At 42.9% G+C, this 72,089-nt stretch overlaps 2 protein-coding genes and 1 long non-coding RNA gene across 3 annotated transcripts; 2 read left to right on the forward strand and 1 right to left on the reverse strand.

The window, feature by feature from the left end:
• The first annotated feature begins 3,125 nt into the window (after positions 1-3,125).
• UBE2L5 (ubiquitin conjugating enzyme E2 L5) lies at positions 3,126-4,101 on the forward strand. Its single transcript, XM_064361789.1, has one exon. The coding sequence runs from the start codon at positions 3,432-3,434 to the stop codon at positions 3,894-3,896; it is 465 nt and encodes a 154-aa protein (XP_064217859.1). The 5' UTR covers positions 3,126-3,431; the 3' UTR covers positions 3,897-4,101.
• Positions 4,102-16,691: 12,590 nt separating this feature from the next.
• On the forward strand, positions 16,692-47,552 carry LOC135268783 (uncharacterized). The gene is made up of 3 exons (XR_010337130.1): positions 16,692-17,292; positions 41,584-41,632; positions 46,020-47,552. It is a non-coding gene; the product is annotated as an uncharacterized LOC135268783 (long non-coding RNA).
• Positions 31,100-35,773, reverse strand: HMGB1 (high mobility group box 1). The gene is made up of 5 exons (XM_012474125.2): positions 35,637-35,773; positions 33,360-33,523; positions 33,041-33,186; positions 32,363-32,537; positions 31,100-31,370 (listed from the first exon to the last, which is right to left on the reverse strand). The coding sequence occupies exons 2-5, from the start codon at positions 33,507-33,509 to the stop codon at positions 31,194-31,196; spliced, it is 648 nt and encodes a 215-aa protein (XP_012329548.1). The 5' UTR covers positions 33,510-33,523; positions 35,637-35,773; the 3' UTR covers positions 31,100-31,193.
• Positions 47,553-72,089: the final 24,537 nt, after the last annotated feature.

Consider the following 72,089-nt stretch of genomic DNA (forward strand, 5'->3'; position numbering starts at 1 on the left):
GCACTTGTCCACTCTGCACATGTGAATTTTCTAGTCCGGATTCAGACAAACCACTGTACCCAGTGCTTGGACTTACTAGGATTTTTAAAGTCATAGATGACTCTGACACTCTAGGATCTAGAATTATGTAATGTTATAACCTCAACTCTCAATTTCCAGAGATTCATTTAGGCAGATTCAGCCAACAGAGGCTGACTGTACATTTCCTGAAGACAGGCACAGCATAATGTCCTGGTTTCCTGGATTCTGCATTTCCCTAAGGTGCCGTGAGATGTAGGAGAGTCTCTGAAATTAAGCTCAGGAATTTGGATCCCAGTAGTTACTTGCCATGCAGTGTTAAGCAAGTCATATACTATCCCTGAGCTCGTTTTCTCCAACACAGATAGTTATAATCAAACTACCTCATATTAAATTACTATATGTGTCTGCTGAGAGTTTACAGCAAATTTAAAAATAAATAAATGACTATATGTGAAAGTACCTTGAACAGTACCTGGCCCACAGTGCCCACCCAAAATAGTTGTTTCTCTTGCTCTTAGGATTTCAGTTTCTGGAGTGCAGTCAATCAGAGCTCACTGCAGCCTCAATCTCCTGAGCTCAATGATCTGCCCAGTCCAAGTAGCTAGGATTCCAGGTGTGTGTCACCTTGCCCACCTAATTTTTATTTTTTTATTTGTGGAGACCAGATCTCACTATGTTGCCCAGGCTGGGCAATCCTCCTACCCCAGCCTCCCAAAGTGCTAGGATTACAGGCATGAGCCACAGTGCCTAGTTCTTGGATACCTGATTTACATTCCAGTTTCTGTCCTCTCACTCAGGATTTTGATTCGAGAAGTCCCAACAGGGCCTGAGGGTTGACATTTTAATGTTTAATCCTGGGGAAGGAGTTCTCAGGCCACACTGTGACAGTGCTCATCCTGGATTGGCCACAGTTGTTCAGGTAGATGAGACAGAGAACAAGGAAATAGGCCCTGGCTGATTCCCTGGCTGGTCCCGGCCAGCATGCTGATCGTGCAGCTCCATTGCATGCACTGCCTGGATCCCAATTGTCTACTTATCAATTCATGGACATTTATTGAGCACCTACTAGAAACACAGTGAGGCAGGTGCTTGGCATTCAAAGGTAGGTGAAGTGGTTTCTGTTCTCAGGGTGCTTGGGAATGGAATACAAAGCCCAGGGCCTGGCATTGGGTTCCAGTCCCTGCCTTTCCTATGACTCACCATTTAATACCATCTCTAATGCCTTCTTCCCAAAGACAGTTGCTCCTCCCCACCCAGCGCCATGCATTCTCATCCCTTATTACTGAGTCTTAGATAACAGTTACTTTTGCATTACATGCCAACACTTAGCATAGTACTGTTTAGGTGTTCATCACATAACCTGTGGGACTTAATTTTCTGTGACAAATCTATCTTCTGAAACTTCAGCTTATGTTTATTCACTCATCAAATATTTATGGCCCGGGCCTGGTGGCTCATGCCTGTAATCCCAGCACTTTGGGAGGCCCAGGTGGGCAGATTACCTGAGGTCAGAAGTTCGAGACCAGCCTGGCCAAAATGGTGAAACCCAGTCTCTGCTAAAAATTAAAAAATTAGCTGGGTGTGGTGGCGCATGCCTGTAATCCCAGCTACCCTGGAGGCTGAGGCAGGAGAATAGCTTAAACCTGGGAGGCGGAGGCTGCAGTGAGCCAAGATCATGCCACTGCACTCCAGCCTGGATGAGAAGAGGGAAACTTTGTCTCAAAAAAAAAAAAAAAAGTATGGATTCGAGTCAAGGCTTACACAAAAGTGAGGGGTGGCAAGGGGGAATGTATGGAGCACCTTCTATAAGCCAGACACTGGCCCGGAAGCTGGGGATACAGCAGTGGAGAAAACTACAATTCCTGCCCACGTGGAGCTTTTAGTTGGGGAATACAGGCCATATAAACATACTATTTTGAATTCTCACCTGTTCAGTTGTTTTCTGTATCCTGACATCTGCTGCAATCTTATTTGCTCTCTGACTCCCACCTTATTTTCCTGCCAGATGGACTTCTTTTCTAACCCTGGTCTACACAGCCTATGCTCAGGTGGTGATTTTATCTGTAGCTAGAAGAGAACTCTCTGCTTATCCTGTTACATTTTGATTCACAATGTCTGTGTTTCTTCCAGGCTTTGATCAAGATCAACCACTCATTTCCAAAATTCAGAAGCTTCCACAAGAAGGTAACTTTTCAAAATGCAACTTGTATATTCTCTTCTTACAGAATATTGCAGAGAAGGCTTATTGAAGCCAAGTGACTGCTGTCCCATTTTTTGTTCTTCTAATACCGCTTTTCTTTTTAAGCTCCTTAGTTCTTATGCCAAATATAAAAATAATTCTGACTACTTTGTATTCATATTCCATAACTTATTTTGAGTAGTACCATTAATAATTTATTGTAAAAGATCATCTTACCTTTAAATATGTGATTTTTAAATAAGTTTTGCTGCCTTCTTACTGAACTTTTCATGTCGTTCTGGGTATAATACTTGTTCTACAGAAATTCAAGTCCAATTTTATAATTAAAATGACAGGTTTCAGTATATTAAATCGTCTACAAAGTGAGTTATATCTGAAAATTCAAGTAAACAAGTATACGCTTGTACTCTAATGTGATAATTTTTTGTGAAAATGCCTCAAAGTATATTATTTCTATCCCTTTGCATGAGTATTTTTGTGTATTTAACCTCTATTCATTATCATCTTTGGCTCTCAGTTGATACATTTTATCATTTCCCATGTCTGAATTACTTCCTGTTGAAAACATGAACTGGATTAACAGAAATTCTTCAGGAAAAATATTCAAACACCAAGGATCTCACTTTGTGCTGTGAAATGCAAGATGAGCAATCTGATCTAAATATAATATCAGTCTTCAGTCAGGCAACAGGTGAATATGCAGGTAGAATTATAATGTAAGGCCGGGCGCAGTGGCTCATATCTGTAATCCCAGCACTTTGGGAGGCCGACGTGGGCGGATGACTTGAGGTCAGGAATTGGAGACTAGCCTGGCCAACATGGTGAAACCCTGTCTCTACTAAAAATACAAAAAAAAAAAAAAAAAAAAAAAAAAAAAAAAAAGCTGGGCATGGTGGGGTGTGCCTGTAATCCAGCTACTTGGGAGGCTGAGGCAAGAGAATTGCTTGAACCCAGGAGACAGAGGTTGCAGTGTGCCGAAATGGTGCCAGTGCACTCCAGCCTGGGCAACAGAGACTCCGGCTCAAAAACAAAAACAAAAATTATCATGTGTAGGATTGTGGATGATCACTCTAACCAATGGCTAAGTTGCTTTGCTCAGCGAAAGTTCAAACTGCCACATCAGAATTTTATTTGAGTGTATTCATATGCACCTGTTAAAAGTGGCCGTTACCCCGATGCATTCTGGGAAAGGAGCAGCACCAAATCCAAGATGGCGGCCAGCATCAGGCTGATGAAGGAGCTTCAAGAAATCCGCAGCTGTAGAATGGAAAACTTCCGTAACATCCAGGTTGATGAAGCTAATTTATTTATTTGGCAAGGGCTTATTGTTCCTGACAACCCTCCGTATGATAAGGGGGCTTTCAGAATCGAAATCAACTTTCCAGCCGAGTACCCATTCAGACCACCGAGGATCACATTTAAAACAAAGATCTATCACCCGAACATCGACGAAAAGGGGCAGGTCTGTCTGCCAGTAATTAGCGCTGAAAACTGGAAGCCAGCAACCAAAACCAACCAAGTAATCCAGTCCCTCGTAGCACTGGTGAATGACCCCGAGCCTGAGCACCCGCTTCGGCCTGACCTAGCTGAGGAATACTCTAAGGACCGTGAAAATTTCTGTAAGAATGCTGAACAGTTTACAAGGAAATACGGGGAAAAGCGACCTGTGGACTAAAATCTGCCACGATTGGTTCCAGCAAGTGTGAGCAGAGACCCTGTGCAGTGCATTTAGAACACCCCTTAAAGCAGGACTCTAGAAATTCATACATGCCACCGCCTGGCTTTCCCTTGTGGCAGTTGCTAACTTTCTACAGTTTTGTTAATCAAAAGTGGTCTAGGTAACCTGTAAAGAAAAGATTAAAAATTTAAGATGAAAAGAGTTTGTATGCTCTATTCCTTGCTTTTTTTCTTTTTTCTTTTTTTTTGGTGGGTGGAGATGAGAGATCAGATGACAGTGGCCATAGGAATTGGTATTGGTTGTGGGAAGTCCATTTCTGTTTTAATTGATGTTTCCGGTTAAACAGATTTGGATTGAAATAGCTGCGGGCAGGGCGCCATGGCTCACGCCTGTAACCCCAGCACTTTGGGAGGCTGAGGCAGGTGGATCACCTGAGGTCAGGAGTTCAAGACCAGCCCGGCCAACATGGTGAAACCCCTTCTCTACTAAAAATAAAAAATAAATAAATAAAATTAGTCGGGTGTGGTAACAGGCACCTGTAATCCCAGCTACTCAGGAGGCTGAGGCAGGATAATTCCTTGAACCCTGGAGGCGGAAGCTGCAGTGAGCCGAGATTGCACCATTGCACTCCAGCCTGGGCAACAAGAGCAAACTCCTTCCCTGCTCCCCACCTCCAATAGATTTAAATACCTGGAGTGCACACCATAATTGGGGCGTCTTTAGGCTGAAACAGAGACAACAGAAGGTGAGGTGCTTTGGAGGGACTCAGATGGCATTAGTAAAGGGTATGAAACAAATGCAGATTTCACAGACAAAAAAGTAGCTTTGCCACCTCTCATTTTTGCTGGGCTGCTCTGGAGTGCTGCATCTTTTATTGTGCCTAGGCTGTCATCCTTAATGACATTTTCATATTCTCCATCCGCCATCCCCCACCGCTTCTCCACTAAGGTCTTTTTGACAAGCTGCACTTTCCTGCTTTAGTAATTGGTGATAAGATTTGTCCTGCAGAACATACACATAGAGGATTGTTCACTCTCCTCCTTTTATGAAATAATTTTAGAAATTGAGCTGTTAAAGGTTGTGTTTGAACACATTTTTTGGAACAAGAACTTTAATTAAAGGATCAAAAAGCCCAAGCTCTTGCTTTTGACTAACTGAAGCCAGTGTCTGTAATTTCTCATATCTAAAATCTATAGAAACTAGTGTGATTCCAGGGATGCAGGAGGTCCCTTGGATGTCTGAACAGAAGGGCGTGGGAGGGAGAGTGGCACCCCTGCAGTCTTGCTCTGCTGGTGTAGGGGGAGCTGCCCACCCCCACGCCACCCTGCACTGCAGGCTCCGGAGTCAACAGATTAAGCATTTTATAAATTGTATTTTAGATACATATTTTAAACTTGTCAAAAAGAGAAATCTATAGAAATTTTTATCAGCCTGGCTTCTTTTCCCTTCAACTTGTAACGAAAGTTTGCCTTCTTGACTTCTCTTTGTCATGTGCACTAGGAGTAGCTCATGTGAATATCGTCAGCGAAGGGAAACCCACACATCTCAATAAGCAACGAGAAATCACCATGGTAAGATTCCAGGGATTTTCTTCGCTGGGCATTGTCGTAGCCAGTGTCTTCATGGAAGACATATTTTCATTTCATTACTATATTTGATGCCTAAGCACTTAATATTATCAGTTTATGACGACTAAACTTTAGAGGATCTTAGAATTTAACTGGCTCTAGAAAGTGGCAGAGAAACCTACACTTGATTCCATGTCCTAACCCATAAGACATAAGCGATGCATGCTGAGGAGGGAAGGTGAGTCACTCTCCTCCTGCTAGTCTGGGGGAATGTGTGTGAGTCATTTTGTACTTCTTTTTTTCTTTATTTTATTTTATTTTTAGCATAATAAAGTACCAAGCAAAGAGTTGTCTTGTTTTTGTTTTGGAGAGTGAGGGCTACTGGTGAGGGTAGATTCCTGAACTACCCCAGAGAACGCAGTCAGGAACTTTCCAGCAGGCTCAGAGAGGAGCCATCAGCTGGAAGGAGAGAGGAAAGGATTAGGAGAGGGAACTAGGATTGCTTAACATGCAAAGGGTAAAATAGAGGCAGAGAGAATTTTTGTGTCCCAACAGGAGCAGGAAAACTGAGAAGATGCCAACCAACTTCTAAGATTATTTTATTGATTCAGAGAAAATACAAAATTCAACCACAGCTAAACATTAAAATGGGAAACTTTTCATTTAGAACCAAGAGTTACCATGAGTTGTTTAATAACATGAGCTGCCCTAAAGGTTACCGGTATCCTAAACTGCTGGAGTGTGGAAGTGTTTATTAAATTGCCTTCTCTAGCTAACATTTTTCTACAATACAAGCATCTAGGAAAAGACTGAAAAAGTGGCGACCCAGATATTTGCAAAGCCAGCTTTCACCCAAATATGAGAAAATTTTTAAATGTCAGGTAGGCGATGATGTTGGTCTTGCTCCTCCAGGGCGTTTATCTTGCAGGGACACTGTCGGGGTGCATGTGGGGTGGTCATGAGGACACAGACTTGTGCCATGAAATCAACTTGAAAAGCTTGAGCTCACTTTCAAAAACACTTCTCAAGCATGATAATAACCAACTATAGATTTATTTTGAGGGAATAATCTTTTACAAGCTTTTACGTTCACTGTGTTGACTTGTGGTAACTAGTGAAAACTGGGTGATTTCCCCCCTTAATCTAGAGGTGGACCATTTGGAAACACAGCAGAAGAGACTTCCAAAATGAAGAAATGTCTCCTGCTGTTTGAAAAGTGAACCTTCTAATGGATGAAGAAACTGCCCAGGCAGGTATTCTGAGTCACTGGGTGATTCTCGACATGTCATTCGAACTTTCTCCAGCCTTAAGTGAAGTTAATGTTTTTCCTTCCACTGACTCATGATGGTGCCTTGGGGACAGAAGAAATGAATGTTAAAAATCCCAGTGCAAATTTCTAAAATGCCACAGGAAAAATCAGGTAAGAACCACTTTTGTGTGTCTGTGTGTGTGTGTGTGTGAAGTGTAGATGCTGTATAAAAGACACACGGCACACAGCCTTCTTGGCTCAGAGGCAAAAATATTCATCTTTCTATAATTCAAAACCAAAAGTGGAACACCACCACGGAAGGTTTTAAGAAGGGAAGCAGAATGTCCTTTTTAGACCAATGAGGTGAGTCATGTTCTTTTCTCATGTCTCTGGGAAAGATGTGATCAGCGTAAAGATGTTTTATTACTAATGCCTAGGTAAAGAGATCTCAGCATTCGTGTCTCAGAAACATGTCTTCAGATGCAGTTTCACCTCTCTGAAAATGAGCTCTCTTATGGGAAGGTTTGGTTACTAGTTTACTTATAGGCTTCCGAGGGTGCCCTGGCTGTGTTTTTGTCCATTCCCAACTGTTGCTCCTTCTTTAAAATATACATATGTCGTGCCTCTGCATGATCTCGTGACAGTACTGACCAGAATGCCTTTTCCTGCTAGTGGGCCACATGCATAAAATAGTTTCACAACACGCGGTTGTCGGAAGGGCCATCTCTGAAGCAGCATGTACACCAGCACTTAATGTTAGCATCTCTCACCACTTAGTGAACAAATTTAGTCACGAGTCAGACTGGGATTCTAATTTTTTTATTATTGATTTATTTTACAGACAGGGTCTCTGTTGCCCAGGCTGGAGTGCAGTGGCATGATCATAGCTCACTGTAACCTTGATCTTCTGCCTCAGCCTCCAGAATAGCTGGGACTACTACTGGTATACCACCATGGCTGGCTAATTTATTTTAAAAAATTTTTGTAGAGACAGGGTCTCACTGTATTGTCCAGGCTGGTCTCGAACTTCCAGCCTCAAGTGATCGTCCTGCCTCAGCCTCTCAAAGCACTGGGATTACAGATGTGAGCCACCATGCCCAGTGCAGGCTGAGATTCTAAAGACAGGCAGGCAAGGGCCTTTGTTAGAAGGAAATTGTCTAAAATTTCATAAGCAAACATATGTTTTTTCTTGTTGAGGACACCATACAACACACGTCTCCACTCATGCAGGACACTTGGAAATGGGCTTTGCCAGAGATATGTCCATAAGAAGTGATGTGCTAAGAAAGGTAGTTGACTGGCCTCAGTAGTGAGCAAGAGAAATAGGTCTACATTTCTGAACCACATAGAATACTGAGGAATTAGTGAGGTACAGAGACTCATGCCCAAGTCACCCACTACAGTTCAAAGGATATGCCTTTACACGTGGGGAGATACTATGCAGTGGCTATTAGAAAAGGACAGAAGAGTTTAAAAGGGTTTTTTGTTTTCTGGTTTTTTGTTTGGTTGGCTTTTTGGACTCACCGAAGTAGCCATTAGACCATCAAGTTTGAGAGACACACTTCAGAAAACACAAATGCGTGTAATCCCAGCACTTTGGGAAGCCAAGGTGGGTGGATCACTTGAGCTCAAGTTCAAGACCAGCCTGGGCAACATAGTAAGAACCCCATCTCTACAAAAAATACAAAAAGGTTTGCCAGCCGTGGTGGCTGCATGAGAGCCTAAGGTGAGAAGATTGCTTGAGCCCAGGAGGTTGAGGCTATAGCAGACCATGATTGTGCCACTATACCCCAGCCTGGATGACAGAGCAGAGCAAGACCTTGTCTCAAAAAAAAAAAAAGGAAGAAAGAAAAAAAAGCAGAAGAAAACACAAATGCCTGCTTCTGTATTAAGATACTCTTATTCCTATGAAAAGCTTGAATAACCAGAAATGTAATTTGTTTACTCTTTCCTTAAGTTGTCCAACAAACTTTATTGAGCACCTACAATGACCAAAAGCTGCACTTGGGCCTGGAGATGCAACTATAAAGGGGACCTATACCCTGCCTTTGAGGAGTCTCCAGCCCTTACTCCATTTTAGGCTCTGCATATGTAATTCAGGCTAGTCTGCACAAGTGGACCACCTACTTGGAACATGAGAGTCAGAGACAAGTGGTTTCTTGAACTCATCAATAACCAATTTCACTAAAAATGCTGTGCCTAGATATGAGAGAGAATTCATGCGACCTATTTCAAAAACCTCATTTAAAAGTATACTTGGTGGCCAGGCATGGTGGCTCACACCTGTAATCTCAGCACTTTGATTGGCTGAGGTGGGAGGATCACTTGAGGACAGGAGTTCAAGACCAACCTGGACAACATAGGAAAACCCCATTTCTAAAAAAAAAAAAAAAAAAATTATCAAGGCATAATGGTACTGCCTATAGTCTCAGCTATATACTCACAGGGCTAAGGCAGGAGCATCACCGGAGCCCAGGAATTCGAGGCTGCAGTGAGCTATGATGGCACCACTGCACTCCAGCGTAGGCAAAAGAGAGAGAGCTTGTTTCTGGGAAACAAAATAAAAACAACTCGGAAAACAAAAGTAAAGCAATGGACTTTTTAAATCTACAGTGAGGTAATATTCCTGAACACCCATATATTTTTCAATATCCATAATAGCAGAGCAGAACAGGTGAGGTTAAGGAGAGATGCTTGTTGGGGCTCCTTCTTTTCCGTCATTTTAGAATCAACCTCTCTTCTATGTATTTGAGAAGTAGTCAAGGCCATCACCCCCAAGAGGCCAAAGAGGCCAATCCAGCTGTAATGGATTCACACAGACTCACATAATCAGATAGACTTGGTGCTTTGTTTTGTTTTGTTCAAGATGGAGTCTCACTTTGTCGCCCAAGCTGGAGTGCAGTGGCATAATCTTGGCTCACTGCAACCTCCGCCTCCCCGGTTCAAGCAATTCTTGTGCCTCAGCCTGCTGAGTAGCTGGGATTACAAGCGTGAGCCACCACCCTCACCTAATTTTTGTATTTTTAGTAGAGATGAGGTTTCACCATTTTGGCCAGGCTGGTCTCAATCTACTGACCTCAAGTGATCCTCCCACCTCGGCCTCCCAAAGTGTTGGGATTGTAGGCATTAGCCACCATACCTGGCCAGACTTGGTTTTTAATGGGTAAAAAGGCTTACAGATAATACGGCTGGCCAGAGTCTGGATGGAGGCAAAAGTCCAGTTTTGGAATGACTGCTCTGACATGTCCCCTTTTACAGGCCTCAGGTTCCTCACTTGTGAAATGAGGGCATTATGCTGGATGATGTCTGAGGTCCCTTCTCACATTCCATTATTCCATGATAACAGTGGCATTCTGAAGCATATTTTGCTATTTTAATTCATTGATTAGGTATTTCATCAATGACCGAAGTTGCTTCAATGCTAAGATTATAACAATTTTGGTGAGGCTTCAAAGTTAATAATTAATGCAAATAAATGAGCCATTTCACACCTCTACTAGTATGCTCTCCTTTCAAACTCTCTGTATAGGAGAACAAATAAATAGCAAACAGCAATGAACTAATTCACAAGCAAAGATTATTTCTGGGAATTAGGAAAGACAGACTCTTTTCTGTTTATATATACCTATTCTGTATATAAATATGTGTTCACATTTATAAATATATCTATGTACCACTTTTCATTAAATAAAAATATTCCCACATAATAACATTATGATGCTAACACTTAATAATATTTATTGAGCACATACTGTGTGCTAAGCACTGCTAGGACTTCATAGACATTATCAATGATTACATATTTTCATTTATTTCTTCTAATTCCAGTTTTAATGCCACAGTTGATATCTCAAAATACGGATATTTACAAAATTTATTGTAAACATCTTATCTAGCAGGCACAACTGTTAGTCAGAGTGTAAGGAAATGACAGTTTCTAAAAAATACTCTCAATTTGTCTGAATTTTGATGAAGAACTTGAGTCCAAGAGTTAGAGACCAGGCTGGGCAACATGGTGAAATGCTGTCTCTACAAAAATTAGGTGTGGTGGCCTGTGTCTGTAGTCCTAGCTACTTGGGAGGCTAAGACAGGAGAATTGCTTGAGCACCGGAGGGCAAGGCTGCAGTGGGTGGTAATGGTGCCACTGCATGCCAGGCTGGGTAACAAAGTGAGACTCTATCTCAAAAAAAAAAAAGGCTGGGTGAGGTGGCTCACGCCTGTAATCCCAGCACTTTGGGAGGCCAAGGCGGGTGGATCATGGGGTCAAGAGATCAAGACCATCCTGGCCAACACGATGAAACCCCGTCTCTACTAAAAATACAAAAAATTTAGCCAGACATGGTGGCATGTGCCTGTGGTCCCAGCTACTCGGGAGGCTGAGGTGGAAGAATCGTTTGAACCCAGGAGGCAGAGGTTGCAGTGAGCCGAGATTGCGCCACTGCACTCCAGCCTGGTGACAGAGCAAGACTTTGTCTCAAAAAAAAAAAAAAAAAAAGGAAAAGAAAATAGTAGAAATGACTAACTGATGAACAGGTTAGTTCAAAAGACAGCTCCCAACTGCCCACTGGCCATAGCCCAATTAAAGTAACTTCCAGAAATAATTCTTCAAAAATACACCATCTGTGCAAAGGATTCTTTATTAATAATGTACATCAGGGTTTGGCAAACTATCTGTGGGCCAAATCCAGCCCGCCTCCAGTTTGGGTAACTAAAAGTTGCTCAGAGTACACCCAGGCTCGCTCTTTTTGGATTGCCAATGGCTGCTTCAAACTACAATGATTGAGCTGAGCAGTTGTGATAGAGATCCTACAACTCACAACACAGAAAACCTAAGGTGAAGATTGAAAACCTTACAGGAAAAGTTTGCTGACCCTTGACCTACATTTTATATGAGGATATAGTGTGTAATTTGACTGAAGTCCCATTAACTTGCTTTCTCCAATGGGAATGTAGCATGGTTGGGTACATTTATCCTGAAATAAGTGAGAGATCCAGGCCTCCCATGTGTCCTTCCCATTAGACACTCACCTAGGGCCTGGAATCTTCCTAGCTTGCTAAGGAAGCGGTAACCTCTGGTTACCAAGTAGAGTGATCAACTCCTCCTGGCTTTCCAGGTCTGTCATGGTTTAAAACAAAGTCTCACCTTCTGGGAAATCCCTCAGTCCTGGGCACACCAGGATGGTTGGTCACCCTGAGATATAAGGATAGATCACAGGGCCAGGGCAGACTGACTTGAGCTCAAATCCCACTTCTGCGACTTCACACCATGCAAACTTGGGCAAATTACTTAACTCCCCAAACCTCAGTTATCCTATCTATGAATTGGGACTGAGTCTATTTGATGAGTTGTAAGGATTAAAGGAGATTATGGGCCGGGCACAGTGGCTCATGCCTATAATCCCAACACTTTGGGAGGCCAAGGTGGGAGGATCGGATCACTTGAGGCTGGGAGTTCGAGACCAGCCTGGACAACATGATAAGACCTTGTCTCTACAAAAAAAGAAATAAAATTATGCACAGTAAAAGAGCTTACCTTGCACATAATAGGCATTGACTAAATACTAGTTCCCTTTCTATCTTTTTGACCATCATTAGCTAAATTTTTTAAAAACTCAATCTTTAGCCAAAACTTCTTTTTTCACAAAACTATCAGAAGGAGAAAATTAGGCCAGGCATGGTGGCTCACGCCTGTAATCCCAGCACTTTGGGAGGCCGAGGTGGACAAATCCCTTGAGGTAAGGAGTTTGAGGCCAGCCTGGCCAACATGGTGAAACCCCATCTCTACTAAAAATACAAAAAAATTAGCCAGGCATGGTGGTGCATACCTATAGTCCCAGCTGGAGGCTGAGGCACAAAAATCTCTTGAATCCAGGGGGGAGAGGTTGCAGTGAGCCGAGATCATGCCACTGCACTCCAGCCTGGTTGACAGAGTAAGATTCTGTTTCAAAAAAAAAAAAAGTAAATGTAATTAAAATAACATTCGTATGCTCCCCATGTTCTAACGATGTCATTTTTTTGCCCCTTATAAATACATACCTAATAAACAACTTATTCTACAATGCAGAAAATAAACCATACACATAGAATTGCCTGATTGATCTTTTGTATTTTAGAGTCTGGAGACAAGTGGTTGTTTAATTCTGTTTTGTCCAACTATGGATACACTGCAGAAAGGTTTGCTCTGCTCTACTAAAGTGGCGCCTGGTGCCCCAGGCCCATGGCCAGATGCTAAACTCTGGGCAACAAGGGCAAGGGCCTTTTTCTAATCTAGCAGTTCATGCCTCGAACGGAAAATGTTGACAGGAAGTTGATAGAGCCTGAGAGTGCTACCTCTCTTGTGATTCATCTAATGGATCAGTGTGACCCCAAGCACTAAGTTAACCAACAGGCTCATTAATTTTTAAAAGAGATTAGTAATAAACCAACAGTGGTACAAATCCAGTAGCAACCTACACACCTTCAAAAGTCCCCAGCATGAGATCGAAGGACAAAGCAGCCTAGCTGGTCCCCAACAACTTCAATTTCCTTTAGACTGTAGCTATATGAGTTTGAAGAATCAAGTTTTTACTGGATAAACTGATCAAAGAAATCTAAAACTACCAGCATTTTAATGGAATATCCAGTTTCTTAGTAACTCTTTGGAATAGAATTAAATAATGCATACCTAATGTATCATAATGGTTCAAAATACCCACAATCATAGCTGATTCCCAGTGAATTTAATTTACTTGAGCTTGTGGCCATATGGTTTTAAGGAATCAAACATTTTGCTTAATTAATTAGTCAAATCAGCCAAAACTTATAAATTCAGTGAAAAAAAAATAATTGTTTGGCTAATTTGAGTGGCTAACGCAGCAAAGTGAGTCAAATTATTAGCTCGAAATACATACTGCCTTAATTTGATCTAAACTATGAACATCTGCTCTTGTCCTTTTGGTTAGGATGTTGCCAAAAAGCATTAGTTTCCCAACTTGGCTGAGCATTAAGAATGAATCACCAGGAATGCTTTTAAAACTTCCAGAGCACAAGCCACACGCCAGACCAAACCAATCAGAATCCCTTGAGGCCAGGAGTTCGAGACCATCCTGGACAACATGGCAAGACCTTGTTGGATGGTTCCAATGTTTACAATCCCCTGGATGGTTCCAATGTTTACAATTCAAGGAATTCCTTGAGGTCAGGAATTCAAGACCAGCATGGGCAACATAGTGAGACCCCATCTCAAAAAAAAAAAAAAAAAAAAAAAGCAATAGCTAACAATTTATTAAGCTGTTACCAAATGCCAAGCATAATGGCAGGCATTTTCCATGGAATATTTTATTAAATTCTCACACATACCAGTGAAACTTTATAAAGTCAGTATGATTATTATGCCCATTTGACAAATGGAGAAATGGAGGCACAGGAAGTCGGGTACTTGCCCAAGGATACCCATACTAGCAAGTGGTCAAGTGAGAGTCGTCACAAATGCAGTGACTCCAAAGCTTTAACTTGGATTATTTTTTTTAAACTAGTGACTTAAAACTCAGTGCTTCTTTAGGTCTTTGTACTTCGTTATCTTATCTCTAAAGGCCATTGGTTTATTTCACTTTTCTTTGTTTCTGGATGCCAAGGCCTCTCCAAATAGTTAACGAAAGCAATTTCTCACGCCCCTGGGAAAGAGGTCGGCCTGGCTTTATGGATATGATAGGCAGAGGACTTAATATTCTACATTAAGATCCTCTCTCTCAAGGGAATTTCTGGCAGACTTAAAGCACTCACAGGCAGCAGAAAGGAAACCCGAAACACACATCCACCTGGAGGACACACATGTTTGCTGAGGTGAGTTTCAAATTTAATTGAAAAAGAAGAATATAGTTGTGCTTCTCATTTACTGCAGATCTTGTTTCATAAAATCTTCAGTGTTGACCTGTCAACTTGTATGGGTTGTTTAAAAACGTCGTATTTTTTGTTTTTGTTTTTTTTTAGGCAGATCGTTTAAGTATCATGTGTTACTGAATACCAGCTGAGTTCTTCTGTTGTTTTGAGACAGTCTCACTCTGCTGCCCAGTGCAGTGGCCCGATCATAGCTCATTGCACCCTTGACCTCCTGAGCTCAAACAATCCTCCCACCTCAGCCTCCTGAGTTGCTAGGACTACAGGCATGCACCATGATGCCCAGCTATTTTTCAAAATAAATTTTTGTAGAGATGGGTATCTCACTTTCTTGCCCAGGCTGGTCTCAAACTCCTAACCTCAAGCACTCCTCCTACCTCAGCCCCCCAAGGTTCTGGAATGGCAGGTGTGAACCATGGCATCTGGCCCACCAGCTAAATTCTTAACATTTAAATTAAAATTTTTTGTTGCAGAACAAAACTGAAAAGAAGAAAGATGAAAATACAACGCAATGTCACGGTCATTTGCCCCAGTTTCCTGTGTACAGCTCTGCTGCTGTACACTTATTTCTTAATCATGTTTTGCCTCCCTTTTTCACATGAAGAGCTGAGAGAGGAGCTAAAACTGCCCTGAGAAGCTCCCCCAGGACCTTGGCCGACCATCAGAGCGGAATGGGGCCTACCTCAGCAGTCTAGTTTCTTCATTCAGCCCTCTCACCTCAGGAGAGCAGTTTGTCTCGCTCCGAGGAAGGAATGGCCGCTCTGTCACATACCCTGTCAGGCCACGAGACTGGGCCTACAGTGTGTGCTCAGGGTTCCAGTTTCCACAGCTTTGAGAGGGCCCAGAACTCCTTTCCACGCCAGGCTGAACCCCAAGGAAGCGATCCATGTCCTTGTGGAAAAGTAGGCCCCAAAGGGCCAAGCATCGACCCTGTCAGTGCTGCTGGAGAGCCGCCTGTGCCCTGCAGAACTCACACCCATGCAAGGGTTTACCCACTCAGCAAATGCCGGACACCCTCAGGAAGAACAAGACACCCTCCCCTTCAGCTTCCCTCCTGTCACCTTTCCACTTCCCTTTGGGGAAGATGTGCCTGGGGTTACACACGGGCCAGGGCCCCCATCCCTGTTCCCCTTGTGTGTGACAGAGCAAGGGGATGTGTTTTAAATACCTTTTAGGCTAGATTTCCTTTTTTTTTTTTTGAGACAGAGTCTTACTCTGTCACCCAGGCTGGAGTGCAGTGCCATGATAACAGCTCACTGCAACCTCCACCCCGTCAGTTCAAGTGATTCTCCTGCCTTAGCCTCCCAAGTAACTGGGATTACAGGCGTGCACCACCACACCCAGCTAATTTTTGTGTTTTTAGTAGAGATGTTGGCTAGGCTGGTCTCAAACTCCTGACCTCAGGTGATCTGCCCTCGTCGGCCTCCCAAAGTTCTGGGATTACACGCGTGAGCCACCGTGCCTGGCCTAGGCTTCCTTCTTTAAAGACAAATTGCCAGTGGGACTCTGTAAGTAATCCTCATATTTTAGCATTGAGGAGCGTGGTTAGAGGAGGTGAGTCTTGTGTACGTAGCAGAGAACACAGGAGGGAAAAACGGTCAGGAGAGACCGAGAAAGGACTGAGAAACTAGAAGGAAAAGGCCAGGCTCCAGGAGCGCAGAGTCTGGAGGGATTCCTGCTTCCCCATGTCTCCGCTCTGTACAAGCGGTGCAGTCACTCCTTCACCTCAGTGTCCCTGTTTGTGCAAATGAGGTGATTATTGGTGCCGACCTACTTTCCAGGCAGTTGTGAAGAAAAGTGGCAAACACTGAAGGGCGCACCCTCTCCTTCCCCACCCGCCCTGCCTCCCCACGTGTGCACCCATACGGAAATAAAAGCCGTAATTTGCACTGGCGAGTCCGCCCGCCTCGTCGGGGGTTCCGCTGAGCTGCTCACAAGGGCGTGCGGAGGCCCGCGGCCGGCCCTGGCCCCTGGCTGGCTTCCCGGGCGGCTACCTCCAGCTGCAGCTGTCGGTGCTATTTGCAGCAATCCACATCCTGAGAGCTGGACGCTGAGGCCCGCTCCCTGGAGGGCGTGAGTAAAATGCTGCAGCAGGGCGTTGAGGAGGAGATTACCAGGAAAACTGGGAGCCGGCTCAGGCTCGCTCTGGAGCAGGGAGAGGCCTGGGAAGTTGCAAAGCGCTGACCTGCAGGGTCTTAAGGAACTGTCGGCCTGGGCTGCCCCGGTGGGTCATTGAACGATAATCAGCCACCAGTCCTCCTCTAAGCCAACCCAAATAGAGTCACCAGGCAGAATGACGAATACAGTTTGAAAGAGAGCGAACTTCCTCCCATTCTGTCCTTGGAAAGACCTTTCCAGACTCTGGAACCCACCCCTGACACATCACCCTGTTTTGTTACCCTTGTGGGCCTGCGCAGCACCCGAAATGATCTGTCTTAGGTATGTGTGTGCTCGCTCATTTTTTTGTCTTCTCCGTGAAAATATAAGCTCCTAGAAACTTCGTGAGGGAGGTCGCGGGTCCGCTGGGTTTACCTCTGCACCTCCAGGGCCAGAGCACAACGCCCAGCTCGTTTGTAAATGAATGAAGGAGTCCCGTACTAGCAGGCTGCCTACTCATCAATCAAGTAGTTGTTGGGTTTCTCAGTTTTATCTTTGAAGATGTTATCTGCTACCTACGGGGAGGAACTGGATCTATCTGAGGGTAAGGAAATCATCCTCCCTGGGTTTATGTATTTTCCAACCCATCGCGTCGGGTCTGACAAAATATGAGTGGTCTTCACTGTTTCTTTTGATGATGTCTGCCACTTATCACTATTTAATGTAATCTTAATCTCATGTCATTTAAAGAAAGTAAAATTAGGGGCGAGGCACGGCGGCTCACGCCTGTAATACCAGCTACTCCGGAGGCTGAGGCAGGAGAATGGCTTGAACCCAGGAGGCGGAGGTTGCGGTGAGCCGAGACTGCGCCATTGCACTCCGGCCTGGGCAACAAGAGCAAAACTCCATCTCAAAAAAAAAAGAAGAGGAAAAGAAAGAAAATAAAATTATAGGGTAACTAGATAGTTAGTCATAAAACCTGAAGCATAATAATTTAGAAGATTTTCACCTATAAAGTAAGTTTGAGACTCAGTTCAATTCAACACATTTGACTTTTGGACAGATCCAATGTAGTCTGTTGTATTTAGAAAGAATTCAGACCTTTATAAGGAAGATTTTATGACATTAATGAAATGTATGTGTTAATGGAACTGAAGGACTTCACTCTGAAAGCAAGTGTTCACTAAAACCTAAATATTTTAAGAGGAAAATTAGTTGAAAATTTAAAAGCTTGTCAAAAGTGACAGTCTTTCTTCTCTTCTCTTCTCTTCTCTTTTCTTTTCTCTCCTTTTCTTTTCCTTTTTTAGCAATGGGGTCTCACTATGTTGCCCAGGCTGGAGTACAGTGGCTATTCACAGGCACAATCATTGTACACTACAGCCTGGAACTCCTGAGCTCAAGCAATCCTTCTGCCTCAGCCTCCCAAGTAGCTGGGACTACAGACACACACTACCACCCTCAGCAAAAGTGGCAGTCATTTCTAATACAGACATCCACACCTGGACATACTGTGAAAATTATATTCATTGGACATGTTAGTGTCCATTCTTTCCAAGATCTGAGTTCATAACGCTTTCTTCTATAATCGTAATGAAATGTCACCATTTCCTGCTAGCATTATACCAAAGTCCTCTAGGCAACTGGGTAGTAGGGTATGCCAACCTAGGTTTTTAGAGATGACTTGTATGCTGTTTGCTATTAGAACCAACATGTTAGAATTTGTAATTTGTCACAGAATGGAAAACTAGTTCACTCAAGAAGCATTTATTTATGAGCACCTACACAGCAGTCAAAAGAATTCTGAACCTTCTGGAACTGACGAACTTACTAGAGAAATAAATGTTACCACATCGATTGAACAGTCACAAACAGTTATGCAATTTGAGTTGTGTTTTGACTCCTTCCCTCCTATCTTTTTTTTTTTTTGGTGGTGGGGGGAGGAACGGAGTTTTGCTCTTGTTGCCCAGGCTGGAGTGCAATGGCGTGATCTCGGCTCACTGAAACCTCCACCTTCTGGGTTCAAGTGATTCTCCTGCCTCAGACTCCTGAGTAGCTGGGATTAAAGGCGTGCGCCATCATGCCTGGCTAATTTTTTGTAATTTTTTTTTTCTTTTGAGATAGTTTCACTCTTGCCCAGGCTGGAATGCAGTGGCACGATCTCAGCTCACCACAACCTCCGCCTTCTGGGTTCAAGCGATTCTCCTGCCTTGGCCTCCTGAGTAGCTGGGATTAAAGGCATGCGCCACCACCCTCAGCTAATTTTGTATTTTTAGTAGAGACTGAGTTTCTCTATGTTGGTCAGGCTGGTCTCGACCTCCCAACCACAGGTGATCCGCCCACCTCAGCCTACCAAAGTGCTGGGATTACAGGCATGAGCTACTGTGCCTGGCCAATTTTTTGTATGTTTAGTAGAGATGGGGTTTCACAATGTTGGTCAGGCTGGTCTTGAACTCCTGATCTCAAGTGATCATGATCTCCAAAGTGCTGGGAATACAGGCATGAGCCACCGCACCTGGCTCCTCTTTGCTATCTTAATAGAAAGTGGGGCCAAGCGCCATAGCTCATGCCTATAATCCCAGCGCTTTGAGATGCTGAGACAGGTGAATCACCTGAGGTCAGGAGTTCGAGACCAGCCTGGCTAACATGGTGAAACCCTGTCTCTACTAAAAATACAAAACTAGCTGGGTGTGGTGTCAGGTGCCTGTAATTCTAACTACTCAGGAGGCTGAGGCAGGAGAATAGCTTGAACCCCAGAGGCAGAGGTTGCAGTGAGCCGAGATCATACCGTTGCGCTCCAGCCTGGGCAACAAGAGTAAAACTCTGTCTCAAAAAAAGAAAAAAGAAAATAAACTATGGAGACCCAGGTTCCAGGGCCCTTGGGTGGAGAATAAGCTTTAGGAATTCCTTTGGATTTCTGATAGTAGAAGCTACTCCTTGTAACTCTGTTGCTGTGAAATCACAACATAGCGCATTTAGCAGCGGAGCTGCCTATCTCTGGAAAAAAAATGGTGTGAGGGTGGAATTATGCCTTGGGAAGTGAAGAAGGAAGGATTGCTTGAGGCCAGGAATTCAAGATCAGCCTGGGTAACATCGCAAGACTGTGCTACAGAAAATAATTTTAAAAAAAAATTAGGGCTGGATGCAGTGGCTCACACCTGTAATCCCAGCACTTTGGGAGGCAGAGGCCAGTGGATCACAAGGTCAGGAGTTCAAGACCAGTCTGGTCAATATAGTGAAATCCCTGTCTCTACTAAAAATACAAAAAATTAGCTGGGTGTGATGGTGCGCACCTGTCATCTCAGCTACTTAGGAGGCTGAGACAGAAGAATCATGTGAATCCAGGAGGCAGAGTTTGCAGTGAGCCGAGATCACGCCATTGCACTCCAGCCCTGACAACAGTGTGAGACTCCGTCTCAAAAAAAAAGAAAAATTAGTCAGGGATAGTGGTGCATGCCTGTAGCCCTACCTACTTCCTACTTGAGAGGCTGAGGTAGGAGGATTGCTTAAGCCCAGGAAGTTTAGACTGTAGTGAGCCATGATCGTGCCACTGCACTACGGTGTGGGTGACAGAGCAAGAGCCCGTCTCATAATAATAATAATAATAAATAACATCCAAAAAGTTATTCATAATAAAACAAAATGGAAATACTTTGATGATTTTTTTAGTGAGATTTTAAGCGTTGCTATTTTAAGCCTACAGGACCTAAAGGTAAGAACAAATTAGATTTGGCCTAAAGAAGACATAGCAAAAAATAATAAAGAAAAAAATAGCGTCTCTGTTTTTTTTTTCCAGGTCAGTGATTCTTTTTTTGTTTTGTTTTGTTTTTCAGATGGAGTCTTGCTCTTTTGCCCAGGCCAGAGTGCAATGGCATGATCTCAGCAAACTGCAACCTCTGTCTCCTGAGTTCAAGCAATTCTCCTGCCTCAGCCTCCTGAGTAGCTGGAATCACAGGCATGCACCACCAGGCATGGCTAACTTTTTCTATTTTTTATAGAGACAGGGTTTCACCATGTTGGCCAGGCTAGTCTCAAACTCCTGGCCTCAAGCGATCTGCCCGCCTCGGCCTCCCAAAGTGCTGAGATTACAGGCGTGAGCTGCCGTGCCCAGCCTGGGTCAGTTGATTTTTAAATACAGTTATTTAAAAACCCTTAGGGCCTTAACAATTTTATTAAAAGTTTCCAAGTTTTACATTTATATTTAATAAAGCTATTGTACAATAATATCTCCATCTAATTTTTAGAAATAAAGTCAATATCCTCTAATGGTACATTGTAATTATCTATAGAAGCTCAATATATATAAATTCAGACATGAAAATTTGCAATGTTGCCTTCTAAAAGTTAGGTTTTTAAAAGAAACACAAGGCCGGGTGCGGTGGCTCACACCTGTAATCCCAGCACTTTGGGAAGCCGAGGCGGGTGACCTCAAGTGTGAGGTCAGGAGGTTGAGATCAGCCTGGCCAACATGGTGAAAACCTGTCTCTACTAAAATATACAAAAATTACCTGGGCATGGTTGCACACACCTGTATTCCCAGGTACTTCAGATACTGAGACAGGAGAATCGCTTGAACCTGGGAGGCGGAGGTTGTGGCAAGCGGAGATCGTGCTACTGCACTCCAGCCTAAGGGACAGAGCAAGACTCCATCTCAAGAAAAAAAAGAAAAAAGAAAAAAAACATGAAATTTACACTGCTTTTCAGTGACCTATGTAGGGTAAGATCCAATACTCATCAACGTAAGAAAAAGATTCCTATGGGATTGTCTAGAGGATAAATTATACATAATTCAATTTCATGTTGGCCTCTTGGCCACTGTTAAATAAGATATGTATGCCTTGAAAGAATGTTGACCTATGGCTTGGTTTTAAAACCATATGTGAAAATGTTATTTAACCTTATTTAAAGAAAAAAATTCTGATACAATTACTAATTAGTAAGTTTGGGAGATTATGTATGTTTTTACAAAGTACAGTGACGAAATGAATTGAAAAGCAAAAAATCTCTAATGCTCTTGCAAAATTTTCAAAGTTTTTGTATCCATTCCAATTGATCTAGGCATTCACTTCTTGCAGTTCTGCAATTACTTGGATATAAAAGTTCTTTCTATTAATCTCCAGCCTGAAAAGTAGTAAGGTAACAGAAGCATAAAGGGAATGGACGTTTCAATCCAATGGTTTTCCAGGATTTTCAGGCTTTTTATCTACTTGCTTTTGAAGGTTTACTCCTTTCACGATTCCCCCCACTGTTGTAGGCTTGAGCCTTTATAAAATCTTAGAAACCATGACCCTATTTTGTATCCCTTATATGTAAAATTGTCTGAATAGCCTTTTAAAAAGTTGTTACATTTGGGTGAAAACTTTCCAAAGGTAACTTGGTAAAATTTACCACATTTGGCTCATCTTTTGATTCAGTGATTTCACTTTGAGGAATATATCTATATCCTAATAAAATAATTATGGGCAAAGGTGTGGGCATGAAGAAAGGATAGTCATGTTAACCTTATATGTAACAGTAAAAAATAGTAAACTAAATGTCTAATAATATGGAATTGATTGAATAATTTATGATATTTTACATTCATTCAATGGAATATCATGCATGCACTAAAACTAATGCCCAGCAAAATAAGAATATATGGTGACATAGACTTTTTAAAATTTATTTTTATTTATTTATTTATTTATTTATTTATTTATTTATTTATTTATTTATTTTGAGATGGAGTTTTGTTCTTGTTGCCCAGACTCGAATACAATGACCTGATCTTGGCTCACTGCAACCTCTGACTCCTGGGTTCAAGCGATTCTCCTGCCTCAGCCTCCCGAGTAGCTGGGATTACAGGCACTCGCCACTACGCTCAGTTTATTTTTGTATTTTAGTAGAGACAGGGTTTCACCGTGTTGGCCAGGCCGGTCTCCAACTCCTGACCTCAGGTGATCTACCCACCTCGGCCTCCCCAAGTGCTGGGATTACAGGTGTGAGCTACTGTGCCCAGCTGACTTTTTTATTTTTTTAAAGACAGAGTCTTGCTCTGTCATCCAGGCTGAAGTGTAGTGGTACCATCTCAGTTCACTGCAACCTCTGCCTCCTGGGTTCAAGCAATTCTTGTGCTTCAGCCACCTAAGTAGCTGGGACTATAGGCACGTGCCACCATACCCAGCGAATTTTTGTATTTATAGTAAAGATAAGGTTTCACCATGTTGGCCAGGCTGGTCTTGAATTCCTGGTCTGAAGTGATCTGTTGGGATTACAGGTGTGAGTCACCACACCCAGCTGACATAGACTTTTGTTCAAGACAGACTGTTAAGCAGAAAAAGTAGCTTAAATTTACAATATTTGTAAATTATTATGATTTTTATAAAACATATGTGTGTGTGTGTATATATACACAACACAACGCAACAAAAAGACAACTCAATTTAAATTTGGATGGAGGACTTGAATTAGTTCTCCAAAGAATCCAAATGGTCAATAAACACATGAAAAGACACTCAGTATCATCAGTCATTAGGGAGACAAATCAAAACCACAGTGAGATTCCACTTCACATCTATTAGATGGCTATAATTTTATTTTTGTATTTTTATATTTTTTGAGACAGAGTTTTGCTCTAGTTGCCCAGGCTGGAGTGCAACGGCTCAATCTCGGCTCACTGCAACCTCTGCCTCACAGGTTCAAGCAATTCTCCTGCCTCAGTCTCCTGAGGAGCTGGGATTACAGGCATGCGCCACCATGCCTGGCTAATTTTTTGTATTTTTAGTAGAGATGAACCTTCACCAAGTTGGCCAGGGTGGTCTTGAACTCCTGACCTCAGGTGATCTGCCCGCCTGAGCCTCCCAAAGTGTCGGGATTACAAGCATGAGCCACTGCGCCTGGCATATAATTTTTAAAAAATAGAAAATAGGAAGTTCTGGCAAGGTTGTAGAGAAATTGGAACCCTCATACATCGTTGGTGGGAATGTGAAGTGGTGCAGCTAATGTGGAAAACAGTTTGGCAGTCCCTCAAAAAGTTAGACATAAAATTACCGTATGACCCGACAATTCCACTCCTAGATATATACCCAAAGAATTGAAAACAAGAACTCAAACAAATACATGTACATGCATGTTCATTGCACCACTATTCACAATAGCCACAAGGTGGAAACAGCCTAAGACCTTATCACTGGAAGAATGAATAAAGGAATTATGGCATATACACACAATAGAATATTATTCAGCCTTAAAAAGGAATGAATGCAGCCAGGTGCAGTGGTTCACACCTGTAATCCCAGCACTTTGGGAGGCCAAAATAAAAGGATCACCTGGGTTGGGAGTTCGAGACCAGCCTGACCAAAATGGTGAAACGCCGACTCTACTAAAAATACAAAATTAGCTAGGCGTGGTGGTGCACACCTGTGATCCAAGCTACTCGAGAGGCTAAGGTAGGTGAATTGTTTGAACCCAGGAGGCAGAGGTTGTGATGAGCCAAGATCACACCACTGCACTCCAGCCTGGGGAACAAGAGCAAAGAGCAAAACTCCATCTCCAAAGAAAAAAAAGAGGAAAGAATGGTTGGGTACAGAGGCTCACACCTGTAATCCCAGCACTTTGCAAGGCTGAAGCAGAAGGATGGCTTGAGGGGAGGTGTTGGAGACTAGCCTGGGCAACATGGAAAGACCTCATCTTTACTAAACATTAAAAAATTAGTCACACATGGTGGCATGTACCTATAGTCCTAGCTACTGGGGAGGCTGAGGTAGCAGGATCATTTGAGCCCAGGAGTTCAAGGCTGCAGTGAACTATGATTGTGCCACTGTACTCCAACTTGGGTAACAGACATAATTTTTATCCCAACCTTAGTTGATCTGCCTGCCTTAGCCCCCCAAAATGCTGGGATTACGGGCGTGAGCCACCTTACCCAGCTGCACTCATTTCCTTTTTAAGGCTGAATAATATTCTATTGTGTGTATGTACCATAATTCCTTTATTCATTCATCCAGTGATAAGGTCTTAGGCTGTTTCCACCTTGTGGCTATTGTGAATAATGGTGCAACGAACATGGATGTTCATTAAAAAAAAGAAAGGAAAAAGAAAAAAAGGAATGCAGTACTGATACATGATAAATGTGAATGAAGCATAAAGTATTACATGAAGTGAAAGAAGCCAGACACAAAATGTCACATATTGTATGATTCCATTTACATGAAATATCTAGAATAGATAAATCCCCAGAGACAATGTGGATTGGTGGTTGCCAAGGGCCTGTGGGGAGGAAATTATTGGGTACAGGGTTTCCTTTTTGGGTGATGAAAACATGTTGGAACTAGATAGAGGTGATGGTTGCAGAACATTGTGAATGTACTAAATGCTACTGAATTGTTCACTTTAAAAGGTTAATTTTATGTTATGTGAGCTTCACCTCAATTTTTAAAATACATATATATAAAAAAATACATGTTATATATAGAAACTGGAAGGGCACATAATGTAATAGTCTTGCTGACTGGTAGAATTATAGATTTTTGTTTTCTTATTTATTTTGTTTCAATAATGTAGGTTTCATTCATAATAAGGGCAACCAGTTTTTCAAAAAAGTCGTTATTGTGTGTAGCATATTGCCTCTTCCTTCTAATTCCAGAAGATCAGGCTACAGTCCTAAGCAACATCCATTCTTTTGGTGATTACCAGCCCTTTAGAATCAGATAGCCTGTAACTTTCTACATGACGGGGAGTATTTTTGTTTGGTTTGGTTCGTTCAGTTCAGAAATGTTCTGTCCAAGTAAACTCAAAGGAGAAAGCCAGAGAAGCACCTCAGTGATGGCGGAATGCACTGGCTATCCTAGCATAGTAACAATTGTAGCCACAGAAAGAGAACCCAGGCCTGGAAGTGAGGGGCAATGGGGAAGCTTTCCAGCCTCTTTGTTACTATCCTTAAGGGAAGGGGAAAGAGCTCACATCTTTTTTGCACCTACTGTGAGCCTGGCGCTGCTAGAGTGTTTTGATATACTGCCGTTTGTCCTTGAGCAAGCCTCTGAATCCCTGTGGGCCTCTGTCCACCACTCTGTAACAATGCACAGATTAGATTGCAGTGGCCCTTAGAGCCCCTTCTCCTCTAATATGCTAGGACCCTACACTGGTGCTATGCCTTATTCTGTCCCTCCCTGGAAAGAGGCTCTCCAGTCAGCCTCTCTGCTTCTGAGCCTAAGTGTACCTAGCCCCATTCCCTGTGCCCAAGCCCCAGCCAGGCTGATTCCAGATGGCAGAGTGAATCCTGGGGAAGTGGGGGCTGTGGTGTAGGGGTGGGGGAGCTACAATATCTTTGCTCTAAGTAGCCTCCAAGTTCTTACTCTTCATCTCTTCCAGGCATTACAGTGGCACCTGGGGCTGTGGCAACTGAGCATCTTGTTTTTCTTTATCTTAGGAGCACTCTCTCACACTCAACAGATCCTTATTTTAGGGCTTTTTATTCTCTTACTTGGTTATTTTCAGAACACTTTATAAAATAATCTCTAATTGAAACCCAATAAAAACTGTGGTACAGTCAACACCTGTGAAAAGAAGGGAGAACAAAACGCAAAAAGCAAAACCTAACAAACAAAATGTGGTAAAGCCTCTAACGAGAGAGTCTATGTAATTCTAAGGAACTAAGCTTAATTTCACTTTAAGCATGTAAATACAGTTTCGTTTATAAGCACATGTGGAGTGTGCCCTTTACTATCAAGTACCATCTCCAGCAAGGAACTGGTGAACTTTATTTCATTTAAGGCAAATGCTCAGAATCCATTCTGCCTTTCCAAATACCTGTCTCCTAATACCTAGAATCTGGGCCACACATTTCTTATCCTTTCGCTACACTTTATCGCCAGACTTGCTTTTCTAAAACTGGTGGCTGCGGCTTCTATAAGATTGACATACAATCTCTGCTAGAAAAGACCCCTCCCCAGACTACAACAAAAAAACTACCACATACTTCCATTTAGGATAGAGTATAGCAAAATGGGAAAGAACCTCCTCATTTTCGCACAGTGGATTCCTTATTTAGAGAAATAGTTTAGCAGTTTAGGCTGGGCACTGTGGCTCACGCCTGTAATCTCAGCAACAAGGCTGAGGAGGGAGGGAGGGAGGATAGGTTGAGGCCAGGAGTTTGAGAAATAGTTTAGCAGTTTAAATAAAGCAGTGGTTTGTCCTTAGAGTCGTTCAGTTGATTCTGCCTGTTTCTTATTCTGGTCGGGTAGCTCTGGACAAATGGCAGTCTTTCAATATTTTAATTTCTCGTTTTTTAAAAATGAAGTTATCTCATAGAGCCAAAGAAAACCAGTAAAAATCTTGATTCATTGCAAAATCATTGTTAAAATGTTTCACAGCATAAATACAGCTTTTGCGGGGTAAAGGGGGCAAATTTATCAGTATCTGCCAAAATGTTAACTGCAAATGTCTTTTGACTCAGCAGTTCTACTTTTGAGGTACCTGAAGACCCACACATGCCTGAGAGAAATGTACAGATGTTCAGCGCAGTATTGTTAAATAGCAAACAATAGGAAACAACCTAAATGTCCATTCATAAGGGAATGATAAAAAATATTGTGGATCATATACTAGTGAGATCGAAAAAAGAAAAAAATTGTATCATGGAGCACCATACTGTGGAATGTCACTTACATGACTGAATTATGTGACTAGAGAAAAATGAATGAGTACACAATTTATAAGGATCTCTCTAATCCCTTTTCTACTGATTTTAAAATGACAGTATATTCACAAAATTGTTTATTTTTAGTAGATGAGGTCTCACTATGTGCCCAGGCTAGTGTCAAACTCCTGACCTCAAGTGATCCTCCCACCTCAGCCTCCCAAAGTGCTGGGATTTTAAGTGTGAGCCACTGTGCCTAGCTTTCCACTGATTTTCTACTTCTGGATTCCAGAGACTGCATACCCTTGCCCACCATTGCTCATGCTCACTTACAGGTTTATTCTTATTATTGCAGATTTTATTCCTACTTTTTTCTTTTCAGTGGATGCCCAATAAATTCAACTATTTAAGCAGTGGTATGTCCCTGTAATCCCCACTAGTTAGACTGAGGTGGGAGGACTGAGCAGATTTGGAGACCAACCTGGGCAACATAGCAAGACCCCATGTCAAAATAAGTAAAAATTCAATTAGAAGGTCCAAATCAATGGATGTGCCTAAAGACATCTATCATTTCTTCCTGGTAGAGATTTTTGTCTTAGACTGACACCCCCTGGAAGATAAGCATTACATATTCTGGAGTGTGGCATATTGTTTGTGTCATTCCATGTTGTATGGCGTTTCTGTCATGATGTATTGTGAAACAGCAGCAATCCTAGAACAGAGTAACATTTTGCCTCATTACTCTGGCAGCAATTTGGCGTAGACCCAGGGAATTTCCCAAGTTGTGGCAAGTGTTAGAACTGCCTTGGTATTAAAAGAGGACAAGAAAATGAACCACCTTCCATCTTTTGCTGGATAGCCAATCAAATCATTTTCTGGCTTTTATCTAGTCTGAAAAGGCATTTCAAGGGTCATTTCAAAGTGTCACAAAGCACAAATATGAAAAATAAATTCAAATACTATCACACTCCCTAATAAGACACCTTAATTACTAGCCAATGGCTCACATTTTAGCAAGTTAATTCAGACTTAAGCTGTTTGGTGAGTACAAATTTGCAGATACCTTACCATCATATGCAGAAGTGTCTTGACTGGTACTGAAAGCTATCAGACCCTTTCAGGAGGTGTGTTGTATCAAGCAGACCTAAATGTGAACTTTCATCAAGGACTATGGAATGTCAAGCAAGGTAGTGGCCATGCTTTTCAGTCAAAAGCCACTGTTGTCTCTCCTGTGGTTTTCAGCAGTCAAATCCTAGTGTCTAAGCAATGGTTACAATTCTTTGGATAGCAAGGGAAATACCTGTTGAACAGCAGTTTGTGTCACATGGACACTTTTCCTATCTTATCATTTAATCATTACCCCTGGGGTACACAGGACATGCAAATTTCATTTTTCAGATTTCACTTTAAGAAAATAAATACAGCAAACAATAATACTGTGATGGGACGATCATCAGAACTGTGGTAACTAATCAGCAATAGCTCTCAACCTTTGCACAGCAAAGTTAGGAAATCTGACTCGTTAATCAATACGCCATATGCCAATCTTTCGAATGCAAAAAAAAACTGATTTATACATCTTAGTTTTAAAAAGCATGTTCATTTTAAAAGCTGGCCCAACTAATTATAGATTGTTTTATCTTTTCTTGATGTCAACAGTCTTTACACCCCACAGCACTGTAACTATCTTGGCATAAAAAAAGTTCCTATACACTTTATAAATTGCCTCCCACTTCCATTTACTTGAGTTTTAGACATCCAACTTCCAGGGAATACTGTTGGAACACCAAACCAAACTATACAAGTCTTCAGATTAAAGAGGGTTTTGTCCATTTTCTTATGATCTGTGGTCAGTTCAAGAATTAATTAACCCTAAGAAACTTTGTTCCCATTCTCAACATCTTGAAAAAATGGTAGTTGTCATGACGTACCTACTAAAGTCACCAAGTCTTCTTGAGCCAGAATTCATTTTAAATGGATCAGAATTAACTAATGTTGATAATGGTGATTTCTATAGAGTAGAAACTTTCATCTAAATCAGATTGAGTCATTTGTTTCCCTGTGACAAAAAAATCTGATGTTGACACAATTGCAGCCTATCATGAACCCTATTCACTTACATGTACCTTTTAAAAAATCTTATTTAAATCATTATGAAAGTAAAATTAGCTTTTCCTCATTTACATACAGCACCAAGAGTACTTGCAATGTTTGACAAAACCTTTTATCAGCCAATTAACCTATTTATAAGCATAAAGTGAGAATTTTTAAAGGGAAAAACTTTGCCAGCACTTATACTTATTTAAAAGGTACTGCTAAGAGGTATTAGAAACAAGATTTAAAAATATATAGTAAAATCTTAAAATTCTTAAGTGAAAGCCATTTAACTAATGTTTAAAACCTCTGCAATTATTAGTTTATTAGTATCATCCAGGACTCAGATGTTCAGTAATCCTCCTGAAATTACATAAACAAATGCAAATGGAAAGAATCCAAGTCAAAATTATATAACAAAACAGCACTCCATCACAAAAGCGTGTAAAATTACAAGAACGCTATTTTAAAATACTGGCACTTTAAGAAAATGATAATCTCAGAAACCACAAAATTGCCAAATTGTTCCCTAAACTGGTAAGCAGATAAACATGACTAATGAATGAGTTTGGGTTTTAAAGAAAAATCATCCAAATAAATTGAATAATTCATACTCAGATGCAAAGTTTAAATGTCTTCTTTCCTCCTATCTACTTGGATTTATAAAGGGGCAAACCATAATATAGGAAAATATACCCTATTCTGAATGTGGTATTTTCACTTTAAAAGCTGGCCCAATGAATTAAAAATACTTTTAATGGAAAGTCTCATTTCCTGAGCAGTCCATATTTAATGGTAAAACACATCTATAGCCAGCATTTTCATAGTCTTCACCGAGACGAATGTCAACAAAAAATTTAATACGGCAGTCTTGTATTTTAAGCTCACGCTTTTGGGGATACATTCTCAGGTCTTCTTTAATGTGGGAACTGCAAAATATAACTGCCATTACATGGTAATGGGAGTTAAAGAATAGAGTCCTCATGTAAAGGTTAGAACATACTTTTCTATTAGTCCTTCAAGGACAGACTTTCAAAATGTTTGATTCTAATAGTCCCATGCTGTGAGTAGATCGATTACTCTTCAGTTTGTAAATATAAGTGGGCTATGTGAAATTTCTTAACTGATCAAGATTTTGGATTTTTAGTTATGGATGAAAACTATCTCAACTTCTTTACCCCCGTTATGATATGCAGGGTGTGTAGACAAAAGCTTTTTATTAGCTAACTATATGAAAGGATAAACACTGTAATAATTCATGTGATTCAAAATGGGCAAAAGCAAAAAGACTAGCTTCCCCTCAAGAAGAAAAATTTCAGACCTATGAAAAGGACAACAATACTAATAAAAAAAATTGTATTTACTTAGAAGCATTCAGAATGTCAACAAAACAGCTGCAACTTTTTTTTTTTGCAATTACAGAGTGGTATTCAGTTAACAGAACAACAATTATTTCATATAAGCTGCATCAGAGACAACTGAAGATGAAAAAACTACCATCCCCATATATAACTAATTTGTGCTGTGCACCAACAAGAACCTGCTTTAAATTTCCATGCCAATTTACAACCCCCATACTGTACCAGGCAAGGTTAGTGGCTATTGAAAATACCACCAGGACAGGGCTATCTAAAGACACATTCGGTAGTGTGTTAACTATACAAAAAAAGACACTGTACAGTTTAAAAACAAATCTTACACAGCCTTACATTTCAATTTTTTTCTTTAAAAGGAGTGAGTTGTGTACAGGGGGGTTAAATGCTTTATAGACAAGAAAACAAAACTGCGCTAGAACCAACTTATTCATCATCATCATCTTCTTCTTCATCTTCATCTTCTTCATCTTCCTCTTCCTCCTCATCCTCTTCATCTTCCTCATCTTCTTCCTCTTCCTTCTTTTTCTTGCTTTTTTCAGCCTTGACAACTCCCTTTTTGGCTGCATCAGGCTTTCCTTTAGCTCGATATGCAGCAATATCCTTCCAAAGCAAAGGGAGAAGAAAACAGTAGGAAAGAAAAAAACATTAAGGGAAGAAATAGAACATGGCAAAACTGTATGAACGAAATCAAGATTTTAGTTATACCAAAATATCACATATCTGCAGATCCACTGCAACTCCAGAAATAACCAGAACTTCAATAAATGCACATAAAAATACCATGAGATCATCATAACAATCTATAACTCATGAAATGGCACAGTCTAATATCTGCAAAGTTATGCCTCATTGAGGTGCAATTATGTACCACATCCTAACTCTATTAAAAGTAGAATGTAGAGACTTTGATTAAAGGGTAGACACTGCCACCTTCTGAATGCAAAAAAGCATTCTACAGGTTTACACTGTCAGACCCTAATCCTTAGTGGAAGATGTCTTAAAAAAAAAAAAAAGTAATTTGTCAATAAGCATGCAATTAGATTAAGAAACATCTAGAAATGGACACTTCAGAATAACTAAAGAAGCTAAAAATTAACTTTACTTAATATTTCAATTTAAGAGTTACAGATTTCCTTATTAATTTACTGGACAGATCAGCAGACGTGAAATTTAACTTAGTGATGTGGTTTTTTGAGTATCTAAAGGAAAGGAAAGGAAAGTGTTTCAGGATATGATTAAGAAAAATAGAGCCTATATTAACTTTGTCTAGCTTATTTTTGCACTGTTTGCCAAGCCATTTGAAAATAATCATTTTTGACTTAAAGTGACTACCAACATTTTCATAAGCTTCAAGATATTGGGGAATGGTAAAACCAACTTAAGTGTATATCCTTTGTCTGAGTCTAATTATATGAAGTAAAAAAACCCAATTTATTTGGTCCTCTGTGTTCTTTGAAGGGTGAGAAAAGACTTACGTCAACAGCATACTTAATGTAGCTATTACACAAAAAGCTTATTACACCTCAAACTAAGTACAATCATACAACATCTGGCATACTCTTCATCATTCTACCAAGCAAACCCATACTTACCTTTTCATATTTTTCCTTCAGCTTCGCAGCCTTCTTTTCATAAGGCTGCTTGTCATCTGCAGCAGTGTTATTCCACATCTCTCCGAGTTTCTTTGCAACATCACCAATGGACAGGCCAGGATGTTCTCCTTTGATTTTTGGGCGATACTCAGAGCAGAACAGGAAAAAGGCCGAACTAAAAAAAAAATAACTTCAATTTTAGGATTTTAAGTTAACAGATCATAAAAACAAATACTACCAAATATACACTGCATTGCTATTGAAAGCTGCCTGTGAATTTCTATGATGCACTGGACAGGGTGCAAATACTATCATACGCTAAATATCCTTCACAACCAAAGCTTAACTTACAACTATTTAATTTATACTAGCTAGGGCCCCAGATGAACATTCTGCAATTATACTATTTCAGAGAGAGAGTATTTTTCAAGAAATAGAAGGATCAAAAGGAGATACACTAGGTAAAGGAGACCGTGTCTAATTCAAATGCTTGGAGGAACACTCCCCACCCAACAGGAATTTTATGTATACCATTTAAATATAACCTGCATGAACAAGTATGAGCTAAGAAACTTTGATTGTATACTTACACTCTAAACTGACACAGTTGCTTACTAAATGTCTCTCAGATTCTACTGTAAAACATGTCTAGGAAATAAAAACAGGCAAGATACTCACGGAGGCCTCTTGGGTGCATTGGGATCCTTGAACTTCTTTTTTGTCTCCCCTTTAGGAGGAATATAAGTTTTCATTTCTCTCTCATAACGGGCCTTATCCGCCTTTGCCATATCTTCAAATTTTCCTTTCTCTTTAGCAGACATGGTCTACAAAAGAATTATTTGTAAATTTAAGTTGTAAAATTTAAATAAATTATCCTCAAAACCAATGTCTTTTGCTATGTAATAGGGTCACAGGAACACCAGCTAGGCTTTTATTTTCATCCTCATTTGGAAATTGGCTTTTAATTACCTTGTTAGCATGCTTTAAGCCCTCTTACCTTCCACCTCTCTGAGCACTTCTTAGAAAACTCTGAGAAGTTGACTGAAGCATCTGGGTGCTTCTTCTTATGCTCCTCCCGACAAGTTTGCACAAAAAATGCATATGATGACATTTTGCCTCTCGGCTTCTTAGGATCTCCTTTGCCCATGTTTAGTTATTTTTCTAAAAAATAAGATAAATATTTGATGTTAGCAATGAAAATTATGACACGTAAGAAGCTTAAAGTACTTAGGAAGGGAATGAAAACCAAGGTATTGGTTATTTAACACAGTAGTGACATCAACCTCTGTAAAACCAGACAAGAATATGGCAGAGAAATTAAATTCCTTGAAGGGGCTATGCCAAGCAAAAACAAAACAAAACAAAAAAACGGTCCTTCAGGGTGATCTCAAAAAAGTCTAGACACAAAGATATACCCACATACAGTATTCCGTATCAGCCTGTGTCTGCACTGAATGAGTATCTAACCGGTCACTTAAATGATTTTAAAATCTAGAACATCATTTTAAACCAACCAAACCAAAGGTCAGAAAACATGCTGCCAATTTGTGGATTTGCACTAGACAGGGAATAAACAAGGGCCTATAAGTGAGTCGACTCTTCCTAATTTACGGGACCTTAAAAAAAAAAATCACCGTGCACCGAAAGTTTTAAAAACCACCCTCTCTGCATAAAACTTTGCTCCGAGGAGGGAGCAGCAGCCAGCTCCGAAGCTCGGAACACGGCTGGCGGGGGGGGGGTGGCGGTGCCACCGTGAGGCAGCCTCGTTTCCTATCGGTTTGGCCCTGAGATGTATTTCTGTTCTGACTAAACACGTCCGGTCTGAAGTTTCTCTGAGTAAACAAGGATGAGGGACAAAAGCCACTCCTGCTCGTGGCTCGGTGGCCCCCTCCCCCCACTAGGGAAGTATTCTTTGGAGCCGTCAAAGTTGGGGTGACTCCCGCGCGGGGCGGACCCCCCCGACCCCAGAACTTCGCCTGCGGCCGCGCGGCCGCAAAGACGCGGCGCGGCTCCCAGGCCCGAGGCCGCCACGTGCGCCCGGCAGGCCCCGCAGGCCCGCGCCGCCGCCGCCCCCATTTTGTCAGGCTCGGCGCAGGGAGAAGCCCCGCTCGAAATGGGGGCTGGCTCCGCCCGCGGCCGCCGGGGCCGGCGCGCACGGAATGGCCGCTGCGCGTCTTCCCCGCCTGCGCCGCCGCCGCGAGGGCGAGCGCGAGCGAGAATATGGCTCCTTCCCTTTGTGTATGTGTGTGTGTGAGTGAGTGTGTGAGTGCGAGGGTGCGGGCGCGGTGGCGGCGGCGGCGGCGGCAGCGGCGGGCGGGGTGCGCGCCGCGCTCTGGCGCACATACTCGGCCATTACGGTCGGGGGAGGGGCGGGGGGCGCGCGGCCGGGCCCTCCCCTCCGCGCCGCTCCCCTCCCCCCCGCCGCGGTGGGGGCCGCCTGAGGGCCCACCCGCCCGCCACTCCCCGTCTCCCTCCGCGCGGGCCGCGCGCCCCGCCGCCCCCGCACGGAGAACGCGGGGCTGTGAAAAGAGAGAGGAAAAAAAAAGTTGCCTCGGAACTGCTGCGCCCAGCTCCCCCGCCCGCCCGCCCGCCTTGTTTTCTCTTCAGCCAGCAGCGCCGGGCCCGAGTCAGCCATGTTCCAGCGAGCGCAGCGGCGCCGCTCCCCCCGCCGCCCGGCCGCCGCCGCCGCCGCCGCCGCGCCCGGGCCGAGGCCGGCCGGGCCCGCACCGCCGCCCCCGGGCCCCCGCGCCGCCTTCGCCCGCCGCGGCACCCCGCCCGCCCCGCCGCCCGCCCGGCCGGTCGCGCTCCCCGCCGGCGTCCGGCTCGCTGCGGCGGCGGCCAATGCAGCCCGGGGAAGCGCCGCCGCTGCCCTCCCGCTGCCGAGCCGCGCCGGCCCCGCCGCCCCGGCCACGCTCCGCGCACACCGCCAGCCCGAACGCCCGGCCCGGGGGCCCAAAACACGGTTTAAAATTTTTTTAATTAAAAAAAATTTTTTTTTGCCCCAGTCAGCGCGGACGCCGCCGGGGGTAGAAACTCGCGGGGCGCGGGGCTCCCAGCGCCTCAGGCTGCCTGAGGGCTGGGGCTCCGGCGCGGGGCAGCGTTCCCGGCGCCCGGGCAGAGGCTCGCTCCGTGCGCAGTTCCCCCCACAGTCCCCCCTCATTTGCCTTTGTGTGGATCCTGACCCGCCGGCTCCCGGCCGCGGGGATCCGGCCGCCGCGCGGGCTGGGAAGCTGCCGGAGGCGTTCTCCCCGCCGCGGCGCTGCCCTAGACTCACCCTCAGCGAGGCACAGAGTCGCCCAGTGCCCGTCCGGCTCTCACTTGCCCCGGCGCTGTCTCTATGGAGCTCAATGTACTGCAATGGCTGTGAGAGCGGGAGCCAGACGCAGCCTCCTCACTCTCTCCGCTCTGTAACATTACTCTCCAGCCAGCGCGGCTCCTATTGGCTACCGCCAACTCACGGGGCTCGCTCATTGGTCCGATACCTCCCATTGTCCTGACCAGAGCCCGTTTGCTATTGGCTGTCTCCGGGGACACGTCATCAAGGATTGAAACAGCGCGCAAATCTGAATGTGTGTGTATGCCGGGCAAAGAGGCTGAGGCGGGAGAGGCAGAGGCAGAGGCAGCAGCTGCTACGGGAAAGCAGAGCTCTATGGTGTATGTGTGCATGTGTCTAACCCAAGCCAGCCCCACACCGGAGCGGCCGCCGGGGCGAAAAGGGCCTGACTTTTCCACAAGTGTCTCTAACTCCTCAGGCAAAAGAGACACCCACAGGCCTCCCCCCCCTTCTTGCCCCACACTCACGCCCAAAGCCGTTGAGATAAGAGGCCCCAGGCTTTTAATGGCCCTTCAAAAGTGAGGGCGACACTATGGGACCATGTCCCCTGAAAACTAGGGTCTCTGCTGGTGCCGAGGGGCGGAAGCTGCCGAGCCTCGAGCCCCTCCAAGGTCTGTGATTGTGTTACACTTTAGGTCTCTGGAAAGGCAGGGCTTCTATGAGAAACTGACATGATCCAGCCAGCCGGGTTTAAAATACCCCTTTTCTGGGCTCACACGCCGTCACGTCAGGCTCGCTGAGCAGCTGAAATCTTGAGTCACTGAGCAGGCATTCAGTTTCACCCTTTTTCTTGGTTTGATCGAGTTTCACAGCATGTCTAGAACTTTTTATTTAAATACAAAGCACTGTCTTAACTTCCTGGAAATCAAATAATTATTCCATGTAATTAAAGAACAGCCATTTCGTTTTGATATGGGGTACTCTAGCAGGAAATGTTCGTGAGGGCCTGCTAAAATTAGCAAATTCATTAGAGACCACATTCTAAACTGTTTGGCTATTTTATTTGACTTGGTGTGGATTACTGTTATAATCAAACGAATCCTTGTGGTGCTATCTTTCCTTCCCATCACACCACTTAGTGCATCCATGTAACTGCTCTAGGATTACAGGAATTGTAGGTATATGGTTACTCGAAGGATTAGATGCAGGCAGAGAGTGCATGTGCCCAAATCCACAAGCTGTGGTTTCTCTAACTCACCAAGCTGGCTGGTATTAATAGACATACTTACGTCTGTACAGAAAACGTGCTGGCTGTAGTGGCCAGTTCTGAAGACTCTACAGTTATATCAGTCCTTTATGAAACTACTATCTATTCCTTTTAGCCTGAGCAGACCACACCCCTATTCAGTTATAACAGACTTCCTTTTTTTTTTCACTCTCTAATGCTATTTTGTACACTTCTAAATCCAACAGCCAATTCCTCCAAATGTAACATATCAAAGTTGGAATAAATCACCTACATCGTGTTGATTTTTTTATATCGCTTACAAGTATCCATAACCTAATTTATTTCCTCAAATTTATTAAACTACTTGAGAGTAAGCTTAGATAACCTTTCCTATTTTAATGTTGATTTCTTTTTAAAAGAAAATACACTATTGGTCCCAGGGATTATAGTCTTGGTGAATGGACAATATATCACACATGCACATGAAAAAGACTATAATATTAAAGAGGATATAAATTGGTATACTGCACATGCAGTATTTAAAGCGAATATATCTTAAGTTAACCTTATGTTGTTATTTTCACACATATTTACTATCCTCTACTTCCCTCTACTAATCATTCAAATTTTATACTTCATTTAAATCTAGATATTTATTTCAATACTGTCTTATCTTCTCAATGTCTCATATTACAAAATATTCATGAGAATGATTAAGATACGTTCAGTGGTATCCATGATATTAAAATTCGACGATTAGTTGAATATGGCACTATCAGTATTTTCCAGGAGCAGTGTTGGCTTTGTACTGGCCTGGCCATACACTTTTCTGGTTGTCTGTACCAGCTTGCTCTTGCAAGGGTGCACTTATGGCCACAAGACAACTTGAGAGCAATGGGCCCACACAAGGTTTCTCTTCTTGCAGGATGATATGGTGAGTAATAGGCACTGGAATTGAATAGACTATAGACTTGGTGCAAATCCCAGCTCTGCTACTTACTAGCTGTAAGATCTTGGGCAAGTTCTTAAAACTCCATGCTTCAATGCTCTCAGCTATAAAATGGAGGGGACCACAGGGTTGTAAAGATTAAACTTTTTTTAAAGGTTGACAGTGGTTGCAAATCTGTGACTTTTTTATTTTTATTTTTTTGTGACAGAATCTCACTCTGTCACCCAGGCTGGAGTGCAGTGGCATGATCTTGGCTCACTGCAACCTCCACCTCTTAGGTTCAAGCTATTCTCCTGCCTCAGCCTCCCAAGTAGCTGAGATTACAGGGGCGTGCCACCACACCCAACTAATTATTTTTGTATTTTTAGTAGAGATGGGGTTTCACCATGTTAGCCAAGATGGTCTCGATCTCCTGACCTTGTGATCTGCCCGCTTCAGTCTCCCAAAGTGCTGGGATTACAGCATGAGCCACCACGCCTGACCTGTTTTGTTTTTTTAAAATCCTAACCTCAAGCAATGCTAATCTTCTCCTAGCCTGGTGATAGTACCTTTATTTATTCCCAAGTTTAACAGAGGTTATGTCAGAGAAAAGAGTTAAAAAAAAAGTGATTGCAGGCACTTCACTTCTTATATTTGATATTCTGTGATATATGCAGAGAAGGACATAAAAAAGAAAGAAATTACTGGGTGTGGTGGCTCACACCTGTAATCCCTTTGTAAGCACTTTGGGAGGCCGAGGTGGGTGGATTACAGGAGTTAGAGACCAGCCTGACCAACATGTGAACCCCTCTCTCTACTAAAAATACAAAAATTAGCTGGGCGTGGTGGCAGGTGCCGGTAGTCCCAGCTACCTGGGAGACTGAGGCAGGAGAATTGCTTGAACCCAAGAGGCAGAGGTTGCAGTGAGCAACCCCTGCACTCCAACCTGGACAACAGAGCAAGACTCTGTCAAAAAAAAAAAAAAAAAAAACCAATAAATACAAAAAATAAATAAATTTTAAAATAAAACTGACATCTTCTAGTTCTAACCCCACAACCTTGATGTTATGATATTAGATCCTTTTCTTCTTCCACATGAATCCTTAGTCACAAGTTGATATATTTTACTTTAGAGTTACTGAGTGGTTTTTTTGAGACAGGGTCTTGCTCTCTTGCCCAGACTGGAGTGCAATGGTATGATCTCAGCTTACTGCTACCTCCGCCTCCTAGGTTCAAGCAATTCTCATGCCTCAGCGTCCCGAGTAGCTGGGACTACAGGCACCCACCACCATGCCCGGCTAATTTTTGTATTTTTAGTAGAGATAGGGTTTCACCATCTTGGCTAGGCTGGTCTTGTACTCCTGACCTCAAGTGATTCATCCGCTTTAGCCTCCCAAAGTGCTGGATTACAGGCGTGAGCCACTGTGCCCAGCCAAGTTATTGGGTGTTTTATCCCAAATTACAAACTTATCCAGTTAAAAAGTCCTGAATATCCTCTCCCATGTTCAATTTAAATAACCGAATTACAGATCGTCGTTACTATACTTTATGCTCTTCCTTCATCCCCGCTAGGATAGGGGAAGTACCTCTTTTCTGCAATCCTGTAATATTCTGTATATTAACTACTGCACTCACAATTGTGGTTCTCCAGTTGTGTCTGCTTGTCCCACTGCACTGTACACCATAAAGGCAAGAACTTTTTTTTTTTAGACAGGGTATTGCTATATTGCCTAGGCTGAAGTACAGTGGCACGATCATGGCTGACTGCAGACTTGACTTCCCGGGGCCAAAGCCATCATCCCACCTCAGCTGCCTGGGAAGCTGGGACTACAGGTGTGCACCGCCACGCCCGGCTAATTTATTTTTATTTTTATTTTTTGTAGAGACAGGGTCTCTCCATGTTGCCTAGGCTGGTCTCAAACTCCTGGGCTCAAGTGATCCTCCCACCTTGGCCTCCCAAAGTGCTGGGATGACAAGCATGAGCCACCATGCCTGGCACTGGCTATTTGTGTGTGTGTGTGTGTGTGTGTGTGTGTGTGTGAAGACAGGGTCTCTCCATGTTGTCTAGGGTAGTCTCAAACTTCTCGGCCTCCAAAATGTTGGGATTACAGGCATGAGAAACTGAGCCCGGCCCCTATCTTTGAATCCCAGGCCCCTAGCAGAGTACCTAGCATACAGCAGGCATTAAACAAAGCCGTTGCATAAATAAATTAATAGCTGAAGGAGTACTTATTGCAAATAATTGTTTTAACCTTCCTCTTCTATCTTTGGATCTAAAAGCATTTGGGTCTTTCTAAATCAGAAGGCAGGAAAATAGAATAAAAAGTGAATGTTAGGATGCGAAGATTGAGGATAGATGCCAATTACATCTTATTGACTTAACTTGAAAAGGGGGAGGCACACTTGGAGGGTGAGAGGGGATCTCAAATGTGGAGAAATAAATATAGTTTAAGCATTTACCAGTTCCCAATTAGGCCAAGGTTATTCATTTGTGGGTACAGTGAACTATGGCAAGCCAAATTAGACTTTATCACAGAAAACTGCAAGATTGTCTGCCCAAAGATGGTTACCAATGGGCTTCTTATTTTTTTATTTTATTGTATTTGAGGCAGAGTCTCAGTCACCCAGGTTGAAGGGCAGTGGCGCAATCTCGGCTCTCTGCAACCTCCACCTCCCGGGTTCAAGTGATTCTCCTGCCTAAGCCTCCCAAGTGGCTAGGATTACAGGTGTGTGCCACCACGCCCAGCTAAGTTTTTGTATTTTTATTAGAGATGGGGTTTCGCCATGTTGGCCAGGCTGGTCTTGAACTCCTGACCTCAGGTGATCCACCCACCTCGACTGGGATTACAGGCAAAATGCTGGGATTACAGGCGTGAGCCACCTTGCCTGGCCTATTTATTTTTAATTTAATATTTTGTCTCCCATGTTCAACCAAGCCAATGGGCTTTTAAAACTTAAAAGGTGACTGGGCATAGTGGCTCACACCTGTAATCCCACTACTTTGGGAAGCAGAAGTGGGCAGATCACTTGAGGCAACGAGTTCAAGACCAGCCTAGCTAATCTGGTGAAACTCCGTCTACTGCAAACACCAAAATGAGTCCGGGCATGGTGGCGCATGCCTGTAGTCCCAGCTATTTGGAAGGCTGAGGCTCGAGAATCACTTGAACCCAGGAGGCAGAAGCTGCAGTGAGCAGAGACTATGCCAGAGTGCCACAGAGCCAGACTCTGTCTCAAAACAAACATACAAATAAAAAACTCCAATGGAAAAAAATACAAAATGCAAGGCCAAGCACAGTGGCTCACACTTGTAATCCCAGCCCTTTGAGAGGCCGAGGCAGGCAGATCATTTAAGGTCAGGGGTTTGAAATCAGCCTGGCCAACATGTCAAAACCTCATCTCTACTAAAAATAAAAAAAATTAGCCAGGCATGGTGGTGCACACCTGTAGTCCCAGCTTCTCGGGAGGCTGAGACACAAGAATGGCTTGAACCTGGGAGATGAAGGTTGCAGTGAGCTGAGATCATGCCACTGCACTCCAGCCTGGGCAACAGAGCAAGACTCCGTCTCAAAACAAAACAAAAAAGACAGACTGGGGGCTCTAAGTTTTTCATTGGCTGAATGATATTGATTTCTCCCAGTGCAATGAGTCCTAAAGTCAAGCTATATGAATTCTCTTGTCTACTTTGCAAAACGGGCCAGTTTCTGAAAAGGAGAGGAAACAATAAACCAAGCTGTCTGATGAGGTCAGTCATACTAAGGATCACACGTACTGAAAACTTTTTTTTTTTTCAGGGCGATGAAAATACAGGAACGAGGTATTCAGGAAAAGAAGAGAGCACAGGTTTGTGAACTCCAGACTAGAAGCGAGGACATCCATTCCCCTCAATTCACTATGCATGGACCTCTCGTAGCCATCTCAGGTCTATGCTCAGTTTCCTCGATACTTCCTCAGGGCTGTCACTACCTTAATCTAACATGAAAGGATGTTTCACGACTAAATGGATGGGCAAGAAGAAAGACCGGAGGCGAAAGGAGGGGAGGTGGTGCTAGATGTGTCCGTGTATGGAGAAGGAGAACCTCTTCCCCAGCTGCTTAAGTACCTCCTGCCTCAGCCTGAGTTTTCCGGGGGAAATCAGTGGCTTCAGCTGTGGGCAGCAATGCTGGCTGAGGCACAGAAAATTGTACCAAAGCTAATTTATGTCAATAATTTCTCTAGAATTGGATTATTTTACTGGTTGGTAAGGGGAAAATATCAGACCTTTTTTTAAGAGACCTGTCCTCTGGTTAGTCAAAGAATGGCACACATAACCAGTGGAAAACGCAAAGTAAACGTTCTTACGGAAAGGTGATCTAAGTTCAGCAAAGATCCCTATTTTAGGTCTTGATCTCAATAATCACATCAAACATCAAATTCAGCTGCCCTATTAAAAGTGCCTTACACCTTCAGAATAAATGCTTATCACACACACACGCAGATGGCTATAATCAAGGAGACCGAGAGTAGCAAGCATGGGTGAGCATGTGGAGAAAGAAACTAGAACCCTTATGCACTGCCGGTGGGAATGTAAAGTGGTGCAGGCATTTTGGAAAACAAGCTGACAGTTCCTCAAAAGGTTAAACGTAGATAGATACCAGTTGACCCAGCAATTCCACTCCTAGATATATACCCAAGAGAAACAGAAACATGTCCACACACACTTGTACATGAATCTTCACAGCGGCATTATTTGTAACAGTTAAAAAGTGGAAACAACCCAAATGGCCATTAACTGATGAGTGCATAAATCTAGTATAGTATATCCATACACACACCTTTATATTTGAAATTATGCTAAATGAAAGAGCCCAGATGTAAGAAGGTCACATACTGTATGATTCCATTTATATAAAATATCCAGAACAGGAAATATTTAGACAGGAAAGTAGATTAGTGGTTGCCAGCCTTTGGGGAAAGAAAGAGTGCCTACTACTGGGTATGGAGTTTCTTTTAGGGGAAAAAAAAGGTTCCAGATTGGATTATAGTAACGGCAGCATGACCTGGTGAATACGCCCCAAACCATTGAATTGTACACTGTAAGTGGGCAAATTGCATGGTGTGTGAATCATATTTTGATAAAGCTATTTTTAAAAAAGCAATAAATGTCTTATGAGTGGTTTTGGTTAACTAAGGAAAGACAGGGACAATGGAACACTACCTCCTTGCCGACCTCGCCCATGTCTTTCCTGCTGTTCGTGGTGTTTAACACCTTGTAGAAAAGATGGTCCTCTTCATTAGGAAGAATTTTCATCTATTATTGGAGTTAAATATTCTGTGCTTAAAGTGTGTTTTTGCTGCAAAATATTATAGTAATTTTAAACAAGAGCTTTTACATGGATACTGTGGGAGGCTTTTCTGGAATGCCACAGGAGACCATAATAAGTATGCCCAGCCACAAAGGGTTAGGACAGATAGTGTAAACCGGCCCCTCCCTGGCCTTATCTGACCCACAGATGTTTCATTTTGTCAAAGGGGTGTTTTAAAAAGTTAGACATTGGGCGGGGCACAGTGGCTTACACCTGTAATCCCAGCACTTTGGGAGGCCAAGGCAGGCAAATTATGAGGTCAAGAGATTGAGACTATCTTGGGCAACATGGTGAAACCCTGTCTCTACTAAAAGTACAAAGATTAGTTGGGTGTGGGGTCACACACCTGTAGTCCCAGCTACTCGGGAGGCTGAGGCAGGAGAATCACTTGAACATGGGAGGCTGAGGTAGGAGAATCACTTGAACATGGGAGGTGGAGGTTGCAGTGAGCCGAGATAGCACTACTGCACTCCAACCTGGCGACAGAGGGAGACTCTGTCTCAAAAAAAAAAGAAAAGAAAAGAAAAGAAAAAGAAAAAGGTAGACATTGGCCAGGTGTGGTGGTTCACACTTACAATCTCAGCACTTTGGGAGGCCGAGGCAGAAGAGGAGTTCGAGGATGCAGTGAGCGGTGATCTAACCACTGTACTCCAGCCTGGACGACAGAGCAAGATTGTTTCTCTTTCTCTCTCTCTCTCTCTCTTTTGAGACAGGATCTTGCTCTATCACCTAGGCTGGAGTGCAGTGGTGCGACCTCGGCTTACTGCAGTCTCCTCCCACCTCTCCCCTCCCCTTACCCCACCCCAAGTAGCTGGGACTACAGGCACACACCACCACACCTGGTTAATTATTATGTTTTTGTATTTTTTTGTAGAGACGGGGGTCTCTCCATGTTGCCTAGGCTGTTCTTGAACTCCTGGGCTCAAGTGATCCGCCCATCTTGGCCTCCCAAAGTGATGGGATTACAGATGTGAGCCACCGCACACAGTTTGAGACCATCTCTTAAAAAAAAAAATTCTCGGGCATGGTGGTGGTACTCAACTGTAGTTCCACCTAGTTGCTTAGAAGGCTGAGATGGGAGGATTGTTTGAGCCCAGGAGTTTGAGGCTGCAGTGAGCTATGATCGTGCCATCGCACTCCAGCCTGGGTGACAGAGAGAGACCCTGTCTCTAAACAAACAAACAAAACCCAGAAAACTGTAGAAATTTTCACAATAAAAAATCCGGATATTTGGCTTCTTTTGAAAAATGAGAGATCTGATCAGGCTGGGTTCACATTTCCATGTGCTGAGGATGGGCAGAATGAATAGTGGCTGCCTCCCTCAAAGGGTCGGGGGTTCTCTAGTTTGCCACAGTCCCTGCCATTCCCTAAGTGGTTAGCCTGACTTTTAACCCAATCACATCACCTCTCTGGCCCCGTAGACATTTGAGTTTGCAACTCCCGAGGTGGGGGCCTTAGCACTTCATGTGATTGTAAACTATAATTCTGAAATTTTCTTTATTGGAGATTCTTTTTATAGGAAACACTTATTGTCATTCTACAAACTATAGAGTGGAAAACTGAGAAAGAACTGTGGTGATATTGCAGGTAGCATGTACTCCTGTTTTTTTTTTTTTTTTTTGGAGATGCAGATAGCATGTTCTCTTTTTTTTTTGAGACACAGGTAGCATGTACTCTCTCTCTCTCTTTTTTTTTAGACACAGATAGCATGTACTCTCTCTCTCTTTTTTTTGAGATGGAGTCTTACTCTTTCGCTCAGTCTGAGTGCAGTGGCACAATCTCGGCTCACTGCAGCCTCAGCCTCCAAGGCTCAAACTCAGCCTCCTGAGTAGTTGTGATTACAGATACACGCCACCATGCCCAGCTAATGTTTTGCATTTTTAGTGGAGATGGGGGTTTCACCATATTGGTCAGTCTAGTCTCGAACTCCTGACCTCAAATGTTCTGCCCACCTCAAACTCCTAAAGTCCAGGGATTACAGGCCTGAGCCATGGCGCCTGGCCAGCATGTACTCTTGAGATGAGAAAAAGAGTGGCTTTGCTGCCAAGAGAGAATGCCTTATGGCCCAGACAAGAGCCTAGAAAACAAGCTTTATTTAGCATGTGTCTCCCATGTGCTAACCACTATACATAGATTATTTTGTTTATGGCTGGTGTGATGGCTCACGCTTATAATCCCAGCACTCTGGGAGGCAGAGATGGGTGGATCACTTGAGCCCAGGAGTTCGAGACCAGCCTGGCCAACAAGGCAAAACCCCAACATGGTAAAAATACAAAAAAATTAGTTGGGCGTGGTGGCATGCATCTGTGATCCCAGCTACTAGGGAGGCTGAGGCATGAGAATCACTTGAACCTAGGAGACAAAGGTTAGAGTGAGCTGAGATCATACAACTGCACTCCAGCCTGGGCAAAGGAGCCAGACTCAGTCTCAAAAAAGATAATGTTTTGTTTAATCCTAAGAGTAATCCTATGAGGCCAGGATGCTTATCTGTCTTTTACAGACAATACTGAAGGAGGCTCAGAGAGATTCATTGAGTTGTCCAAGGTCCCATAGCTTCTTAGCAACAATACTGACCCAATTCTGAGTCCAAAGCTTTGTGTTTTCTCCACTAAAGCCATATGATCTTGCAGTTATTAGCCTAGCTAATAAAATAAAAACTGTATCACATTTCCCCACCTAAACTTGCATCATATCCCCATGGGAATACTGACGTGTTTGAAATGCACTGTTCATATTCTTGGCTTTCAAGGTCTTTGAATAGGACCCACACAGTTTGCAAATATAAAATTTGAAAAAAGTTTCATGAAACAATACCTACCATTATTGTGATGGACACTGATTTTGTTTTCTTCACATTTCAAATTTACTTCCCAACCCATCAATAGGCCCTGCAGTTTGTAAAACACTGGGATTAGAGCAACAGTAAAGAAGTTCCATTTCCCATCCAGAATAACATCAGGCCTAACTAGCAAGTGCTGGTGCTGAGGCTGATTGAATGGGACAGAGAGGAGGAGCAGCCAGGGGAGATGCTGAGCACCCAGGACCTGCAGCCAAGCTCCCCAGCAGACCAAATGAGGCTTGTGCCAACACGGTGGGCCTGTCCCAAGCCCAGAAAAAGACTCTGAAAACAGAAAAGGGGACTGCCTTGCTTTGCCAGGGAGGCCCAAGACAAAAGCAGCATCCAGGCCAGAGAATGCCAGGAAATGCGAAGATGCCCGCAAATTCCTGAAGCCTCCTAGAGAAATCCTAGCAGACCTGACAAATACGTTCCTCACCTAATGAGGCTCCTCACCTTGGATTTGCCTCTAACTAAAGTCATAGGCTGGAAATGCAGAAGTCCCTCTGCCAGCGAGGAGCGGGACCATTTGGGACAGACAGCCTTACCATCCAAGTTACCAGGTCTTTTTGTTTAAAAAACACTGAGTGCCCAAAGTGGCTTGTAAGGGTAAACAGAGGGTGACTGCTAACCCATACCTGAAGGTGTTAAAGAAAAAAAATTAGCAACCAAAAATGTGTATGCTTTTTCTGAAAGGTTGCCTTTTGACTTCCAAGAATGGAAATGAGGAAGTAGGAAGGAGATAGCACGGTTCAGTATGGTCTAACATAAGTAATACCAGCAAATTGATAGTCATGTTCAGAAATGAACTCTGCATTGAACACATTCATGGCATTTGGCCAGTGATTTAGCTTCTAGGAAATATTCGGAAATAAGTAAAAAGTGGCCAGGCGCGGTGGCTCACTCCTGTATTCCCAGCACTTTGGGAGGCCAAGGAGAGAGAATCACTTGGGCCTGGGAGTTCAAGGATGCAGTGAGCGGTCATTGTACCTGTAAATAGACACACTCCAGCCTGGGGGACAGAGTGAGACCCTGTCTCTAAAAATAATTATTTTTAATTAAAGAAATTATAAATTGCAGCATTATTTATAATGTGGAAACAACCTAGATGTTCAATGAGAGGTTTGGCTAAATGCATTTTAACCTGTCTTTATGATGCATTATTATTATAACGCTATCAAATTGTTATGAATACTAAATGTAATGCCTCGCAAAAATATATACAATATCTTATGAGAAAAACTATTTTCAGAAGGATCCCTAGTTTGAAAAATAGTATGTATTAATCCAGAAAAGACTGAAAGAGTATACTCAAAGTTGTTAATTGTATTTATTTCTAATGGAAGGTAATCTTTGCTTTCTTTCTCTTTTCTTTTCTTTTTTGAGACAGGGTCTTTCTCTGTTGCCCAAGCTGGAGTGCACTGGCACAGTCACAGCTCACTGCAGCCTCAAACTCTCGGGCTCAAGTGATCTTCCCACCTCAGCCTTCCAAAGTGGTGGGATTACAGGCATGAGCCACATGGTGCCCAGCCCCCAAATCCCAATTTCTTTTTTCTTTTCCTTTTCCTTTTTTTTTTTTTTTTTTTTTTGAGACAGAGTCTCCCTCTGTCACCTAGGCTGGAGTGCAGTGATGTAATCTTAGCTCACTGCAACCTCTGCCTCCTGGGTCCAAGCAATTCTTGTGCCTCAGCCTCCTGAGTAGCTGGGCCAAATCCCAATTTCTAAGAGAGGAAATGTGCTACTAGAGGACTAAAAAATTCAGGCCAGGTTCAGTGGCTCATGCCTGTAATCCCAGCACTTTGGGAGGCCAAGGTGGGCAGATCATGAGGTCAGGAGTTCAAGACCAACCTGGCCAAGATGGTGAAACCCTATCTCTACTAAAAATACAAAAATTATCCAGATGTGGTGGCAGGTGCCTGTAATCCCACTCAGAAGGCTGAGGCAGAGAATTGCTTGAACCTGGGAGGCAGAGATTGCAGTGAACTAAGATCGCACCACTGCACTCCAGCCTGAGTGACAGAGTGAGGCTCCATCTCAAAAAAAAAAAATTCAGATAATTTTTACAAATTCAGCATTACTCTAGAAACTGTTCCCGATGGGGAAATATTCCCTATAAAGATAAATATGCACATTTATCATAGCTCTAAACTTTTACCTCTTGTCACTATTGATGTGTCTTCTTTAATAGCTATTCATTCTTTCTCTGTAATTTGGTTCTTAGTCCGAATCTTTGCTTCTCTTCTGTTCTCTTTAAGACCTCAGCGGAAAAACTCTCCTTAGAGGTGTTTTGAGAACCGTCATTATGTAAATGACCCTTGGTTTCCATTCCAGCCCCAGGCTGTCTCCTGGACTTCAGACTCCTATTCCCCACCATTCACCAGTTTTGCAAACTCTCCAGTTTGCCCTCTAAACCTCCCCTTTCCAATTTCCCTACCTGCAGAATTCCCACACTGGCTCAAATTTTAGCAGTTGTTTTTGACTCCCCTTTCTTCCTCTCCCCTCACACCAATTTCTATAACATTTATGTCACAAGACTTTTTGAATTCTTATTTTCGTTTCTTTTGTTCTGGCATTTATTGTTTTGTGTTTAAGACTGGAGGCTTTGGAACCCAACACTTCTAAGGTTAAAATTCCAGTCCTGGTGCTTACTAGCTGTGTCACCTTGGGCAAAGTGAACGAACCTCTCTGAGCCTCAGCTGCTTCCGTAAAGTGGATGATATCACCTTTGCAAGGGAGTTGTGAGTTTCAATGAGCTCATATACCTAAAGAGCTCAGCCTGTGTAAATCGCTTAGAACACTGTAAATGATCAACAGATGTTGCATGTTATTATTATTTTCCTAATGCATAGAACTCCACTGCTTAAAAACTTTTTTTATTTAATTACATTGTTTTCTTCCAAATTAACTACAAAATCCTCTTCTGGCCCTCAGGGCCCTCCCCAGTCTGGCAGTTTCTCTTTTGCTTTCTCTCCTGCTGCCCTCCTGATTTCTAATCAAACTGGACCTTGTACCTTCCCACCTTCGAGATTCTGGTCATGCTGTTTCTCTGGCCTATTAATGTCCTTCCCCCTCCTCTCCTGCTAAAACCCAATTTGTCCTTTTAAATGTTTATTGTGTGACAATAAAAATGCTTTTTAAAGTTAAAGCATGTTATTTTCTACATATAACCAGAAATCATAAAAATTCATAAACTCCTCCAAAATGTATCGCTTTGTGTAGAAAATTCACTGACACCAAACTGTATATTCGTTAAATTCAATGAATTCAGTGTATGTTTTATTTATATATTTGTTTGTTCATTTGCTTATCTTAATTTTAGAGATGGTGTAGAATATTCACTTTGACAATAAAATGTATATTCACTAGAATAAATGAATTCAGTCTAGGTTTTTAAAAAATATATATTTGTTTGTTTATTTTAATTTTAGAGATGGGGTCTCACTATGTTGCCCAGGCTTAAGGGATCCTCCTGCCTCAGGCTCCTGAATAGCTGGAACTACAGGAGAGCCACTGTACTCAGCTCTAGGTTTTACATTTGCATGAAACCTGTTTAGATTTGCATGAAATTACCTGAGTTTCACGGGAGCAGTGTGGGTGATGTAGATGCCCTGGGTGAAGCTGGTAGAACTCAGGGAGGGAGAGCCAGGCCTCAGTGAGGACCTACGCCCGTCTATGTTGGTCGCTCTTATGTGGTGCTATGGTTCCTCTGGCACCAAGTACTGCCACTTTCCCTCCTTCCCTCGCTCCTTTTTCTCTCTTCTCCCCTCCCCGCCATTCTCTCATGCTTAGCAAACACAGAGCCTAAAGTACCTAGTTCCCGGGATTTATATGTGCCAAGTGGCTTCGGGGAACAAGTTTTTCTCAAGTCCAAGCATCAAAAGGCACTTATTTCAACACTTCAGGGAGAAGTAGTAACTAAGGAAATCAATAATCTCATCCCAAGCAGAAGAATGGATTTTTGTGAGACTATCTCTGTGGTTTCCTGCCTAGCTTTTTAAAGAGGTATAATAGTCTCTTGAATCTTTTCCCTCTTGTGTGTGTGATTTTTTTTCTTTAACCTTACCTTAAGAAATAAATGTAAACTTGCAGATAGAAACTATGTCCTGACCTAAGTATTATATGATAACAAGTTGTTTTCAAGAACTATACGTTTGTTAAAGACAATTAGAAGATTCAAAAAACACTTTCATGTAGCTATACATTCTTCAGTGGCTAGAACTGAACTTTGGATCTTTTCGAAGGGATTTTTTGATGGAAAAAAAAAACCCCACAGATCACGGATGAGATTAGAAGAGGATCTGCTGGAGCAGTAGAAAAAGAGAATGCCAAGAAGGGGAGAAGCGAAGGCTGGAGAGCTGAGGCCAGTGCCAAAAACGTCCCCGAAGCTACCCGACATTTAAGAAAGGTGGCCTGCGGGAGACTGCAAGCGCTAACCACGAAATGAAGGGTTAGATCTTATCTATGTCTAGAAGGAATAGTAAGAAAGAATGCTTATCTCCAAAAGCTGAAAGATTTAGAGAGGACCCAAGGCAGAGTCCCGGCATTTTTCTAAATTCAGATGCCTTAGGACTATTAAGATTCAAGCTTAGGACTATTAAGATTCAAGGGTGGAGACTGGGTCTCCCACTGGGGCAAAACCAGTGGATGGGACACAACACATCTGCCATGGTGATGAAAAGAGTAAACCTCTACTGAGGCTCCACTCTTGAAGTGTGCCTCTGTCAGACCTCAGTTACCCAAGGCTAGTGCTCAGGGGAAAAAGGACTCAGCCTTGGTAGGCCAGGAAGCTGCTGTCTTACTCATCAGCCTGATATGCCAGCTCCATGTAGGTATCCTTAGTCTTTTTTTTTTTTTTTTTGAAATGAAGTCTGGCTCTGTCACCAATGCAATGGTGCCTCTCGGCTCACCATAACCATTGCCTCCTGGGTTCAAGCGATTCTCCTGCCACAGTCTCCTGAGTAGCTGGGACTACAGGTACGCGCCACCATGCCCAGCTAATTTTTGTATTTTTAGTAGAGACGGGGTTTCACCATATTGGCCAGGCTTGTCTCGAACTCCTGACCTCAAGTGATCCACCCGCCTCAAGGTATTCTTAGTCTTAAATGCGCTACCATAGACACACACTATCGTCACATAGGTTAATATTTTTCTTGGAGAAAGAACTGAGGCGGGGCACCTGAAGGTACTCTTTCAGGCAACATTTTCACTTAGGAAAGTTCCTAAATTTAGTTGGTATCCGTTCCCCGTCCTCCCTTCTCTCCCTTTCTCTTTTCTCTTCCCTTCTCTCCGTTGTCTGAAAGATTAAATAAAACAAAAACAAACAAAAGCAACAGGGAGACCAAGATGGTAAAGACCAAGCTCATGTTTTCTTTATTAGAGTTAGCAGACGGTGACGCTCAGGCTGCAAGTGTCTACGGTGGGGCCAGGCGGGGCAGAAACTAATACTTATTGGGCATTCGCCATCTGCTAGGATCATAAATGCTTTACCACAGTATAATCCTCACATCAAGTTTTCGGAGCGGGTGTTATTTTCCGTATTTTACAGGTGAGGAAATTAAGATTGTCTAAGCTTACCCAGCTAGTGATCCAAACCCCTGTCGATCTGGCTGTGAAGCCAAGTCTGACACCTTCCGTGTGTGTCTCTTTCCTATTCTGGCCTTTGTTATTAAAACCAACAGTATCAGAAAGATGCGCTCCAAAGGTAGCAAAATGACAATGGTAGCGACTTCAAGGGTCTTTTTGGGAAATAAAAAATAAAAAATGAGTTCTTGATTTTTTTTTTTTTTTTTTTTTACATAGAGACAGGGTCTTATTCTGTTGCCCAGGCTAGAGTAAAATGATGTGATCATAGCTCACTGCAGCCTTGACCTCCCAGGCTCAAGCTATCCTCACACCTCAGCCTCCCAGGTGTCTAGGACCACAGGTGCGCACCATCAACTCTAGCTAATTTTATTTTGTTTTTCATAGAGACAGAGTATAGCTATGTTTCTCAGGATGGTCCTGAACTTATGGCCTTAAGTAATTCTCCTGCCTCGGCCTCCACCTCCCAAAGTGCTGGAATTATAGCGTGAACCACCATGCCTGGTCCTTTACCAATTATTGAGGAGTAATTGTCCTAATGTTAAAATAACAGGTCAGAGAATATAGCCAAGGGGTAGCAGCCCAGCGCTCCTCACTCACAGGTGAGTGAGCCAAGCAAACACAGGACCCCACTCCACTCTGCATCCACCAGGGCTTGGAAGCCTGGCACGACCGTGAGGTGGCTGTGAGAATCGCCTTTGTGCTTATCGTTAAAACCTCCTCTGGGGGCCCTCTCGCTCAGTTGCCTGGCCCAGAAACCTGAGTGTCATCATTGATTCCTCCCTTTCCCTCACTCCCCACAACCAGCAAACCCTCCAGTCCTAGGGATCCTGCCTCTTTAATGTGTGTCTCTGATCCCTATCACGTCCCTTCATTTCCGAGGCCACCTTCTCCTGCTCACTTTACTCCAACTCTGGGCCTTAGTGTTAGGAAACTCCAAGTGACTTTTCTCAGGTAAATTATGACATTATGATAACGATGTTCCTCTGCTTAAACAATTCCTCCGTCACTCCCCATTGTCCACAAGAGAACGCGCAACTTTTTTTTTTTTGAGTTAGGGTCTCCTTTTGTCACCCAGGCTGGAGTGCAGTGGCAGTGGCATCATCTGGGCTCACTGACGCCTCCGCCTCCTGGACTCAAGCGACCCTCCCTCCTCAGCCTCCTGAGTAGCTGGGACCACAGGCATGCACCCACCACACCCAGCTAATTTTTTAAAATTTTTTGTCAACATGGTGTCTCACCATGTTGCCCAGGCTGGTCTCGAACTCTTGAGCTGAAGCAATTCTCCTGCCTCAGCCTCTCAAAGTGCTGGGATTACAGGTCTGAGCCACTGCACCTGGCAGCATGTTCAGCTCTTAGCAGAGCATCCTAGGCCACTCACGGTCAGGCCCTGCTTCTCTGTTCTGCCCATGCTCAGGCTCCCACCATCCTGAGCCACTGGGAGGTCCTGGGATGGTCGTGCTCGCTCAGGTCTTGCTGTCTTTCCAGCAGGATAACCCTACACCTGTACAACTCCTGCTTGTCTTTCAGCTCCGAGAAGCTGCCCTTGACCATCCCATTCAGAGCCTGACTCTGGGGGAAGCAGTCCCCTGGTGCCCCCCATCCCAGCTTGAGCTGCCCCTCCTTGGTAATCTCTCCAGGGCCCGGGCCTGTGCTACCCAGACATCCGTGGCTTTCTCTCTTCTCTGTAAGCCCCTCCAGGGCAGGGCGTGCTTTCTTCCTCATTTTCCCCAGCATCTAGCCTAGTGCCCAGCCTACAGGAGCCACTCAATTCATAACTAAATGTCTAAAAATGATAAAGTGGGGAAAGTCATGAAGGAATGAGAGTCTATTAACAGTTTTGCTACCAACTATTGTATACCCTGCTATTAAAACTCACAGTGAAGCAGGATGCTATTTTGCCATCCCTGAAGTAGGGTCTTCACCACGTTCCTCATCCTCCATTCACCAACAACTGCTATTCTGTCTCAGGGACTGGGATGGGTATAAGAGCTTATCATATTGTTTTTGTTTTTGTTTTTACCACTAAGAAAAAATGGGCCAAGCGCAGTGGCTCATGCCTGTAATCCCAGCACTTTGGAAGGCCGAGACAGGAGGATTGCTTGAGCCCAGGAGTTCAAAACCAGCCTGGGCAACATAGAGAGACCCTGTATCAAAAAAGAAAGAAAGAAAAGAAAGAAGGAAAGAGAGAGAGACATGGAAGTAGAAATGCACAGTGCAATCTTTAATTGTACTATTTTTCTTCCATAAAGGAGAATAAAGGACCAAAGGGATAAACATCCAAAGGACCTCTCGCAGCTGGGTAAATGTGCAAAAAATGGGAGATAAGTATTAACATAGCAAAGAGTGAAGTATTTTGATGGAAAACATTTCTTTCTCTTTTTTTGGTTTTTGAGACAGAGTCTCACTCTGTCGTCCAGGCTAGAGTACCATGGTGTGATCTTGGCTCACTGCAACCTCCACCTCCAGGGTTCAACTGGTTCTCCTGCCTCAGCCTCCCAAGTAGCTGGGATTACAGGCATGGCGCCACCACGCCCAGCTAATTTTTGTATTTTTAGTAGACATGGGATTTCACCATGTTGGCCAGGCTGGTCTCGAACTCCTGAACTCAAGTGATCCACCCACCTCGTCCTCCCAAAGTGCTGGGATTACAGGTCCCAGCTGGAAAATATTTCAAATATACTTTTAAGATGAGGGACTCTGAACTCCCATTTATAACACAGGAAGGCACCTTGGGAGTCACTGAGGGCAGCTCCCAAAGGGCACCAGCTCAGTGTGCTGCAGCCATCACAAAGCCACCAAACTGTGCGGTGTCGTCGGGAGACACAGAAAACACCACTGTCCTGCCTTGAGTACCTATGACTATTTTCAGAGCCAGGGTCTCTTTAGAGATGGGTAATGAAAATAATCAAGTGCATGTTGAGACTTATAAATAAAAGTAGGTTTATAAAGAGAAGAAAAGACAGCAGCTCTGCAATCAGTAATGTCAAAGGAAAAGTGGGAGAACGAGGAAGATAAATCAGTCATGAGAAGCACAGGGAGCAGGTACGGTGAACCTACAAGACTAGAAATAGTGGAACTCCTCAAAGTTTGACCAAAGTAACTTAGGGACACTTATGGGGAAAATATTACAGTATCTTACAATAGCATTTTAAATACTCTTTGCTATTCATTAGACTAGTAAGTAGTAGTTTAAGGAAGATTTACGGAATTTTAGAACACGGTCATAATCAAATACAGCACTCCTGTGTCTTAGATGAAGGAAATTGGGTCCAGGGAAGGTCAATGCATTGCCCAGGGCCATACATCACCTTACAGCAGAGCTGAAGCTTGAACCCTTGATTCCTGGCTATTAGTGGTTTTTCTATTAGATTATTTAATATGAAAACACTATGATTGATGATAGAAGCCCAAAACAGAGACATTAGAGACAAGGCCAGATAAATAAGGTATTGTTAAGGAAAGCCAGGAATGCTGCGTGGCACTACCCTAAAAGTATGAGGCTGACAGGGTAAAGCAACCATGTTCTCCCACAGAATAGCCCTTTGTGTCACAGTCAGAGGCAGGTGTCCAGCCTGGATGGTCTGATCGGAACCCATTTCGATTTCTTACTCCCTCAAGCTCGAATCACTCACATGGTCCCATATGGGCAGTGCACTGGCCAGTTCACTTTGCTGCATTCCCTTAAAGGTTGGATGTTCAAGCCAATTCCAGCCACTCGAGGAATGCTGAGGTCAATGGAATTCTACCAACACTTGCCGGCTCTGGGGGAGAGGAGACAACTGCCAATGGCAGTGGTATGGATGATGGGAGGGCCGTTCGTCCTGGAAAACCTACTGCTGCCACAACCCAGAATCTGGTAGTCAGAATGCTTAGTATCCAGGAAGGCTGGGAGTGGAAAATATCTTAAGTATTCCTCGCCTCTTGGCACCACAGAAACAAGAGAAAAATAAAGCAGGGGAACCTGTTGGACAGGACTGTCAAGGCCACGCTTGCTGGAGGCTGCCTGCTGCTAGAAGGAGCTGGATGGTTCTTCCTCCCCAGCAGAGAAGAGGGCAGGACCAGAGAGACTGATGTGAACGGGATGCCTGTTTGCCAAGACCTCCAGGGAAGTGCTGGGAAATGTTCTATCTCTGAGAGAGAGCAAATCTGAGCTTTGTTGCTCTCGGTGACGTTTACAAATGCCTCAACAACATGATGATGGGAAGAAAGGGAAGCTGCTCTAACAGATACAGTCTGCTGCAGAGGAGTGCTGCCCGAGGGCCTGGACCACATTCCAAATGTTGGGTGCAGGAGGGGGAATAAAAACCTCATTTCACCTTTCTCTTCATGCCAGTCTTATTTCCTCTGGGTCATTTTATTTTTATGAAAGAATTGTTAACAGGTGAAAAAAGGATGCAAGGGACATGATAGGGAGAGACCTGAGCCGGGGAGCTGAACGGCAGAGATCAACGCAGGTGAGTGTGAGAATGCACTGTATATGGGCTCGTGTTTTGGGGAGAAATCCTGGTATCCTTTTCTCCAACACCTTGCGGATGGACGTGGCTTTTTTCCACTACCCACAACATCTACACACTAACCACCTACACTCTTCAGAGGCCAGTGCCCCTAGCTTGCCAGGCCTGAGCATTGCACCCAGTGAGTTCTGCATTCAACACTTGGTGCCTTCATCTGCAAGGAGCTCCAAGAAATACTTGGCAAAGAGCAGACTAGGAGAGACGGCCTTGTTGAACAGGATTCTTTACTTGGTAATCGAATGGGATGCTGTTTCACATATACTTTCCTCAGGAAGGTTCTGGGACTCATTTGCATTTATGCAGAGGCTTGCAGAAAAAATAAGCACCTGAACTGAATTCTAACTTGATGATATCTACCAACCTATATATAAACTTTGTGTAATTCAATATCCAAGACATGCAGTATGTCTTTTCCTTGTAAGAGGGAAGCAAGCTAAATGACTTTTTTCCTCCTCACCATTTCTTCCCCTTTTCGTTTCAAAAAGCTGCTATATCTATTTTATTTTATGGGCTAAAAAAGGTTACATCACATTTGGTATTCCACAAAGGGGAAATGGAAAAATTATTAAATAGTGAAGGAAAACAGTATTGCTTGCTTAGAAAATAAGACATATGAACCCTTAAGAATGGGAAAACACCAGCTACTATGGCAGGGAGAAGACATTTTGCCAAATTTAGAACCCACTTGAAAATCACGGGTTCTAAGTTTAGAACTGAACTAAAAACTTGAGCTCACATTGCATTTGGCATTGGTTTTTTAAAAAAATTCCAAGCTACTAATTAAAGGGGAAAAAATTATACTCTTAGTAGTTCTAGAAGCTGGGAATTATTTTCAAACAAATTCTTTATTGGCTCAATGGAGGGGCCTGGACTTAGTCAGACAAGAAACAATTTTTTTCTAATTAAATTTTCCTTTCAAAACAATGATTTAAAATTGAGGGGAAAAACATTTTGCCGAAGTCTTTAAAGAGTTACAGAATTGTTGTGAAACCTTCTTTGGATCCAACCAAATACACCAGGTGGTCATACAAACTTTATATTCTAAATGGTGTGTAAAAGGAGCACCATTAATTACAGCCGACTAGTAAACTTCAAATAATAAAAATTCAATAAAAATGGAAACAATCACTAAACAAAACAAACACAAACTCTTACCAGAATTATGATTTTCTAATTTGGATATTATGATAGCTATTGTAACATCACTAAGAAATGGATCTGAATTGCTGCTATGGCAATAGCTACAAAAATTCTAGACCCCAAAGATTCAAAATAGTAAACAGACTGTGCTCAAAATGCATCCACTGGCCTAATGTGATTCCAGGTAGCTATCAACTTTTTATTTTTTTTCCTTTCTTTTTTTTTTTTTGAGACAGGGTCTCACTCTGTTGCCCAGGCTGGAGTGCAGTGGCCCAAACTCAGCTCACTGCAGCCTTGCCCTCCTGGGCTCAAGTGATCTTCCCATCTGAGTCTTCTGAGTAACTGGGGCTATAAGCATGCACAGCCTTACCTGGCTAATTTTTATTTATTTATTTATGTGTAGATATAGGGTCTCACTATGTTGCCCAGGCTGGTTTTGAACTACTGGGCTCAAGAGACCCCCCTTCCTCAGCCTCCCCAAGTGCTGGAATTACCGCTATGAGCCACTGTGCCCAGCCAACTTTTCAATTATGGGAAACTTAAAGACATCTTATGCTGTTCTCCACACACCTAACATATACACACACATACAGGCATCTATACACACACATGTATACATAAAGTAATAATGGTCTTAGAGGAGGACTTGAAACAAAATAATCAGACAAAAGGTTAAACATGAACATTCAGTGCAAAAGTCAGCATAGCAAGCATTCAGAAACACAAATGTTGGGAAAAATAATTTTTCCTTTCTGTTGATTGCCTTGGAGTCTAAATACATTTTTGAGTGACTTTAAGGGAGCAGGCTTAGCAACTGGTGGATTTGACACTGTTTCTTCAGAAATATCACTAACTCAACAGTACAAAACCCTAGAACTTTAATTTCTAGGCACTTCTAAAAATTCTTGTTCAAGTCTGGTGCAGTAAGTAGCATGTGCCTGTAGTCCCACCTACTCAACAGGTTGAGGCAGGAGAATCACTTGAGCCCAGGAATTTGAGACCAACCTGGGCAATATAGTGAGACCCTCATCTCAAACAAACACATAAACAAAAAAAAAAACACTCTTATTGAAGGATATAAAATTAATTCCTAAGCCAACTGTTTTCTTAACAAGAAGATGCAGTTGTATTGGTGGAAAGAGGATAGAAATTTAAAGTTGTAAAAGCAAAAAATACAGCATGTGTAAGTGGAAAAGGATTTGTTCGGAACATGTTTTCAACTTGCTCATTTTAAATAAGTATAGTTAAACAGTCGCTATGTATTTGACGTAATAGCACGTGTAGCTCTCACTAGGAGGAGGAACAGAGAGGTTAGCACTGTTAAGATGTGTGCCAAAGTCAGGATACAGATAGATTCCTTGGCCCACTAGGTCACTCGCTTCTGAATGCACGTTCTTCAGCACAGTCTTCTATCCTTTTAAATGACCAATTCAAATGGAATTTCTTCTTTTTTTTTTTTGAGATGGAGTCTCTCTCTGTCACCCAGGTTGGAGTACAGTGGCACTATCTCGGCTCACTGCAATCTCTGCCTTCTGAGTTCCAGCAATTCTCCTGCCTCAGCCTCCCAAGTAGCTGGGACTGCAGGTGCGCACCACCATGTAGTGGTGCTAATTTTTGTATTTTTAGTAGAGACGGGATTTCACCATGTTGGCCAGGATAGTCTCGATCTTCTGACCTCAAGTGATCCGCCCACCTCGGCCACCTAAAGTGCTGGGATTACAGGCATAAGCCACCGTGCCTGGCCTAAAATGGAATTCCTTATTTAGTTTCTTCTGTATCTTAAATATTGCTCTTATATTTATTTTAAATTCATATTTATAATAAACAACAATCTCAGGACAAGTTTTCTTCTTTCCTTCCTTAGGCCATTATAAGCAAGTGGAGAGAAATAAGAGGGACAACCTTTGTGGGAACAAAAGGATTTCTTGTGCCATTATGAGATGGGATGGCCACTATTCTCAGATGGCGATGAATCAGTTTCTATAAAGCATTGGCTTCTTTTGGACTCTAGAGATAGAAAGCAAGGTCTACACATCTGCACCAATGCCAGGGCAAGAATGGCCAGGGGTTGTGTTACCCCGGAAGATGGCTCTGTGTGACATGAATAGAAGTAAGAAAAAACTGGAGAGTTTGCTGATGTCCAGATCCTGTCTGCCCCCAAAGCTCCCAGATCCTTCAGCTGTCTTCCAGGCATTTTCTTTCTTTCTTTTTCTTTTTTTTTTTTTTGCTTAAGTTTTTTTGTTTTTTTCTTCCAGCATTTTCAATTCTTTGACCTGTAAACGTTTTAACAGAAAAAATAAATACATTTAGTGTTGGCAAGAATTGGGTCTCCCAAATACTTTCTGCCATTATGCCTTCACCAAGTCTAAACCCAGGTTTCTACATTTTCCCTTGCCTTATCACTGTAGGTCTTGGCTTTAAAAAGAGTCATATGAAATAAATATTTCAATTAAGAATTTAGGAATTTGGGCTGGGTGCGGTGGCTCATGCCTTTAATCCCAGCACATTTGGAGGCCTAGGTGGGCAGATCACTTAGGGCCAGGAGTTTGAGACCAGCTTGGACAACCTGGCAAAACCCCGTCTCTACTAAAAATACAATAATTAGTCAATGTGATGGTGCTTGCCAATAATCCCAGCTACTTGGGAGGCTGAGGCACAAGAATCACTTGAACCAGGGAGGCAGAGGTTGCAGTGAGCTGACATCATGCCACCGCACTCCAGCCTGGGCAACAGAGTGAGACTCTGTCTGAAAAAAAAAAAAATTAGGAATTTGGCAAATAAAAAAGAATTTAGGAATTTGGGAGGCCGAGTGAGAGGATTGCTTGAGACAAGAGGTTGAGGCTGCAGTGAGCTACGATCACACCGCTGCACTCCAGCTTGGGGGACAGAATTAGATCCTGTCTCTTAAAAAAAACAAAGAATTCAGGAAATGATGTGCAAACTTGATGTTGGTAGGTAGGCTTTCCTGAAGACAGGCGCTTTTCTCTGTGTGTAGGCAAAAGTACATTGCTGGTATTCAGCAAAAAAGTAGCTCTAACTCCCTCTATGACACATTCCACTAGGTATCTCTACCTGCAACTGAATAGACACCAGAAATAGTCCCAGACATATATGTTCAATTAATTTTCAACAAAGTTGGTAAGACATTCAGCACAAAAAGGAAAGACTTTTCAATAAATTTTACTAAAACAACTGGATAGTCATATGGAAAAAGAAACAAACATTGAGGCTGGGCGTGGTGGCTCACGCCTGTAATTCCATCACTTTGGTAGGCTGAGGCGGGTGGATCGCTGAGCCGGCCTGGGCAACGTGGTGAAACCGTATTCTCTACAAAAAATACAAAAATTAGCTGTGTGTGGTGGTGCATGCCTGTAGTCCCGGCTACTCGGGAGGCTGAGGTGGGAGGATCACCTAAGCCTGGGAGGCAGAGGTTGCAGTGAGCCATGAAGATGCCACTGAACTCCAGGTTGGGAGACAGAGCAAGACCCTGTCTCAAAAAAAAAAGAAATGAACATTGATTTTTACATCATGCTATACACAGAAATCAACTTAAGATGAAAAAGAGACCTAAGTGTACAATCTAGAAAACTCCCAGAGTTAAACAGAAGCGAAATCTTAGGACACAAAAAGCAAACGTTCATAAAAGAGAAAACTGCAAACCAAACCTTATCAAAACTTAAAAATTTGCTCTTAGAAAGATATTGTTAAGTAAATGAAAAGGCCAGGCACAGTGGTTCACGCCTGTAATTCCAGAACTCTGGGAGGCCGACGTGAGAGGGGTGCTCGAGCTCAGGAGTTTGAGAGCACGCTGGGCAACACAGTCAGACCTCATCTCAAAAACAAGTTATTCATATGTTTTAAAAAAGATAAAGCATAGAATGAAAAAATATTTGCAATACATATAATGGACTGGTATCTAGAATGTTTAAAGGACTATGACAACTCAATTAAAAAGCAATGCAATTTTTTCAGTGAGCAAAAGACAAACAGATGCTTTATAAAAAGAAGTTACATGAAAGCACATGAAAAGACGCTCGATATTGTTAGTTGTATGGAAAACAAAAGTTAAAACCAAAATGAGATGCCACTACACACCAATGAGAATGGCTCAAGATAAAAAGATGACAATACCAAGTGTTGGTGAAGATGTACAACTGCTGATAGGAATGTAAAATGGTACAAGCACTTTGGAAAACTGATAGCTTCTTTAAAAGTTAAACACGGCTGGGTGCAGTGGCTCATGCCTCTGATCCTAGCACTTTGGGAGGCTGAGGTAGGCAGATCAACTGAGACTAGGAGTTTGAGACCAGCCAGGCCAACGTGGCTAAACCCTATCTCCACTAAAAATACAAAAATTAGCCAGGCGTGGTAGCACATGCTTATAATCCCAGCTACTCGGGAGGCTAAGGCAGGAGAATTGCTTGAACCTGGGAGGCGGAGGTTGCAGTGAACCAAGATCGTGCCACTGCACTCCAGCCTGACCAGGTAACAGAGAGAGACTCCGTCTCAAAAAAAAAAAACAAAACTCAGTTAAACATACACCACCTACCATTCAACCTTGTCATTTGTCATTCCACCTCTGGGTATTTAGCCAGGAAAAATGAAAATATATGTTCACATAAAGACTTGTATAGCAATGTTCATTGTAGCTTTATTTGTAATAGTTAAAAACTAGAGGCTGGGCTCAGTGGCTCACGCCTGTAATCCCAGCACTTTGGGAGGCCGAGGTGGGCAGATCACGAGGTCAGGAGTTTGAGACCAGCCCAGACAGCATGGTGAAACCCCGTCTCTGCTCAAAATACAAAAATGAGCTGGGCATGGTGGTGCGGGCCTGTAGTCCCAGCTACTCGGGAGACTAAGGCAGGAGAATCATTTGACCCCAGGAGGCATAGGTTGCAGGGAGCCAAGATCGCGCCACTGTACTCCAGCAACAGAGTGAGACTCCGTCTCCAAAAACAAAAACCAAAAAACCCCCAAACTAGAAGCAAACCAAATATTCAACGACCAGCATAAACCAATTTGTTTATGCCATAAAGCAATTGTGGCATATTCAAAAGGTGTGACATGGGTACGTAATAAACAGGAATGAACTACCGATGCTCACAACATGGCTGGCTCTCAAAAGCTTTCTGCTCATTGAAATAAGTCAGACCGACTCACAAAACTACATATTAGATGTTTTCCTTTATAGAAAATGCAAACTAACCTGTAAGTGGCAGAAAGCCCAGTTGCTTTCCTGGACAGGGGTAGAAAAGGATAAGGGAAATGAGAAAATTTGGGGGATGACAGGAATGTTTTGAACCTTGGTTGTGGTGGGTTCATGAATGTGTGCATTAAACTGACTGGCTGTGGTGGCTCACACCCGTAATCCTAGCATTTTGGAGGCCAAAGCGGGAGGATCACTTGAGGCCAGGAGTTTGAGACTAGCCTGGGCAAGACAGCAAGACCTCATCTCTACAAAAATAAAAATGAAAAAATTAGCCAGGCGAGGTGGACATCCCTATAGTCCCAGCTATTTGGGAGGCTGAAGTGGGAGGTTCTCTTGAGCTCAGGAATTTGAGGCTGCATTGAGCTATGATCACACCACAGCACTCCAGCCTGGGCATCAAAGCAAGACATTCATCCCCTATACAGAACAAAGCAAAAGCTCTTCGAATTGAGCCAGGTGTGGCTGTGTGTACCTGTAATCCCAGCTGCTCAGGAGGATGAGGTAGGGGAGGATCGCCGAGCTCAGGAGTTCAAGACCAGATTGGGCAACATAGTGAACAATCTTTTTAAAACAAAAAATTGGGAAAATGGCTGTAATAAGCATCTAATAAATGCTAGCCATTATTTTTAAAAAATCTCTTTCAATGGCACACTTTAAATAGGTGCAATTTATTGTATACAACTCAACAAAATTGTTATTTTTTAAATCTCCCATTGTATGTTTGGCAGGCCACTCAAACTTCACATTTCTCCAGCTGAGTTCCTGATCTTCTGTTTGCCTTCTTGGTTAATGTTCTCTTTCTTGGCTAATGGCCTCGTCGTCCACCTAGTCGGCTCAGCTAGATAGCTTGGCAGTCACCTTTACCCCACTTTTCATTTGTATCTTTAAACTCTTTCTCAAATTCATCTCTAACCTTGTTTGTTTTAAACTAAGAAGTGTTTTTTATCGTGGTAAAATATACATAACGTAAAATTTACCGTTTTAACCACTTTTAAGTATATAGTTCAATTGCATTAAGTAAATTCACATAACAGTGCAACCATCACTACCATTCATCTCCAGAACTTTTTCATCTTTCCCAGTTAAAACTGTATCCATTAAACACTAACTCCCACTGCCTTTTCCCTCCCCATCCCCCCGTGACAACTAACATTCTACTTTCCATGAATTTGACTACTCTAGGTGGTAGAGAGTATGTAATAGCGTATATGCCACCACATATAAGTATTTGTCCTTCTGTGACTAGTTTATTTTACTTAACATAATGTCGTCAATGTTCATCCATCTTGTAGCCTGTGTCAGAATTTCCTTCACCTTTAACGTGGAATCACATTCCATTGCATGCATAGACTACATTTTGTTTATCCATTTATCCATCGATGCATGATTGAGTCATCTCTAATTCATGACCCACTTCTCCTACCCCAGTTTAAGGTCTCATCACCTTTTGGCTAGACTATTTCAATGGGCTATTCACTGGCCATCTGTACCTCCTTTTCTCATGCACCTTCTAGCTTGCTGCCAGCATCGTTTTTTCTAATGCAATGATCCTGTTTCTCCACTGCTTAAAGACTTTTGTGTGCAATTTCAACGTCAAATGGGATTATACTTCTAATGCTGTTCTGCAGTTTGCTTTTTTCCATTCTCCTTTTGAACAACTCTAATTAGTAGAAATTTCTTTCTTATTTTAATCCAATATATATTTCCTGGTCACTTCCTCCCATTGATCCTAGCTCTGTCCTCTAGAGTGACACTGAATATTTCCCTATTCTATGTGGCAGACAACCCTTTAATATCTAAAGATAACCATTGGCCTTCTTTTTCCAGGCCTTGAATATTCCTCAGATAACCTCCCAGGTTCATGCGATTCTCCTGCCTCAGCCTCCCGAGTAGCTGGGATTACAGGCACGTGCCACTATGCCTGGCTAATTTTTTCGTAATTTTTAATAGAGATGGGGTTTCACCATCTTGGCCAGGCTGGTCTGGAACTCCTGACCTTGTGATCCACCCCCCTTGGCTTCCCAAAGTGCTGGGATTACAGGCATGAGCCACTGTGCCCAGCCAGGGTTTTTTTGTTTAAGAAATAAATTTTTATGCCACTATTGGGCACCTGAAGATGGGGTGGCCAAAGGAAGGAGAAGGAAAAGAATTGAAGTTAGGAGAGCATTTTCTCCTTAGCAATTTTGCCTATTTATTCAATGTTTCTTGCTCCTGATAGCAGACGCAGTTCATCTCCACACCAGTCCTCCCTCCAGGCTTCCTATCAGTAATGTACCAAACACCAAGCCCTAGTACACAACTGCCTTTCCAACAGTCTGCCTAGGCTCACAGCCTGGCACACGGGCCTCCCCTCATACCATCAGCTCTACTCCTGATAGCTAGGAGACACCTGTGGCAAGTGATTAGAAGAAAGGGTAGCAATTGCCATAAAACACACATATCCAAGAAATGCATTTCTGCAAATGTACATGGCAGTTCAGACACTGAGCATCAGATAAAAGCCTTAGCAAAAAGTGTGTAGGAGAATGGACCAGGAAAGCAGTCTCCCAGCTTGCCTTTCTCTAGGCAGCTAATAAGCTAAGCCATCAAAGGAGGAGATTCGTTATTAAAAAGGTGTTGCATCTTTGTCATTGGATTTTCAAAAGTAAAATACGGTATTTTCAATGGGCGAGAAAGAGGATTGCTTTTCCAGGCAAATTTTCTTGAAACTTGGGAGTCATTTAAGAGGATAAGACTCAGTTGAATGTGTTTTGGGACCTTTTTTAATGGTCAACTTCAGGCTGATGGCTACTTCCTCCTCCGCACAGATAATCCTTCCATCAGATCAATGTCCACTCCCTGCAACGCACACCACGCACACACACACCCCACCAATATTCTCATCATGCGCCGAGCCTCACACATAGTGTCTCTTTTATTCTTCTCTTAGAAATCCAGTGCTCATATTCCTCTACACACAAAAGCCATCCCCTTTCCAGCCTTTAGTCTTTCTCCCCTTCGATTGTAAACAGAAACCTTGATCCTCAGTCATTTCTTCATTTTCCAAAATGATCCCCCGTCTCTTTCTGCTGGCTCCTTCCTCTTCATTTTCACCATAACGAGGACCCTTCAATGCAGAAGACACATCAACGCCACTGTACCAACCCGCCCTCTCTTCACTCACACCGAACTCTTCAAATGATTATGCCACACTCATTCCATTTTTGAATCTACCACTGATTCCATTTGCTTTTTTTTTTTTTTAACTTTCATTTTGGGTTCAGGGATACATGTGCAGGTTTGTCATATAGGTAAATGGTGTGTCATGGGGGCTTAGTGTACAGATTATTTTGTCACCTAGGTAATAAGCATGGTGCCAGACAGGTTGTTTTTCGATCCTCACCCTCCGCTCAGCCTCCACCCTCAAGTGGGACCCTATGCCTATTGTTCCCTTCTTTGTACCCATGTGTACTCAGTGTTTAGCTCCCACTTATAGATGGGAACATGCACTATCTGACTTTCTGTTTCTTCATTAGTTCCCTTAGGGTAATGACCTCCAGCTCTAACCATGTTGCTGCAAAGGACATGATCTCATTTTTTTTCACGCCTGGGTAGTATTCCATGGTGTCTATGTACCACATTTTCTTTATCTAGTCCACCATTGATTGGCATTTAAGTTCATTCCATGTCTTATGCTATTGTGAAGGGTGCTGCAATGAACATACACATGTGTGTGTCTTTATGGTAAAACGATTTCTATTTGCTTGGGTATATACCCAGTAATGGAATTGCTGGGTGGAATGGCAGTTCTGTTTTAAGTTCTTTGAGGAATCGCCAAGCTGCTTTCCACAGTGGCTGGGCTAATTTACAGTCCCACCAGCAGTGTATAAGCATTCCCTTCTCTCCATAATCTCGCTAGCATCTGTTATTTTTTGCCTTTTTAGTAATGGCCATTCTGACTAGTGTGGGATAGTATCTCATTGTGATTTTGATTTGCATTTCTCCTCCCAGCTACTCGGGAGGCTGAGGCAGGAGAATGGCTTGAACCCAGGAGGTGGCCGTTGCAGTGAGCCAAGATCACACCACTACACTCCAGCCTGGGCTACAGAGTGAGACTCCATCCCAAAATATATCCTCCCAAGGTCAATTAAGACTTTTTGTTGGACAAGTTTGATGGTCTTCTCTTGGAATTTATCTTCTCGTTTACTTTTCCTTGCCCCACTGGGGTTCGCAGAAGTGGGAGGGGCTGGAGAGGGAGAAGAGCTGTGGTGGCTGTCAGGAGAGATGGCTAGGCTTGCTTCCTCAGCAAGGTCTTTGTCATTCACTCTATCCCTTTATGCCCTCCCCCTCCACCACTAGCTATGCAGCAGGACACAATTTCAATGATTCTTTCCCCAAATACAAATATTTAGAAAAAGGAATCAGAAAATTATTATTATTTTTGAAATGGAGTCTTGCTTTGTGGCCCAGGCTGGAGTGCAGTGGTGTGATCTTGGCTCACTGCAACCTCTGCCTTCTGGGTTCAAGAGAGTCTCCTGCTTCAGCCTCCCGAATACCTGGGACTACAGGCATGAGCCACCACACCCAGCTAATTTCTGTATTTTTTGTAGAGATGGGTTTTCACCGTGTTGGCCAGGTTGGTCTTGAACTCCTGACCTCAAGTGATCCACCCACTTCGGCCTCCCAAAGTGCTGGGATTACATGTGTGAGCCACTGTGCCCAGTCTCTTTTTTTTTCTTTTTCTTTTTTTTTTTGAGATGGAGTCGTGCTGTGTTGCCCAGGCTGGAGTGCAGTGGTGTGACCTCGGCTCACTGCAACCTCTGTCACCTGGGTTCAAGTGATGCTCCTGCCTTAGCCTCCTGAATAGCTGGGATTACAGGTGTGCACCACCATGCCCAGCTAATTTTTGTATTTTTAGTAGAGACACAGTTTTGCCATGTTGGCCAGGCTGGTCTCAAACTCCTGACCTCAGGTAATCTACCCGCCTTGGCTTCCAAAAGTGCTGGGATTACAGGTGTGAGCCAACGAGCCCAAAGCAAATTCTTTGCCCTGAAGATGGGTTGAGAAATCACCCCAAACCCTTCGAATTTTCCTAACTACAAATGATAGGTGTGCTTAAGGCCTGAAATGGGTCTGTTGAATCTGATCTCTAGATTGACTGGCTTTTCACCAGAAAGTCTCTTGATCATCACTTCTCAAAAATTGCAGCTTTCACCCATCCTTCATTTTGTTCTTCCCGTTTCTCTTTTTTCTTGTTTCAAACTGTTTCTCTCTGTATCAGGCACTCTTACAGTCTGACCCAACACTGATCTTTCCATTATCATGAACATTTCCCAAACCACATTTTAAAACCACAATACCCTTTTCTTGTTCTCACAGAAGTATAAAGTATGAGAAATAAATCTTCATTAATTGTAGATTCCCTCTTCTTTAAAAACCGTATTTGCTAGTCTTGGACTTCTTAGGATCATAAGACCAAAAAGGAACCTTGAAAAGTCAATCCATTAGTTACATCACATTTAAATAATTATGTTACTTTGTTTGAAGAATTAAGAAAACTGCTGAATTCAATTAAACAAAACTAAACCCTGTCCCAAGCCGCTGTTATTTGATTAAAGTGAATCTGAAGCCTGTCTGTCAATCATCCTAGAGGCATCTGAGTTCCTCAGGTCTGGGGGAATGTGTCCCCCCAAAGTTCCTGTCTTGGAAGCTCTTAAATTGCCAATGTAACAGTATTAAGAGATGGGGATTTTCAGAGATGATTGGGTCATAATGCCATCAGGTGAAGTGGGTTCTCCAGGGAGTGAATAAGCTCTCAGAGGAGTGAGTTGACTCTCTGGAGAGCAGGTTGTTATAAAAGCTAGCTTGGCTCACTCTCATAGTCTCTTTTGCATTTGCAGCTTGTCCTTCTGCTTTTCCACCATGTTATGATGCAGTACGAAAGCAGGCACCAGAAGCTGCTGCCATGTCCTTGGACTACCCGGCCTCCTGAACCATGAGCCAAATAAACTTCTTTAATTTATAAATTACCCAGTATCAGGTATTCTATCTTAGCAACAGAAAGTGAACTAAGACACCAGGAGAAGCAAGTTGAGTATGATATTCTTGTGTATGTGTTTTAAGAAACAGGGTCCCATTCTGTTACCCAGTTTGGAGTGCAGTGGTGCAATCATGGCTCACCTCAGCCCTGAATTCCTGGCCTCAAGCAATCCTCCCCATTTAGCTTCCCAAATAGCTGGGACTACAAGTGTGTGCTCCCTCAACTGGATTTTTTTTTTTTTTTTGAAATGGTGGCTCATTCTGTTGCCCAGGCTGGAGTGCAGTGGCATGATCTCAGCTCACTTCAACCTCTGCCTCCTGAGTTCAAGCAATTCTCCTGCCTCAGCCTCTGAGTAGATGGGATCACAGGTGTGTGCCACCACATCCAGCTAATTTGTATTAAAAAATTTTTTTTTAGATGGATTCTTGCTCTGTCGCCCAGGCTGGAGTGCAATGGCACGATCTTAGCTCACTGCAAGCTCTGCCTCCTGGGTTCAAGGGATTCCCCCGCCTCAGCCTCTTGAGAAGCTAGGATGGGGTTTCACCACGTTAGCCAGGCTGATCTCAAACTCCTGGCCTCAAATGATCTTCCTGCCTTGGCCTCCCAAAGTGCTGGGATTACAGGCCCACACCTGGCTAATTAAAAAAAAAATTTTTTGTAGACATTGGGTCTTGCAGTGTTGCCCAAACTACTCTTGAACTCCTGAAGTAATCCTCCCACCTTGGCTTCCCAAAATCTGGGATTACAGATGTGAGCCACTGCACCTGTTCAGTTACAACACCTCATTTTCTTATATTAGATTAAAAAAATAAATGATTGTACATGCTTTATAGCAGATTGATTAAAAGATATACGGGGGAAATTCCTTTCATAGCAAAATTTTACAGCCAAAAATCAAATTCAGTGCTTGGATTTTTTAAGCCAGGACCCATTCAGAGTATTCCAAGAATAGTTTTCAAATTGCTAAAAAGCATCGCTTCCATAAATCTATTTTGGAAATGAATTTTAAAAATTAGAAAGTTTGAGTCAGCCATACACAAACCAATCAAGTTATTATGTACTCCATTTGAGTTTTTTTACATTTAAAATATAATTCATTTATTTATTCATTTGATAATATTTATTGAGCCTCTGCTATGTGTAGGCACGGATCTGGGTGCTAGGATTAAAGCAGTGAATACAAGAGACCAAAAATATACAAGTTAACACATATGCTAACTGGAAAACATTCAGATACAGGAGTGCACAGAATTTAAAAAATCAAACTTGTTCTCCTTAAGGCCAATCCCCCATCTCAGTTTCTTCCTTCTAATTAACAGTTGACAGTTGAGTGTATTTGCTTCTAGACCTTTTCAGTTCATTTACATAGGATTTTAAAACCAGTTTTATTGAGATATAATGTACATACTGTATGGATGTATCTACACACCATAAAATTCACTTGCATAACATATACAGTTACATTTTTTACTATATTTGCAGTGTTGCATCATAATCTGGGTATGCAGATTTTATTTTATTTTATTTTGAGACAGGGTCTCACTCTGTCGACCAGACTGGAGTGCAGTGGCACAATCTTGGCTCACTGCAAGCTCCGCCTCCCAGGTTCAAGCGATTCACCTGCCTCAGCCTCCTGAGTAGCTGGGATTACAGGTGCCTGCCACCACACCAGCTAATTTTTGTCTTTTTAGTAGAGATGGGGTTTCACTATGTTGGCCAGGCTGGTCTTGGTGTCAAGCAATCCATCCACCTCCCAAAGTGCTGGGATTACAGGCATGAGCCATGGTGCCCAGCCTTAGTCTCCACACTCTTAACAGATTTGATAAGATATAAGGGAGGTGAAGGAGAGGGAGTACAAATAAACAGATAAAAGTTTAGGATAAATGCAAATGAGGTAAAGTAAATAAAGTGTTTAGCAAAAGTCTGACTCCTTAGCGAACACACAACAAAGATGTATAAATAAATATAAAATAAATCATTTTATTAAATAATAAATCGTTATATGGTCTGTACTATATCTTTCATGGAGAATGCTCCTCTTCTATTAGGAAAGTAACATTTCTGTTGGCAGCCTACAGGCTTGTTTAATTAGCTATCTTCATTTGCGACTGCTATAATACAGTTCTGTAGGGTCACTGATCCTACTCAGCTTCTTCTTTTTTTTTTTTTTTTGTTTGAAGAAACTCCTAGGTACTAAGCATAGGTAATACACAGTTCAACAAGACTGTCTGAGCTCAAAGAACTTGTGGCAGAGAAAACAATAATAAAGATATCGTAGGGCTGGGTCATGCTGTAGCATCTGTAATTCCAGCTACCGGATAGGGAGGCCTTGGAGGGAGGATTGCTTGAGCCCAGGAGTTTAAGGCTGCAGTGTGCTATGATCACGAACCTGTGAATAGCCACTGCACTCTAGCCTGGGCAATACAGCAAGACCCTGCCTCCAAAATAAATAAATAAATAAATAGTATATTTTGGTGCTTTGGGAGCACCCATGGAGAAATCACCATTTTTTTTTTTTTAGGGGAGTCAAGAAAGGCTTCCAAGAAGGAGGAAACTTTGAGATACAAGATGGGAGATAGATAGAGTCATCTTTGATGCCCTTTAAGATATTTGGGTTTTATATTGAAGTTAATGAGGAGCCCTGAAGAAGGTGGAATGGGATGGGTTGGGCCTGGAGGGAAGGACAGTTAGAGAGCTGGATGTGAATTACCCCACCCCAGCCTGTGACAAAGGCTCCACCCAAAACATCTGCTGTTCTTGCTAGTTGGTTTCTTATCTTTTGACTCATGAAGTTACTTTGTCCTCAAGTTTCTCAATCACAATGTGGTTTCAATCCAAGCTGAAATTTGTTTCCACGATTAATACTGCTAAGCATCTTTTCAGTGCTCTGATGCTTCCTTTTGTTTTGTTTACCCCCCAAAAGTTCTCTGGTTGGTTATCTAGATACTTCTTTTCGAAATATCAGAGACCTCTATGATAAAGCTAGACAAAACAAGGTTATTTATCCAAGAGGAGTAATTTAAAAACAAGTATGACAACCAGCAACTCGCCATCACATCAAAGTCATAGCTGCGGTGGAAAGAAAAGCTCAGATCAGGGGAAGGTTTCAGTTAGGTTGAAATCGAAGCTTCCTTACACTAGGATTACCCTTAGAGATGAAAAACAGATAAAGGCAAAGCATGCTCAGACAGGAGGAATGAAGTTGAAGGGCAACTCTGATTAGAACCAAGGAAGGGTAATACTGGTTAATACTGGTCAAAGACCGGAGTTGGAGGTGAGAGACGGAAGGAGAGCTTCAAACCAGCAGTGTTCCTACAAAACGGTTCTTGCTTCAGGAATAGTAAATGTATTATTCCCCCACCTACATTGGTAAATAATACATTTATCACATGACTGGAAAAAAAATGAAGTATTAGTGTCAATTCACAGTATTTTCAAAATACCACCTATTTATTTTTCAATTTTTTTTTTGAGATGGAGTCTCGCTCTGTCTCCCAGGCTGGAGTGCAGTGGCGTGATCTCAGCGCACTGCAACCTCCGCCTCCCAGGTTCATGCGATTCAAGTACCTGGGACTACAGGCATGAGCCACAACACACAGCTAATTTCTGTATTTTTAGTAGAGATGGGTTTTCACCGTGTTGGCCAGGCTGGTC

This window comes from Aotus nancymaae, unplaced genomic scaffold (assembly GCF_030222135.1).
Source record: "Aotus nancymaae isolate 86718 unplaced genomic scaffold, 86718_ANA_hifiasm-v0.15.2.pri h1tg000043l, whole genome shotgun sequence".
NCBI classification, from domain to species: domain Eukaryota; kingdom Metazoa; phylum Chordata; class Mammalia; order Primates; family Aotidae; genus Aotus; species Aotus nancymaae.

Coding starts and splice junctions, on each gene's coding strand:
- UBE2L5 (XM_064361789.1), top strand. CDS start 3,432: ATGGCGGCCAGCATCAGGCTGATGAAGGAGCTTCAAGAAATCCGCAGC.
- HMGB1 (XM_012474125.2), bottom strand. CDS start 33,509: ATGGGCAAAGGAGATCCTAAGAAGCCGAGAGGCAAAATGTCATCATAT. Junction 32,538..33,040: donor AATGCACCCAAGAGGCCTCC/GTGAGTATCTTG, acceptor TTTTTTTTTTAG/TTCGGCCTTTTTCCTGTTCT. Junction 31,371..32,362: donor TGAAGGAAAAATATGAAAAG/GTAAGTATGGGT, acceptor TTGCTTTGGAAG/GATATTGCTGCATATCGAGC.